Below are 72,089 nucleotides of genomic sequence, written 5' to 3'. Positions count from 1 at the left end.
AGTGAAAGCATCTGGGATGGACCCTAATATAATAGTAGTAAGGGCCAGAAATTCCATTCCCCTCTTACTGGTTCTTGACACTTGGCACTGGGTCTTGGAGTCCTTACCGTCTCTGTCCAGCCTGGGAAGTGCTAGAGGGCGACACACAGAAGAGCTTTTCCTGGAAATGAGGTTGGAGGACAGCTTATTATAAACAATAAGCCCTTATGTATGGGATTGAAAATAAACTCAGACAGTGCATAAGGTTACAGTTATGTGTTGAAAGGCAAAATCCACCATCTGTCACCTAGCCGCATGCCCTGACCCAGCATTTGCCTCTGTCCGGAATCCTATTCCAGGAACTGGGCCTAAGTGATCAGACAGACGTCTTTACACAGGGTGCAGTGGCAGAGGGATAGGTTCCCATGGTACGCAAACATTTTTAAAAACATAATGTTTTAATACCTTTTAGGAAAGGAGGCAAATGCTGTATTGGAGGGACACATGATCTTTATCTTTCAGCTCATTACTGGTTGCCCAAATGTCTCAGTCTAAGGGACGTTTCAGGTCAGCTTTCATTTATTTCCCTCCATTACTTACCTATGATATTATCCAGCCACAGCATGCTCATTGGCCTGAAGGTGTAAGAATGGAGAAAACAAACATGCTCTCAAGCTTTCTCCCTGCAATGCAGGAAAAACACCATAATTTTCCATCATTGCTTTTGATTCTATACTATGGGTCTTGTTGAGCCAATGGTATTTCTGGAATAGAAAACTGTATATATGGGTGGGAATGCCAGCCTTCCCCATGCCCCATGAGGTACATCTCAGTTTAAGTGCTTCTTTCCTCTGTCTTCCTTTCTCAAGTTACACTGTTATAATCCTGGCATTACCTGCAAAACTTCAAGAGGATATTTTTCTATCAACTCAAAGCACTTTAAAAGGACTCAGGAAAAAGTATTTTTGGCTCTTATTTGGAAGGAATGATTATGCCGGTTGCAATAGCAATTTTGGAAATAAAAAATGTCTTTGGCCTTATGATTACATAAATTTCTACTTGGCAAACAAGGATTGCCCTGGCATTGTGGACCTAGAATTTAAAACATCATCTTTTCACCTAAATTCCTTTTCTGTGAATCAATGTTCTGGGGGAGGACACAACCCAGAGAGGTGTGGCTGTCATCCAAGTTCTGAAACCATGAACGATGCCGGGTCTAAGTGAGCTCAAATCTCTAAAGCATTTTAAGGCATAAGGGGGGATGGGCAGGCTGGGGAGGGAAATTCACAACTTCTGCCTCAGTTGGCCCATGCATACTACCAGCATTCTAGGGCACACAGGGAAAGAATGGCTCCTGCTTTCCCATACAGGTCCCCCAAAATAGGAACATTTCAGGTATCAAATGAGTCCCACTGGAAGCTTCCTGCTATAAGAGTTAGCATATTTACCCTATGGAGTTTCCAACCTGTGGACTACAAGCTCCTGGCAGGCTGCAGTTTTGTAAAGTGTGGAGAGTCCTTAACTGGAAAGAAAATAGACCTGATAATATGCCTCGCACAATTGCTTCCTCAATCATCTAAAATAATGGTTAAGAGCTGGGGCTCTAGACCATGACTTTTCTGGTTCAAATCCTGGCTATGCCTCTTCCAAGTTGTGTGGCTCTGAAAAAAGTTATTTAACCTCTGACTGCTTCAGTTTCCTCTTCTGTAAAATGGAAGTAATAGTAATAATGTCAACCTCATAAGGTTGTTATCTTAAATTAGTTACCACATGTGGAACTAATTTACATAAGACAGTAAATTTTAGCTGTTATTGTTTGACAGAAATATTTGTAGCTACTGTCACGATAAATTAAATATAAATTCATTTAGGTGTGATTTCATAGCTACTTTTTGTCCATATATATAGTTTCAATAGACAGAAACCAAATATAGAATTACTATCATATGGGGGTCCACATTTTCAGAAAGAGATGGAAGGAACAAAAATGTGGAGCTGAGTTATCCTAATACAGGAGAGAAAACATATATGGCAAGCAAAGCTAACCTCTCCATTAGGCATGGTAGGAAGAGGGCCTAAGGCTCACAGTACTTTTAGGGGGGTCACAAAAATGTTTAAATTTCTTTTAAAATCAGAAGGAAAAAAATGAACTTTCAGGTCAAAGAAAATGTTTTATGTAATATTAATGTATTTGTCTTCATGCCAATATGTATAGCTACAAAATATAATTTTAAATACTTTTATTTATGAAGAAGGCAAAAGTGTTAGAGCCTACAGAAGTCATAGCCTGGACCTGACTGCAAGTGTCTTTATTGTATTTGTTTTTCTATTTTGCTGAGTTTACTACTGAATGATAAGCTCTTTCAGGGCAGAGATTGTGTCTTATTTGCCATTGTATACACACAGAGTCTAGTACAGTACCTGGTAAGCAGTAAATATTTGATGAATGAAGGACATGATGAGCATTTCAGATCACATGCAACAAGCTTGATGCCCTGGGAAGCCAATCTCCATGCAGCTCAGAAGTGCAGTTGAAAATGGTGCTCTATGTTACCTAGATGAAAAACCAAAAAAAAAAAAAAAAAAAAGAGCAGTCATTGATCAGGACAAAAGAGAGAGACATGCTCTGTTTTCACAGGAGTTGACTGTAGAGCAGTATTTGCATGAGAGACAGAAAGTTCAGCTCCAGCTGGAGCCCAGCCATGAAGGAAGGATGCCCTCAGAGACAGGCCCTTGGAGACAGAGGCTGGTCTGCAGTAGAAGGGCCAAGAAAGTAGGATGCAACTGCCAAGACTCTGGACTGCAAACAAGGAACACCCTGGAAGCCTTGCCTCAGAGGTGTTCTGGGTCCTCCACTGCCCGAAACCAGCAGGAAGCGTGAGGAGGGAAGGGAGAAGGGAACCTCTCTGCGAGGGCCATGCCCCAGGGAAGGCAGGGTCTGTGCTGTGACTAAGAACCAAATTCCATCCAAGAACAAGCAGAAAGTCAAGGTTCTTCTGCCCAGGGCTCACCATGAGCATGAACTATTGGGAGTGTCTATTCATGAGGGGAGAATGGGGTTGGGAGGGGGGGAGCTTGAAAAAAATCGAGTTTATTGCAGTAACTGGGAAAAAAGAAAATACTGCTACATTGAATTTTTAATCAAAATATTCTTTTGCTTCAATTCGTCAACTGTGTTCAAAAACATTTCAAGTAAACGGCTACCTATTTACAATAGGGACAAGTATACAGAAATCAAAACATGCAACAATATGGATGAATCTTAGGAATAAAATATTCAGTGAAAAAAGTCCCAAAATATAACATAGAGCATGATACACTTTAATAGTTTTATTATTAAAATTAAAATACTGAATATTTAATTAGATGAAATATTTGCTAAATTAAGCATTATTGAATAATATAAATTCTAATAATATTAGAATATTATTAAACTTTTTAAACATATACAAAACAGAGAGAATACTCTAATTCCCCCCTTGTATCCATCACCAGTTTCTGTTTTGCCCAATCTTGTTAAACGTCCCCACATCCCCACGTCCCCCTTGTCTTATTATTCTGAAGAAATTCTCTGGCGTCATATAGTACCTTTTTTATAATGTTAAAACAACAAAAATTGGAAAATATTTTCACGACTACAGAGATGCAATAAAACCACGTGACAAGGAAAGATGTCAACGGGAATGTGTCACTCAGGGTGGCAGGTACAGCAGGTGAGGAGGGCAGGGGAGGGGGTCATGAGAGGAACCTGGTGGTTGGATCAGGTTCTTGTCAAGGTCTGAGGTTTTGTTTGGAGCAGCCAGTTCTGGGTATTTATTACCTTATTAAAAATAATTGATTAAAGATATAACTGACTAAATAAAAGGAGACCACACAGGACCACTGTGAAAGAGTACATGAACCAAGGGTTATAATTTTATCCAATTCTGGGCACCAGAAACCCCGTCAGTCCGGTTTCTTACCTTAGTCAATGGAGTCATCACTGTCCTTCTTTTCAAAGGTGACAAGAGTTTGTAGGGAGATAATGGGCTCAAGGAGTAGGATTGAGAATCTAGCTCAGTTGAGGTCCTGGTGGGGTGGGTTCCAGACTTGGGTCCCCTGTGGGTCTGACCTTGTCCAGGACCTCTTTGTGCTTTTAACCCACCTCATTTCACCATGAAGCTACAGAACGATTTTCTCATACAGAGGAGAGGCACATTCATTACAGCCAAATGTACCCTTGGGGGTTCTAAGAAGATGACTGTGCATTAAATTTTGTCTTTAAGTTTTATTTTATTTATCTCTCTCCACCCCGCTCGTTGTTTGCATTTGCTGTGTCTGTACATCTTCTTTGTTTCTTTAAGAGGCACTGAGAACCAAACCTGGGACCTCTGATGTAGAAGGGAGGAGACATATTGCTTAAGCCACCTCAGTTCCCTGTTTTGTTGTGTCTCTCATTATGTTTTCCCTCTTGTGTCTCTTGTTGTGTCATCTTGTCCTGTCTGCTCACCACGCCTGCCTGTTGCTCCAGCTTGCCATCCTGCTCATCCTCTTTGGGAGACACCAGGAACCTCTGGTCCTTGCCTTGTTGTGTCTTTCATTATGTTTTACTTCTTGTGTCTCTTGTTGTGTCAGTTTGCTGCACCTGCCTGTCACACCAGCTCGCTATCTTCTTTAGGAGGCACTAGGAACCAAACCACAGACCTCCCATGAAGTAGGTGGGAGCCCAGCCACTTAAGTCATATCCCCTTCCTGCATGAAGTTTTATTTCTGGCAGGAGAAGTTCCAGAACAAGGGGAAGACAGGGAAGAGAGGAGGAAGGCAGAAAAGAAAGAAAAGGAAAGAGTAGAGGGAGTATTTGCTCATAACTCTATTTGCAGTATATATTTTTATTAATCCTAAATGTACTGAAATTGATTAATTAAAAAGGCTGTTTCACTTTCAGCATGTGTTCTGACATGAATTTTGGATTTCAAATTAATTACTTTAGATTAACTTGCTTGATTTAATTAACTTTCATATATTCAACAATGGGATAGGGACAGAAAGCTGTATGATGAGATAACCCCTCTTAACCCTGGCTCTGACCTGTTGAGCAGGTCACGTAAGTTTTATGGGCCTCAGTTCCCACTTCTGTAAAAATAAGGACTGGAAGATCTCTAGGGTTCATTTCTGATGTAACATTTTATGATTTTAAGTGACTTAGATTATTAAACACACACACAAACCGGTATTTTTCAGAAATTTAAAAGAACATTGAATTTGGTCTCTGACTTCAGAGAAGACTGTTTGATTTCTATACAAAACCCCACACTGAATGAAGCAAAATTTTTCTTGAATAATGAAGAATTCTCTGAATGGGAACAGTGCTAAGTCAACCTCAGATTCTAGGGACTCTGTTTCAGTAACACGTCATAGCCACACTATGACTTTCTGGCTTGGAGAACCATGGGGCACACCGAACTAGCTCTGAAATACACACACTCACACACACTCACACACATTATTGACAGAAGCATCTTTTTTTATTCCGTGTGTTCTGACTTGGGCCTAGAGTTCATGGTTCTTCTACTTTTAGGGGAGCAAGTGAAGACACATTAAGTGTTGCTTCCAAATCCCCTTGGTGCCAAATAATATATTTTCATCATAATAAAATATGATGGAAATGAAGATCGAATTGGTGAAGGAAATGCATTGTTTTAGAAGTGAGGCTGGGATAACAGATGAAACATTTTAAAAATCTCAAGTTGAATCCTTAGCTCACTTTATACACTTAAAAGCATTCAAGATGGACTAGTTAAATATAAAAGGGAAGCTGTAAAATATGTAGAAGACAATGCCTGTGATTTTGTGTTGAGAAGGCTTTTCTCCCTATGTGATTTGGGAAACTAATTTGAAGGACAGCATTTGGGTGAATTTGGCCAGTAACATGCAGAGTGTAGTAAATGTGCAGGCAAGGATGTCTGATTCCTCTCCCCTCACCCCCAAACATTGACACAGTTGGCCAATCATAAACACCATTCAGAAGCATGCCCGCCATCAGATGTCTCCCTTAAGGCATTATTTAGAAAGGTAAGTAATTGCTTGTGTCATAGGAAATAGTGTGATTTTGTTTTGACTCATAGCCATTGATGTGGAAAGTGTGGAGACTCAGAAGATGGTCTGGGCTGTGTCCCGCCCTAAGCCACATAAAATACCATCACCTCTCCCTCTAAAGATGAAATTACCAAGGTTTCAAGAAGTTAAGTGACTTGCCTAAGATCACTCAGCCAGCTCATCCGTGGGGAGAGGAGATAAAAGAGAAAGGAAGAAAATAACTATTTGCCTTATGTGCCACCTATACTACCTATCTTCTCCCCCAGAGAGAACAAGAGACCAGTGTTATCAATGACCATAGAATAAACACTAAACACTCCCTTAAACATAAACTATAAAAGACGCAACCAGAGAGAAGGAGAATGGAAAAAGAAGAAAACTGGCTGGTCACTCAAAATGAACATAACAAACCAAAGCCTGCATGTTGAACAGGCAGTAACCCCAGAAGATGGTTGTTCTACTCATGCTTTCGGGGGTAAGTAATGAGAACAGGGAGGCTCATGAGACATGAAAATGCAATCTAAAAACTGCTGGCCTCTTTGGGGAGCCACTTGACCGGCCCTTCTTATTTAATCGCCAGCTGTTCTGTTTGAGCAAAAAACTCTGCTAGTTCTGGGTTTTCTTGAGTGGTGCTGAAAACATGTTCTCCTCTTCCCTGTGTAGTAGAAAAAGCATCCTTTGGGGTAATATCGGATACTGACTTGGCCAACCAGCAATGTGAAAACATGTTTTCTCCTCTGTAAAATGGAGGTAATGATAGTACTATTTCATAAAGCTGTTGCCAAAATTAAATGGGAAAATTGTTCTTTCCCCCAAAAATGTTAATTCCCAACTTCTTTTGGGGGACACAAAAGTGGGGCAAAAACTAGCACCATACTCTCTGTCTGCCTTTTCCTCTTTCTCTCTTCTCTGCTTTGAACTTGAACTAGAGGGCCCGTACTTAATTTCCACTCATGTTAAAACATTTTTTCTTTTTCTTTTGTTCTGAGACTCCACAGCAACCAACAAAATAAACTTTCAGTTCACCTCCTTTTTGCATATTGCAAACCTATGATGAGATAAGACAGTCTCACCTAACCGCTGATTACTAATCCTTAGTGTCATGTATTTATAGGAAATGAAACACTATCACTGTAGCCTTAATCTGGACATTGTATCAAAATGTACTATCAAGCCAAGAGTTCAAGTTATGGTGGTACTGTGATGAAACCCCACATTAAGAAGATAGAGTAGCTTACTCAGAACACACACTTCAGAGCAGGTGTGAAAATGGAGTGTTCCTTTTATGCTGAGACCTTGGAGGTGCTGGCTCTGAGGACAGTCTGTTGATCTTTGCAGAGAACATCCAGTTGTAGAAAGCACATCCCTCACTCTGTGGTAGGACTTGAACAATATCTGATCCTGGTTGTTTTAAAGGAAAAGGATTGACTAATCAGCTAACCTGAGGCAAGCTGTATAAGAAAACAGCCTTTTTATTACTATCAAAAGGCAGGAGCAGGGCTAGATTTATCAAAAAGCCCACGTGATGGCTTAGAGCTAAGTACCCCAGAAAAACATGCTCAATCATAGTCTTTTCCTGTGGATGTGAACATATAGTAAATACGGCTTTTTGATGAGGTTACTTTGGTTAAGATGTGGTCCAAGTGAATCAGGATGCGTCTTAATCCTATTTCTGAAGTCCTTTATAAGCAGAATGAAATTCAGACAGGGAGAGAGAGAAAACCAGAAGGAGCAGCAAGAACCTGAATGGAAGAGAAGGGAGAAGCCAGGAGAGGCCACGATGTGCATTGCCATGGGACAGAAAAGCCAAGGATCAAAGAATTGCTGGCAGCCAGCCCCGGGATGCCACGGTCTTCTGGGAGAAAACGTCACCTTGATATGCCTTGATTTTGGACCTCGCCTAGCCTGAAAACCATGAGCCAATACATTCTCATAGTTTACGCCAACCCATTGGTGGTATTTGGAAACTAAATGTTTTAGTCAGGAAACTAAAACAAGATCAACCTCAGAGGAAGAACATAGCTGGGGCCAGGGAACTCAGAAACAGGTGCTGTTTCTATGACAGAGGAAGAAAAAAGAGCCCAGAGTTCCCCAGAGAGTGATAACTCTTCAAACCACAGTATTTCTTAAAGAGACAGTAACAATTAAATTCATGGTCCTGGACTGGAATTAATAATGGAGGACAAAATGCCAAAAATAATTATTGGGACAACTGAAAAATTGGAATATAGACTGTATACTTTTTATCAGTGTTAAATTTCTTGAACTTGATGGTAGTACTTAAGGTGGTTATATAAAAACAAAAAGTGTCTTTATTCTTAGGAAATGTACATGGAAGTATTAATGTTCAAGGAGCATCACGTATACAGCCTTCTCTCAAATGCTTAAAAAAGATATAGTTCAATAGATGATAGATTGATAGATCCATCAGTAGAGAACAGTATAACAAATGTGAAAATTTATCTGGGAGAATGAGCTGGAATTCTATGTATTTATCATCTTTGTGTTATTTTTTACAACTTCCTAAAAGTTTGAAATTATTACAAAAGAAAAAAGATTTTAAGCAGTAGTTGTATTAGTTGTGTTTCTTAGTTGGAAACAAAAAACTTAAGCTAAATTTTACCCAAAAAATAATTCTTGAAAAGATATTGAATAACTTCAGAAGTACTTGGAAGATGGAGAACCAGGAGTCTAAGGATTCTAGGACCAGAGTCAAAATCATGCCAGAGAACTCCTCTGGTAAGTATGGCCCATCTAGACACTATCCACTGGTACTTCTGCCCCCGCTACCTTGGTCACTGCAGAAAGAAGGCTTCGATCCCCAGGTGGGACCATCTGATTGGCTGAGCTTAGGTCACACAGATGGAAAGAAGAAAAGCTAGTGTCAATTTCTTTAGTGGGAGGAAGGTTCTACCTTGAACCAAGGCTCATGTAGTGGGAATACCGAAATGAAGGAAGGGTGTTCTTGTCTGAGCAGCCAGAACCTGACAAGTAGTCACATCGGTATTTTTTAAAGTAACCATCACCTTGAGGTAGGAATGCTAGTCTATGGAAAGAGGCCTTAAAAAAACTTTAAATGGAGGGTCTAGAATGAACCAAGTAAAGAAGGTACTTGAATGATTAATTGACAAAACCCATAAATTGTAGTCTTAGTTTCCATTCTGCTAAGATAAATACCATATAATGGGTTGGTGTATACAACAGGAATTGATTGGCTCCTGGTTTCTGAGGCTAGAAGGCCTCCTTCCTCCCAGGGTCAGCAGCATTCTGGCTGCCCTTCAGTCCTCGGGTTCCTTGGCTTTCCCCTTTCCCATCTAATGGCAAAGACCTCTCCTTTCTCTTATGATTCCATTGGCTTCTGGCTTTTGGATCCTCCCCATCGCTTTCTCTCCCTGTGCTGAGTTTCTTCTACTTACAAAGGATTCCAGTAATCTGGATTAAGACATAGGCTCATTGGGCTGGGCAACACCTTAACTAAAATAACGTCTTCAAGAGATCCTATTCACAATATGTCCACACCCACCAGAATGTGGACTAAGATCAAGAACATGTCCAAACTGGGGTACACAATAGGATCTTTTCTATACAAATTGATTAATTACCACATTCACAGTTCCAAATGGAGGTCCATGTGGCCCTTGCCCTCTCTGACTTTGCTACCACAATTGTCTGTGATGAGACATAAAAGTCCTGGGGAAGAGAGAAAAAAAGTTTCTGTGGGTTAGCAGAGAAGCAAATATTGCCAGAGCAGCTGGTTAGAAACACTGTTGACTGATAGACACTCATGTCACAAGTGGTCCTTTCTAAGACTTACCTGGAGAGGGCAGTGTAAGGGAGAAAGGGTAGCCTCTGTGTCTTTTCAGTGGGAAGGCGTAAGAGTCAAAAGGATCAAGGGCCTGAAAATGAATGGCTGCAGCCCTGATGAAGTTCTTGACTCCACAGCTTTCAGGACCATGACTTCTGTAGAACTCTTTTGCTTCTATTTAGGCTTATTATTTATTGAGCACCTACTGGGATCGACAATGTGCATGGGACTGGAGATACACAGATGAAAAGACTTAAACCCTGCCCTCAGTGATATCCAGTGTGGTGGGGAGACTGAACGTGCAATAGAGTTAAAAACAATATTTGAGAGCACATAGTATGAGGAATTAAGTATATTTTTATGTGTTTCCTTGTTCATGTCTATTTCCTACCCCTAAAATACCATGGACTTTGTCACATTTACTTCTGTGTCTTAAGAACTCCAGCACTCAGTTCTAAAGAATATTAGGAATTCAGTAAATATTTATGAATAATTTCTATGATGGAAGCATAACAGAAAGAGTGTTCAAATCTGCTGAGGGAAATCGGGGAAGGCTTCCCAGAGTAGGTCACACCATGTCATTACTCAATCCTATTGTGATAGATTGATTACATTATTAGCCACAGTTTTTCATCCCTCCCTGTATCCTTTGGTAGTGGGCTGGACCATGTGACTTGTTTGGCCAATGCATATGTTAGCAAACTTATGCAAGCAGAAACTTGAAACATGCTCCTGGGTTTCTGATTCCTCTCTTGGAACCCTGCCACTAACAGAAGCACAAACCCAGACTAGCCTGCTGAGGGACAAGAGACCATATGGAGCAGAGATGACTCATTTCAGCTGAAGGCCATCCAAGTACCAGCTAACCCCAGATGACTGGCCAGCTGATTGCAGATATGTGAGTGAGCTCAGTCCAGACCAGCACAACTGCCCAGCTGACCCATAGAGTAATGAAAAATAATAAATGGCTGCTGTTTTCAGCCACTTAAGTTTGCGAGTAGTTTGTTACACAGTGTTACTGTAGCAGTAGATAACTGATACACCCACTGCCTCATTCAACAACAATGTGTGAAACTGTTATTTTTATTGCTGTTTCAAATATAAGAAAACTGAGGCTCAGAAAAATATAAATAGAAGGAAAGCAGAATTTGCACCTGAGTCTCCTAAGTCATTGAATTTCAATTGAAATACCCCCTTCTTTAGACCAGTGCTGTCTTTAAGTTTAAGAGTATGGCTCCAGTATATCATCGGAGACTGTGAGTTAATTACATGGAGGGAGGAAGGGATATGTGTGACTCCAAAGCCAGTGTTTGCTCCACAGTGCTTACAGAGTTCTAGGTGATGGCTAATATATGCTACAAACTGACCTAAGAAATGGGATAAGGAGAAATTTTTAAGGGTGTAAGAAGAGAGGTGGACAAGAAAGGGCAGGACAAAGAATGCATATGTTTCTGTGATACAGATTAAATCATTTATTCTACTTTGGGCTGGGTGGTCAGTAAAGACCTCGGAGGAAGTGGCCTTAAATCTGAGATTTGAATAATGAGAAAGAACTAGCATGTGAGGACAGGAAGCAAGAATATGTCAAGTCAAGGGAACAATTGTGGCAAAGAACCCAAGGCTAGAATAAGCTTGGCAAATTCAAGGACACAAAGAAGGGCTAGTGTGCCTTGACTGAGGCCGTTGTTAGGGCAGAAGTGATGGGTGACAGGAGTTTTCATGTTATTCTAAGTGATATCCAACATGTATTTTTTTTTTAAGATTTACTTGTTTATTTATTTCTCTCCCTTTCTCCCCCACCCCCACCCCAGTTGTCTGTTTTCTGTGTCCATTTGCTGCGTCTTCTTTATCAGCAGCATGGGAATTTGTGTTTCTTTTTGTTGCGTCATCTTGTTGTGTCAGCTCTCCGTGTAAGCGGCACCATTCCTGGGCAGGCTGCACTTTCTTTCGCGCTGGGCGGCTCTCCTTATGGGGCGCACTCCTTGCACATGGGGCTCCCCTATGCGGGGACACCCCTGCGTGGCACGGCACTCCCTGCGCATATCAGCACTGCTCATGGGCCAGCTCCACACGGGTCAAGGAGGCCTGGGGTTTGAACTGCGGACCTCCCATCCAACATGTATTTTTAAAAGATGACTCTAGAGAATGGTTTCCATTGAGAATGGATTATAGGTAAACATGGTAGCAGGGAGAGCAGTAAGAGGTTATTGCAGTTCTCCACCTGAGAGATGATGGTGGCTTGACTGTGTGAGGGCAGTAAAGACAGTGAGAAGTGGATTTGTCTGGGAAGTAGAATTAATTGTTTATAGGCAGGGGCTGGGGGAAAGGCAAGAATCAAGGATGACTCTTAGGTTTTCAGCTTGAGCAACTAACTGGATAGGTGGTGGACCATTTGCTGAAATGGGGATAACCATGGGAAGAGATGGATTGTCTGTTTTTTAGGGTAGGGATTAATAGGAAAAGGGGAATGAAGAGAGAAGAGGAATAAAGAGTAAATAATACAGTGTCCATATTGGGGAGACACAGGGTAACCTCCTTTGGGGTATAATTCCATGCTTCAGTGGTTCAAACTTCTGAAGTCTAATCTAATATTTTAATGTGTGTGAATGATCCAGGAAAGTTTGATTGTTGTGGAAAAAAAACAATTAAAAATTAAAATAGAACCACAGAACTGCTGAGGAACAGCTTGTTAGTAAATAGCAATAGCTAAAGGCAAAGTATACAAAGTCTGTTTTCCTCCCCCAACCCCAGCATAGCACAGGCAGGGCCAGCGCTGTTCAGTGGTGAGTCCTCAGGTAACCGGCTCCCTCTTCACAAACCTATTCCCTGCCACAGTGGAAAAAAGAGACCTTTGCATCTGTTTTCTATTAGTGCTCACACTTTTAAAGCACTGCAGGCAGTGAAGAATTGACAACAGTTCAGGGAGAAGAGCAGGAAAGATACCATTATTTCCAATTTTAAATGAGGAATCTGAAGCAGAGGAAAGCAAGACCATATGGCCACTAAGTGGTGGAGCTGGGACTAGAACCAGATCTTCAAACGCCTATGTCAGTATGCAGCCATGGCCTGGGACTGCCTCTCCTTCTCAAGCCTGTGTGTTGCTGATGGACGACTCTCTGTATTTTCCTGCTTGTCCCCGTTCTTCGGGATTTCCTGTTGTTGATGTCCTCCTTCTCCCTATTTATTAGTCCTCCCCTTTCACTTCCTATCCAACATGGATTCCGTGGTTCATGCTTTCAGTCATTCTCTTGCAAATTCAGTTAACCCCACAGGATAAGATTTCCTTTGGTAGTGCAAATTCAGCAGACTGTAATTGGTGGTTGGCTTCTATCCTCCACCAGCTCCCATTTTTATTTCACTAACCTAGCCATAGCAAGGCTTCCCATTTTATGCAATTGAATTTTTGGACTCCATGTAAAATGTTATGATGGAGTTTTACACTACAGTCAAATTCTTTATCCTGTGCTTTTCCATCACATTTGCATGAATGTCCATTATCTCAGGTTCAGCACTTAGACTGTTGGGTGCTGCTGGAGGAAATCTCCAATTGGTCAGAGTAAGGCCTATTCAGCTTCCACTGGGCCACAGGCACAGCTCTGGGATTCTTCTCTATCTCTGGTTTGTTTCTCTGCTCTCTTTTTCAAAATCCCTACTCTTTTCAAATCTCAGATGACTTTAGGCAGATGAAGTAACTTCCTGCTTCATAGAGAAAACAGACACCATTAGATAGAAATGACCTCAACTTCTGATCATCATATCTACATACTTCCTGTATCCACGTTCATCCTTTTCTCTCCCAGTTATGATGGAGGAGGTGCACCCAACTATGCTCCAGATCCCATCTCTTTCTGCATTTTAGCTTGTTAATTTCCAACTTTCCTCCTTGATAAGCTCAAGTCTATCAAAAGGAAAATAAAACAAGACAAAAAACCTCTCTTAGACCAACATTCTCTTCTCTAGCCATTGTTCTGTCAGTTTCGACTTCTACATAGTAAATTTCTCTATAGAGTTTCTAAATTTTGCCAACTTTTCAGCTTTTATTGACTCCTCAACCCCCAACAAACCTGGCTTCCTTCCCCATCATTCTACTTAAATCTGTCACCAACAATCTCCATTTCTTCCATTCAATGAACATGAATTGTTCATCCTCTGATTTTATCTCTCAGTGTCATGACACACAGTTGACCATTCTATTCTCTCCTGTAAACATTCTGGCTTTTATGGCACCATTCTCTCGCTTCCTGTGCACTCTGCCTTGGAGGTTCCTCCTTCTCTTCTACCCAGATATTTAATTTCCTCTTTCCATTTGACACACTCCTTAGATGATCTCATCCACATCCATGACTTGAAGTTCCATCTGTACACCCATAACTCCCAAATCTTGAAATATTGCCAAGATCTTTCTGCTGAGCTTCACACCCATGTATCCATCTGCCTACTTGGCATCACCATTTAGAAGTTTAATAGGCCTTAAAAAGAATATGTGCAAACTTGAACTTGTGATCTTTCCTGTCAATCCTCTACTCTTTCTCCAGTGAATGACTGCATCACTCAGTGGTGCCCTTGAAAATCTTAGGCATTATCTGTAACAAGTAATGTCTGCCTTGCCTTCAATCACCATTGTATCGATAATAGTTCTTCAGATCTCCTCCAGAAAACTACCTTTCCCATTCTTGATTTATTTACTCCATGTGGGAATGACTCTACCCTCTAGCTCCAGAATGGACATGTCATCTGTGCTTTGCCAATCAGGCTCAGTTCTAGAATATTTCCAGAAACTATTGAGAAACTCCCTCCTGCTGGAGTTGTTGCCCTGTGAAGATGTGAACATGGGGCTTCCCAGCAACTATCTTGCCACCATGAAGAAAGGACTTCCAGAGAGGGTGAAGTCAAGGTAGCAGATAAATAATTGGAAAAAGAAACACACCTAAAGATATCATCTGAACTACTGGATCCAGCCATGTCTAATGCATCTGATTTATTCCTAGGATTTTTCCTTTCATCAACAAATTTCCTTTTAGGCATAAACCAGTTATGCCAATTGAGTTAAGGTTACTTGTAACAAAAACAGTTTTAACAGATATAACATCCTGCTGGTTTGAATATTTGTAGACGCCAGACAATCTGTTCTTAAAGAAAACCCATTCCTATACCTGTAAGTTCACTGTAGACTGCAACTTTTGACTAGATTCAGTTAAAGGACCATTTGATTAGATCACTTTGATGTGATGACTTCAGTTATGGGTCTTTGATTAGATTGCATGACCCAGGGTGAATCTTAATCCTCTTACTGGCATCCTTTATAAACAGAGGACTAAAAAGCCACAGTTGCAGGAAAAAAGACACAGAGACAGAGAAAGAAGTCCTGGAGGCCAGAAGCTGGAATCAGCAGAGCACAGACTCATGCAAAGAGGCCTCTGAAAAAGAAGAGTTTGGGAGGAGACGGGAAAGATGAACCATATGCTGAGCTTGGAGAGAAAGAGAGCCTGGAGGAGAAGGCAAAGCCACCATTACACCCTGCCATGTGCCTGCTCGCCCACAGCTGCAACTTGGATGAGACAGCATCTCTGATGATGCCTTGATCTGGATGTTTTCACAGCCTCAGAAGTGTAATCTTTTAACCTAAGAAATTCCCATTATAAGAGCCAACACATCCATTTCTAGTATATTGTTCCCAGCAACTTTTAGCAAACTAAAACATCATCTTTTTCTTTTTTTCCTGAAGCACCAGCTGTCCAGCTGGCCCTCCCGCCTCCAGTCCCTTCCCCCTCTCAGAACACTCTCCTTCTCAGACCACCTCCACAGCTCCCTGTCCAGGCCAAGTTCTTCAGCCTGGCACTGGAGGCCCTGCTAGATCTGACCCCAATTCTCACCTTGTTTTCCCTTACTATTTATGCTGGTCAAAGCAAGTTTTCTGCTCCCCCTTCTTCTTCTTTTTTTATTTTTTAGGAGGTACTGGGGATTGAACCTGGGACCTCATACATGGGAGGCAGGCACTCAACCACTCGAGCTACATAACTCCCCTCCCCCTTCTTCTTGTGCCTTTGTTCCAGCTGTTTCCTGGGCCTCAACTATTCTCCCCAACCACTTTCCATTCCCCACACACTAAATTCTGCCTATATTTCAAGGTGAGGATCGAATATCTCCCCGTCAGGCCCTTCCTCAGGTCCCTGCAGCCAGGGGACTTCCTCCTTCTTCACAACTCCAATGCCTCCTGCATTTTCTCTTTCTCTCTCTCTCTTTTTTTTTTAAACAAATCAATTTTATTGAGACATATTAATAAAGCATACAATTATCTAAATTGTGCCATCAATGGTATTTGATATAATCACATAGTTTTATATTCATCACCTCAATCATTGTTAGAGCATTTTTATTATTTCAGTAATAACAACAATAATCAACAAAAAGCAGACAAACAAAATTCTTCACCTCTCAATCTGTTTTCCCTGTTGTACATAGTTGCTATTTCCCACTATTCTTGCACAATTATTTATTTATTAAGCAGTTTTATCGAGATATAGTCACATGCCATACAATCTATCCAAAGTGTATAATCAATAGATTTTAGTATAATCACAATGTTGTGCATTCATCACAAAAAATTTTAGAACAATTTCATTATTCCAAAACGAAAAACTCCACACCTCTTAGCAGTCCTTAGATAACTACTAATCTAATTTCATTTTTCTAAATTGATTTCTATTCATATTTTATATAAATGGAATCATACAATATGTAGTACTTTGGGTCTGGTTCTTTCACTTAGCATAATGTTTTTTTGTCTGATGTTAACATTTTTCAGTATTAAAATACATTTGTTCAGCTTCAAAGAAAAACAGTCTTATTGTCTTTGACTGTCTTCCTTCCTCCCTTCCCCTCTTAGTTGGAGACACACAACTGCATTCTCACTGGGTCCCCGCATCCACTCTTGCCCCTTTAGTCTACTCTCTATACAATTGCCAGTGTCATCTTAAAATCTGGACTTATTTCTCTTCTACTTAAAGCTTTAAAATCAAGTTTGAAATTGTTGACATGACCTACGGGTTCCGAATGATCTGGTCTCTACCTAACTTTCCAGTGTTAAACCATTCCATTTTCCCTCTTACTCTTTTTTATGCCAGCCATGCTAGACATCATTTCTAAACCTCCTGGTCTTTGCAAATGCTCTTCCCATTGCCCAGAACATATTTCCCCTGCTTTCACCTTAACTAACTCCACTTAAATGTCCTTTCTTGGAGAAGTCCAATATACCTGACCAGGCCCCTTTCTTCCCTGAGCTACCTCTTATCTTCCCCTTCACCTTGTATTCCATACTTTACCTTCTCATCGTTTGTACATGTAATCGAACGTTTAATGGTAATGATTAATTTAAGGTCTGCCCCTCCCATTAGACAATAACTCCCCATGGCCAGGGCCCAGGCCTGTTTTGTTCACCACTGTAGCTTATCACAGGGCCTGACTGTCAGTTTTGGCTGATTGCCTTGGGTGCTGAACTGGGGGAACAAGGGGCCAGGAGCTTTAAGAAAAAGAGATGTTTTCAGGCATTTGAGGAGGTTTACAGATTCATTTTAGACCAAAAGCTTTGTGTCTAACAAGTTGACTGTCTGTTATCCCATTAAGGCAGTGTCGCTTACAGGTGAAGATAAAGCAGAACGCCAAGCAATTTTCCAAAAACCTGATTTATGTAAAGATAAAAATCAGATTAAAAAAACAAAAAACAAAAAACAACTTCAATCTGACCTGTTTTCTTCAACGAAGAGTTTCATCAAAAAAGGATAGAATCATGCTTAATTAAAAAGCTTTAAGGGGAATAACAACTAGATGCAATGCATGGTCTTAGGTTTGAGTTTGATTTGGATAAACAACTGTGAAGGACCTTTTAGGGACAAGCCTGGAAAATTTGAATACAACCTAGATTTTAGGTAAGATGAAAATTTACTGGCAAGGAAAGGTGGTGATCATTAACAACAACAAAAGCAAACATTGGTTATACACATCGTATACAACATGATCTCACTTTGGTAAAAATATGTATATTTATATACACATATAAAAAGCATTAAGGTTTTTCACACAGGCATTAACAGTGGTAACCTATGGGTGCTTAGGAATATAGTGTTATTTTAAAAAAATTTTTTCTTATCCAAATTTTCCTTTCTACAATGCATAAATGCTGCTTTTGTATTAATAAAAATTGGCATGAATTGATTTTTTAAAAATTTTAAGTAGGCTTAAGTGGCACAGATTTTTACCTAACACTGTCCAGGACAATGTTTTCTATGTCCTCTACCTTAGAAATGAATAGCATGTTCCACTTCCTGAGTAAGTCTCAGCATGAAGGATTAAAAATTTTCAGCAGCCCCTGAGTGAATCAATTGGATATTGAGCATACATGCATTTTCTACTGGCAATGTCAGTAAAGAACTTCCCCATTAGGAGCAGGAAAACAAGAAAGCAACCCTTATGAGGAGTGCTCACACAACTACCAGATAAAGTTGAAACAACCATTTCCACTCTAATGGAAAAATCCACAGTTCATCAGCTCTTAAGGGTAGTGAGCACACGGAAAGTTTAGAAAATGCTGAGTTTCAGTGCTATCTGAGGAGAGGGAAGAAAGCTTTGAAGACAATTGCAAAAGACTGGAAAGGTCACTACTGGACACTACTGAATTGCATATCAAGAGACCATTCAAAGCTGGCCATATTCCAAAAGGAGTGGGAAAAGGCACAGCCATGGTGGTCCTTAATATACTTTGTAAAATGAGGACTAGATGAAATGTAAATTCTGTATTTGCTTCACAACCATGGTTCAATGAAAATTGAGATATTTTGTCAGACATCAAGTCACATTATATATACCAAGAGAATTTTGCTATAGTCCTTTATGGATTAGCACACTGAGAGGCAAACTGCCCCTAGAGGGCACTAGTCCGTTAATAACATCTCTTTAAATCAGTTGGACCTGGAAACAGCCTTAAGGGTCATATAATCAACCCCTCTCCAAGTGGAGGAAATTGAGGCCCAGAGAGATCAGGAGACTTTCTCAGAGTCACACAGCTGGTATCAGGGCAGAACTGGGCCAGAATAAAAATTCATTTCTAATTTGTGTGGGGAAGAAAAACACAGAACTTCAAAGTAATAAAAATTTAGTTGCATTTAGTTGTCCATTTAATGAATCACTTTCACTGAAGACAATAACATCATCATCACCACACAAAAAGAGACTGTATCAGAAAACTAAATCTTGGAAGACATTTCTGGAAAGCTTTTAATTCCAATATCACTCCCCATTACCTCCACAGTGAAATTCCCCTGGACCATTATCATTGTGTGATAATATTTGCTGTCTAACATTTCTTTGCAAATTTACATACCCTTCACACTACCCTGGGGAACAAAGTTGTGTGTTGAGGATTTTTTCTCCCAGCTCTGTCAGTAACCGTTGTGTCGACCAATGGTTTGAATCCACCTCATTCATTTGTTAAGATCAGGCAAATAACTGGACTGGCAATGTGGTTCCCTGAGATTGATGGCTGATTATTTCAGTCTTCTCTAAGGTTAGAGTAGATCTATCACTTCGCAAGATTGTCTATTCCTTGACAACATTTCAGAAAAGTCTTCATCTGGTCAAATACTATACATGGATCTGTACTCTGGGAAATCATAATTCAGATGGGTTCAATGTATTGTCTTTGGGCTTTCTCATTTGTTTTTTTTTTTGGTTTTTTTTTTTTGGAAGGAAGGTGGCAACATGCTGCAACAGAGGAATCATTGACTTTAACCCAACAGACATTGGCTCAAATCCTACCTCCAAGAATATATCTTCGGGAGTCCCCTCAGCAATTTACTTACGCTCTCTTGAGAATCAGAGCTCTCATCACAGTCTTTAACTCACAGAGGGAGGATTAAATGAGAAAATAGATGTGCAGTGCCAAAATCAATGCCTGACACAGTGCAAGTGAGTCTCCTACTTGTAGAATATGGCTTGGTTTCAAAATTGGTTAAGAGCAAAGGGTAGAGCACCACAGTGTTATTCATTCAAGCCATGATTCAAGGTCATAGCTGTTAAGCAAGTTCTTGTCTTCAAAATGTCCCATGGAAAATAGATAAGATGAACACTCTAGTAGATGAACTTCAGAAAGATAGTTTTTAACCTATACCACACTAGGGTCATGGTGCACGTATTATTCTATTTTCACAAACAGTGAAATACTAAACCACAGCCTAAATCAACCCACATATTTTAGTGGTAATTGAAGAGCAAAAAGCATGCTCAGTTAAGAATATGGGTGGAAGAACATCTGACCAATAGCCAGCCACCTCTTTAGGGGGCATTTCAAATTCTTTTAAATAAATGTTTTCTCTGAGCATATGGGAAGAAAAATGAAGGAGGTCCTCAAAGCCGTGATGGTTCAAGCATAGAAGCATTTGTTGTTATTGCATTTTGTCCTAGCTCTGTGCAGGGCACTAGGCATAAATTACTTCATTCGAACTGCATAATAACCTGATGAGGGAGATACTATTACTAAGCTCATTATATTGATGAAGAAACTGACACTTAGTGAAAGTGAGTTGCTTGGCCAGTCGTGCAGCTGGTTAGTGAGGTGTAGCCAGGACTGGAAACCTGACAGTCTGACTTCAGTTCTTCACTGGGATATGCTGCCTCTTTGGCCTCTTAAGTACCTTATCAGCTTTTGCCTTTTTATTCTCTTTCTCCAGATTTCTGGAATGCAATAAAAGTGGGCCAAAAGGCAAGTAGCAGCCTGAGAGAAAAGAAAAAGCAAGGAACTCAAGGATTCCAATGTGTACCCAAACCATTAAACTCCTACCGCCCACCGTCACTTTAACATGAGTTCACTATCCCCCTGCCTTCATCAGCATAACTCTACTCTTTCAGAAAATGGTGGCCCGGGAAGATGACAGTTGCAAATAATTACATTGTTCATTCTAGGAACTTCCTGAAATCCTGAAAGACCCATCAACTCTTCAATAGAAAGCATCAAAAACAATTTACATCAATGTGGGCACTCCCTCCTCCCCCAACATCACCACCAACCCCTAACCTCAAAATTCGGGCCTTGCTGTGTGTCCATACTCCTAAGCTATAATTTTGTGATCCTTGCCCCACTCTAACCACAAGCACACATTGAAAGACACACATTGAAAGAACCAGACTTGAAAATCTCAGAAAAGATCCCAACTTTGCTCTTCCCCATCTGAGAAGCTACTTAGGCTGTGGAGGTAGTTTTCTCCCTTGCCCATAAGGTATTTGTTTTCAACTGGCGATTTTTTTTTTTCCAAGGGGACATTTGGCAAGGTCTGGAGACATTTTGATGGTCAGAGTGGAGTGGGTACTAGTGGTATCTAGTGGGTCGAGGATAGGAACGGCCCCTCCTCCCCTTACAATAAAGAATTATCCAGTATCGTCGGATATTTTGACAATATTTGAGGGAGTTGGCATTTGAACCACTAACTAGCAGTGTCTATATTAGTACTATCAAGGTGTTTCCCAAATTCTCAACCATTCTGGCTCTGTTCTTACGTTTTGCTGCTGTCGATACTGGTGTCCCTGCAGGTTAATGAGTACCACATCTACAGAGTCCGTCCTTAAGGAATTTCACCCTGAGGGTCTGTCCTGTAGATTTATGCCTGCCTTCCTTATTAGGGGGTTTTCTATCTAGGAAGAAATGATCACCTGGTGAAACATTTATTTTTAATTTCTACACTTCGTATTTCATCTGAGCTGCTTGGACGGAATAGACATGAAACCACATTTTTTTTTAAGGTGACGTCCTTAACCTCAGGCTTCCTGAAGCTTTAAAGATGGCTTTAATGGACAGGAAGCATGTTCTCCCTGAAGGCAAATAGCATTAGTTCACATAATTTATAAAGAAATACAAATAGGAACTATTGCCTCTTGAAGTTTGTGCTTTTAATTTCATCTTTTCTCCTAGATATTTCTACTGATAGTATCTTCTTGGACATCAGTATTTGGGATTTTAAAGTCAAGTGTGATCTGAAAATATAAACAGTCTGCTTTTTCCTGTTGGTGGTGGTAAAAGACAAAAGTGAAAAAATATATAAACATTTCAAAAATAGGATATTACTTGAGTCTTGAAATATTTTGCAGTGATTTTCTGAGGGCAAGGAGCAGGCTTTGAATCTCTTGGACTTAATGAAGTTAGACACCAGCTCTCACTACGGGCGCAGAAGGCTGGGATTGCGTTGCTGGAACGCAGCCCAGGATGAGCTCAGCCAGTGCAGTGACCATATCAATAGCTCTACAGTGCATTTGTATTAAGCAGCAATGTCTGTCACCAAGAACTTCACCGAACCTTCCAGAAGCTCTCAAGCACATCACAGAAATACTGCCTGTCTTGGAAATTGCCCCAGGAAAGAACTGGGACGGTTTCCTTTTTTAAAGTTTTTACTGTGATACAGGTCTTGGGTCCCCTCCCTGCTGTCACGACGACAAAATTATCTATTCCTGGAGACGTGAGCATGTGCACACGAGTGCCTGTGTATTTGCATAGGTCTGGCAGCGCGTCGTGACTGAACATCTATAGGCATTTCCAAAAGCTTATTAAAGTGTAAACACTTCCCAGAAGATCAGAACCCTATCTTCAAACTAGGCTCATTCCCCTGATTGTTGCATCATCAGCCCAGGCAGCTTAAAATAAATCCTCTATTAAAAGTGAACTAATTACCAAACTCACCTTGCAACTCTTAGTTTTGGGAAATGGTAACTTGACCATGCTCTCCCTGATGACATCATCCTGGAATGTTGGTAAACTTCTTTCGGTACACACGTGAGGGAGAAGACAGTTGTCTAAATGAACGACACTCCTTCATGACAGGCGCTTGTAAACTTTGGTGTCTGGTACTCTGGGTTCAACTCCCACCTCAACTGCTTATTAGCTTTGTGACACTAAGCAATCCTTTAGCCTCTTTGAGGCTGCCTCAATTTCCCCATTTGCAAAGTGGGGAAAACAACACCTAACTTGAATGATTTGGGGATGAATATAAAATGAGATAAATGTGTATGCAAGTGCTTAATCTTCTTCCTGGCTTCTTTAAAGTGCTTTCAAAATCATTTAGACCATAGAATTAATACTCCACAGGCAGCATTGGTACAGCTCTTTACCACGTTAAAATTTACAGTTCACTCATTCACTTAAATTTTGTTACCTTGCTTTCTTGTTTCCCTTGTTCCTGTAAAAATATCACACAAGCTTTATAGGATCAGAAAACATTCAGTTTTTCCTATGAAAAACTAAAGTAAAAGAAACACTGCTGAGCAGATATAGCTCAGTGGTTGAGCACCTGCTTCACATGTACAAAGTCCTAGGGCCAATCCCCGGTACTGCCTAAAAAAAGAAAGAAAGAAAGTAAAGAAAAGCAGAATATAAAGCTTCTTTTTTTCCCATTTCTAAAGAATTTTTTAAAATTTCCTGTTTAATTTCATGAAATCTTTCTAGATTTCTTTCTAGCTTGGGTCTAGTGGGTACAGGCTGATAAGAAGCCCAGATTCCCTTCCTCTGTTCTTTTCTTGCATGTAGCAATCCCACTATAGCTGGCCCTACCCCCATGACCTAAGCCACCCTGAGTCTGGACTGACTGCATTGGGCAACAAATACAGGCCAAGATCTTTCTGGTCAGGGCTTGGCAGCGTGAATGGAGGGAGATGCCAGCATGGTTGCCAAATGCATGGCTCACATTTTCCATATTTGCCTTTGTGGATGGCGGTCATGTGCTTCCCTTGAGGCCCAGTTGTGCAATGGATGCTGGAGGTGCTGAGCAAGAGCAAGGGCTGGGTGGTTTTAGGCCTTCCTGATGGGCATGGGCCTGGGTTGGGCTAGCAGACAGGTGCTCGGCCTGAATAAGCAGTGATGGCAGGCTAGACAGAAGCTTGGTTGGCTACATAAAGTTAGGAATAAAGGCTGAGAGTGACCTAAGAACGGCAAAATGGAGCGTACTAGTCAGAAACAGGAACCTGGGCTGGTGCTGATTATAGAAGCAAGGGGTGGTCAGTAGGCTGGACTGAGAATGAAGGGAGTTGAGAAGGCAGGTAAGGCCACAGCATGGGCACCGCTGAAGAAAATTATCAAGAATTCCAGATGCTTCTCAAGGGCCATGTCATGGTTTGGAGGCTTCCATATGCTCAAGCGTGGCTTAGGTCTTCTCTTGGCCAGGTCTACTATGGGGTAAGCAGTAGAGCCACATTTTCTTAGACTCAGTTCATAGTGGGACAGGGCAGTGAAAGGAGGATTCTGATTCCATTGGAATAAAAGCTGTATGTTCACTGGGCTAGAACCACTTTCTAGGTAAGCAGTGTTGTCTCCTAAGGAGAAATCTGAGGCAAAGACTAGGGCGTTCCCTGTCCATTCATCTCACAGGCCTTAGCGAAAGATCCCTGCCATGAGGTATCTAATCAGAGTCTTGATATGAGAAAATCAGTGCTTTAGGAAAAGTCTTCCTCCATTTACATCAGTCCCCACATATAAGAGATACCTGTGGAGTAGATAACACTGGGCTGTACCTACTGTCTGGGAAATACCTCCACTGCACTGTACACTGCCCTGTTTATGAGCACTTGTAGCTACAATACCCCAGAAGGGTTAAAAATTTCCATCAACTAGAAATAGCTATCATAGGATTTATACAGTGGGTAACAATTGTAAAAACCTTGTGAGGGCCCTTATTTAATTTATTACTCCAAGACCTGGAGCTTTCCTTGACTTGTGTCTGGACCCTTAACTTGGTTGGTGGCTTATACATCCCGAGGTATTGGCATAAAGTGGTGGAAGGGAGAGAAGAGGTGAGTGATGATGAACCACTTCCTGTGAGAATCTCGGCCATCTGTGGATGAAGGTCCATGTTCCCTGGGGTTTCCTAGGCTTTCCAGAATTCTTCAATTCTCTGAGTCCTCTTCACATGTCTGCGAAGGACCCTCCTGGTCTATTGTTACAGTCCTCCAGTGCTGTAATGATACCAGGACAGGAGGCTTCTAGGACCTCTGTTGGTGATGTCAGCCCAAAGAGTAAAACAAGGATTGTGGAATTACAGGAACCAGGTCTCGGGGGGCCTGGAAGAGTGTCACATCTTTCCTGAGAGATGTCTGCTCTCCTGCCACTGAGGCAGCTATCACTGACCCTCCAAACTCCGAGAGGCTCAGCCCCGTCCAGTCCAGGGGGAGAGGCAGCCTTCCCGAGTGACCACACTGAGTTCCCTAAAGCTGCCTGGCCACCTGGATTTTTCCTTGATTAACTTTAATGAGACTCTAGGGCACATCACAGGCACTGAGTACATCATATTTGTCTCCTTTGGCAAATGAGTCTCAGACACTGATAAAGGAAATTTGACCTAAAGTATGTCTGGAAAAAAAAACACGAAAATAGAAACAAGCAAACAAAAAACCTTGCCTTTTCAAGATTCATATATAAAGAAGAGACCTTGTAATTCTCAGCAGAAATGTCTTTGTACACATCAAAGCAAGATATAAGCACTGCTTGTAATGGCTGCTGGAGTATATTCTGAATCTAAGGTAACATGGGAAGTAGAGTGAGGGGAAATTTTCACCTATCTTCAGTCCATGTGAAAATGATCTCACCTCACTGGATCATCTCCATCTGCAAAGCACTTCTTAGAATACTGCTTTCTCCTTCCACCACACTTTCTATGCATAAAAATATCTTAAGTTAACACTAGATTCCATATAACATTTTTAATAATGAACTTGAGCTTTTACAGCATTCTGCAAATCCAGTTTGACTTGCCTTAACCAGAATATTTAATTTTCTTACACATTGTTTTTTAAGAACTCCTCACTGTGTTGATTTGTGTGGCTGAGCTCCCCCAGGAGTAGGCTGACCTCCAGCAACTCCTCACTCCACCCCCAGTAGGAGCCTGAATAATGACTGAGTGACAAAGTGTCCCATTCAGTTATTATTCAACTATATTAAATTGCTAAAGTTGGTAATTGGAGCATATCTTATTACAAAGGCAAAAGTTCAACATTTTTCCCCAGGCACAATACGCTTGCACATTTGAAAACTTCTGGTCTGGTAAGGAATAAGATGTCAAGGCATGGAGCGTGCAAGAAATTAAGCAGGAAAAGATACATTAACCAAACCCAGGCAAAATTACCAAGCATTGCCTTGAAGAGATTACCAATCTCAAGCCTTTTATAATGGGGTTGAGAGAGATAAAGTAGAAGGAATTTTGAAAATACTTCATTATTCCCAAGATCTTTTAGGCTTACACAACTGAAAAATCATTATTTAAAAGATTATACCTAGGATTTGATATTCAGACAGTGAACACTGACTGTTCACTTAATACTGGTTGACCATTTTAACTAGTTGGTGACCACGTAGTACTAATTGTTAATTATTTTGAAATCTCACCTGTACCTGATTATATTTAAACCCATCTGGATCCATAGGTATAGACTATTTAGTAGAAGTATCATTTGGGGTCTGAGCGAGGAATTCAATTTACTCTAAAATAGTGCAGTTTAGAGATGGAGCAGTTTTACTAAGACGATAGGAGCTTTGGGTACCTGCTTTGATGTGGTCACCCCAAGTTAATGCTTCCAAAAACAGGAAATGAGTACTATAGAAATTTTGGAGACCATAGCCGATAGGCAACTTCATCAGACAACTCATTTGGGGCAATTGTTTAAGAATCTAGATTTCAGGTGCCTGCCTTACCTGAAGAGTCTGATTACTAAGTCCAGGGTAGTAGCCCAGTGATTCTTACAGTAAGGCAAATGGGAAAACACTCTTCAACTATTGATCCTCACTCACCATCTTATTGTTCCTTCAGTCTTTCATTCAATTATTTAGCATTTACTAAGGTATTTCTCAAAGTGTGATTCTAGATCCCCCACATCAAAATCACCTTCTTAATTAAAATCTATTTCTTGAGCCCTGTCCCAAACCTATTGCATCAGACAGAATCTCCTAAGGGAGAGCCCAGAAATCTGCATTTTAAGTAAGCAGCCCAAGTAATTCTTATGTAGTAAAGTTTGAACACATCTACTGTATTTCAGACACATAGCATGGCTCTTCAAATTGTCTATTCCCAATCAGTAGACAATAAATGCTTATTGTAAAGCTTACTAAGGCAGACACCAGTGACTTATTGGTGCAGGGGTGTTGTAAATGGTCAGGGAGAGAAGCATTGCTTCCTTCTATAAATTAGCAATCTACAAGGTTGCAGGAGCAGGAAGGAAGCTTCCTGGGTGGATGGAGTGGGAGCATATGGAATAATTGAAACACTCACCGCTTCAGCCCTTGGAACTTGTACATATGGGCAACCATAAGCCTGGCCAGAGACGGCTGTGCAAAGGCTCTACAACCCCAGGGTCAAGGGTGGGGATCGTGGGCACTGGTAAGAGCTTTCACTCGGAATTTCCTGCCAGAGCTCTAGCCCTGCAGGACATAAATATACTTTACTTTTCTTCTTTCTTCTCCCGTTTCCTTAGTTTTGTTTGTGGAACAGTAATGGAACTTGCCCAGGCATTGTTTCACTTTGACACCCTAACAAGGTCTGTTCTGAATTCACTATCTCACTTAGAAGCCTATGGAGTGTTCATTGTTCCTGTAGATTTTTACTGATGTACAATTGTGTTTAAAATAACCCGTCCAAAGCATGTCTGGAAAATAAAAAGTAAATTTATTTTAAGTAAATTTTGACTGAGGATCCCAATCCTAATTTCCCCATCCATGTGAATGGAAGTTCAGGAAAATGCCCCTCAGGTTTTGGATGGTAATAACAACAGTAATAATAATGAAGTACTCAGGAAGTTTGTGATAGTTTAGCATACAACTTGAGGTCAAAAGACCTGGATTTGAGTTCTAGCTCTGCCAGTTAAGTCACGAAATTCCCTGTGCCTCATTTTCTTCCTCTGAAAAATGGGTATGATGAGACCTCACTGGATTGATAGACGTCCAATGAATTTGACCACACTTGGTAAACTATGAAGCTTTATACAAACAATGCTTGTTGGTGTTACTAAAGTTACTTTTTTTTTCTTGATACGTTGTCCAGCTCTAGCTTTCGATATCAATGAAACATTTTAGACACTGCAGGTCAGCAAAATAAGGCACTGAAAAAACACGGGATCTTGGGTAAAGGGTGCTTACCAGTGCAGTTTCTTCCATTACTGAGACAATTATTTGGACCAAGATCTTTTATTTGTTAATCTCTGGGAAGGAGGAAGTATGATCCAAATAGCAAAGGTCCCAGTGACAAATGAAAGGCATTTGGAAACTATGGTGTGCATTGTTCTGTTCTTCTGGAAGGCAAAACACTGCCGGGACGAAGCCGGAGTCATTCCAAGTGGGTGATGAAATTTACTTTATTGACATTATCAATAAGGATGTATTTATGGGAAACAAACATGAAGTAGAGCTCACACTTATGGGACCTGGTGGGTAAGCAAAGGAAAGTGAGGTGTCTGACCAAACCTTTGCACCTACTTGGCATTGGTTTTGGGCCTCATTAGCTATGTGATTTTCAGGTAATTACCTCTTCCCTCATGGTGCCTCAACTTTCTCATGAATAAAATGGACATAAAATTCTCCATTACACATTATAAGAGCACAGACAATGTTTTTCACTGGAAATAAAAGGTTATACATAATTACTGGATAATGAACATTCTTCTTCCAAAAGTGTTTAAATCCAGAAAGATACACAATAGAGTCAGAAAATGGCAGAGTAGAAGACAGAGCTGCTTTAAAATTTTGGTTTGTGTAATATACGTATCTTACTTTGGGTTTTCTGTTTTAAGAAAAAAAATCACACTCCTCTTCAAGACTGCAAATGAAAAAGGAGCTTTATCATTCCAAATTACTCCCTCTTTCCACTTCCTGGAATCTTGTGAGAAGAATGAAGACTTTGGTCCATTAAATCCAAGTTCATAAAATAATTATGGCCATGTCCTAAATTCATGGGTATTTTTACAAGTTAATGAATCATTGTTGGTTCCTGCAAATTTTTTTAAACTAGAAAAAAAGTTAATATATTGATTGTTAGAGTTGCCAGGTTGACAAACCTGGAGAACAAAGAACTTTTCTTTTAGGATTAGCTAGGAATTGTAGCATGTTTAAAGCCAGAAGGAACCTTAAAAATCATCAGTTTATAGATGAGAACGTTGGTACAAAGAGGTAAGTACTAATAGAAATAATAATAAATATTTAAATGTATTTTATGTGCTAGATACATGCTACGAGATTTTCATGAAAGGTTTCATTTAATCTTTAAAACAATCCTATGAAATAGGCACTGTTATTAATGCCAGATTGGAGGTAAGCAAACTGCAGCTTAGGGAGAGTAAGCCACTGGCTCAAGGTTGCATAGCTTGCTGATCTCCTGAACTGATCTGATGAGAGGAATCATTGATTCATTCATTCATATAGTCAATGATAATTCATTAAGAATATATTATGTGCCAAATACTCTTTTTGGTATTGGGGACATAAAGGTTGATCAAAGAGATACGGTCCCATCTTTGTGGCATTTACAGCACAGTGGGTGAGGAAGACCTAAATCAACTATCACACGAAAGCATACCTACAAACTAGGCTAAGTGGTTTGAAGGAAAAGTACAGAGGTTGTGTGGGCAGGGAACCTTGTCTGGTCTGAGGAGTCACGTTGACTTCTCAGAGAATATAAGTCTTGAGGTGAGATCTGAAGTGTGATCAAGAGTAAACTAGGGGAGGTGAGTGAATGCCAAAGTGTTTCAGGCCTGGGAAATTCAAGATCCTTGGCTGGAAGACAAAGAGCTTGGGTGTGAGTGAGAGGTAGTGGAGAGAAATGAGACCAGAGAGGTAGGCAAGGGCCAGATTATCCAGGGCCTTGTGACAGGATAAGGAATTTGATATTTATCATGAGAACAATGGCTTCTGTAATTATCCTCGCAGAAGGTCACCAGCAACCTACCGGCTACCTAATTTAATTTCCCCAGATTCCTTCCTCCCCAAAGGTCCTGGGGCAGCTGAGGGCAGGGACCATGGGTCTTCTGGTCCTGTAGTTTCCCAGTCCTCCAAGAACCTCAGGGTTCTTTCTCTGTTCCAATGCCCTTAATATAAGACTATAGTAAGTGGTTTAGAAATGTGTGCATAGGTATTTGTGTCTTCTCAATGTTCTTTTTTTTTTTTTAAAGAAATACTGAGGATTGAACCAGGACCTTGTACATGTGATACAGGCAGTCAGCAACTTGAGCTACATCCACTCCCTGTTCACTCTTGTTACTTTTCCCAAATACCCAAATCTTTCTTTTTCCTACTTTAAACTTTTTATTTTGAAATTATTTTAAACTTACAGAACAGTTGCTAAAATAATGTATACAGAGAATACCAACGTACCTCCACACCCTTAGATACCCAGATCCATTTTAACATTTTGCCCCATTAAATACCCAAATCTTTTACATTATATTGATGTCATTTGATGAGACCACTTGAATTGCTGGAACATGACTATTTTTTAAACAATAGACTTACCAAATATTTAATTTAACTCATCTTTATTGCTATATTTTCAGTAATAGATTCAAAACTTTCTATGCTATTACGATCTCACTTGGGTTGGGAAGACATCTCCTCCACCCCCATCCCCAACACCACCCTCACTGACAAAAATCTTCCCTCATCCATGGACTGGCCACTAAAATTCCTGTTAGAGCTTCTTTCTTTGATTAAAGTATTGTCAAATCTGTTAAATTGAATGAATGGTCTGAGAAAATGTAATACAAGTTATCATTTACACCATTATGGAAATGAGATTCAGATCTTTTCCTTTAGGCAAGTTTTGACAGAGAAAAATGGAAAGGAAGTGCAAAAGGTCGTTGCTTAGATGAGAGGAGATTTGTGAGGGGGTAGAAGAAAGGAGCTGTGGAGAAGCAGTTGTGCACTGCAAAACTGACAATTTTTAACAATGTCACTCTTCTTCCTTTCCTATTCCTAAACACTATTTATTTATCCTTTGGTAATTATCCATAACAGTGAGTAAATTTCTGGTTAAAATTTTTACTGCGGTTTCCTCTAGGCTATAATTATTTGAAAACTCTTGATTAAAAATAGTAACTTGAAATACAAACACTTAACCCTAGCTATATAACCAACCATCCAAATAGACATATTTTTTTCACATTCAAGTTATTTTCTATTTAATTACAGTACAACATTTTAAAGGCATATGATGCCTGAAGGCATCATTTGGCTTAATGAGAGATACTACTTTGGAAAAACCATTAGCTAAATTTGACAGAAGCATGATTCCAGATGATTGACACGTAAGAGTGGGCATCCAAGTTCCCTTCACAAATAGTAAGGCAGTAAGGGGAATGGATCTGGCTTCAATTGGACATTAACTTATCAGTATTTTTGCTAAAAATTACTGCTTGCTTTCATGTGGTACAATCAGGGCAAATTCAATCCTTTAGGCAGCTACCAGTCTCTCCTTGATTTATTAGTTGTGGTAACATTAGGCAGACTAATGAGAGGACTCAAGTCAAGCCATGACAAAATGGCAGCTTTGTGCTAACTCAGGAAGCCTGTGGAATTCTGCTGGTACACTGGAGCTTCTTGCTGTGCTTAAAGAAAATATGCTGTAGTGGTTAGAGGGAAATGGTCTTTCTGTTCCAAACCCATATCTCCAGTGACTTTGAAGTGGTTTGTAAAATTATATTTCAGGCTATGCAGGCTCATACCAGGTGTTAAGCCAGGGGTAACTGTTTTGGTAAGTTTCCTTCAAAGCCTGTTCAAGGACTTTGAACAAGTAGAAAGTGTCTGACGTTGGGGGATTGCCTTCACTGTTATGGATATAAAGTGATTCATGCCCCTGAGAAACAGCCACTTCTAGACTTCTGTACAGTGGGCCGCTACGTCAAAAATAAGGGTGAGAACGGAAAGTCAGGACAGAACCGTCCAAATGGCCGTGCACTGGAGGGTGGGGGAGCAGGGTAGAGCTGGAACATGATGGTGGTTGGAAAGTGTCACTTGAGCTCTGCCTGACAGGTGCGTGGGGTGTCCAGTGGAAAGTGCCTGGGAGTAATGAGAACGTGCAGGAGTCATGGGAACAAGCTACACCAGTGGATCTTTCTTTCTGCGACCGAAAGGGATGAGTTAGCTAACGGGAAAAACTTTTCTTCCTTTTATATGGAAATCTGGCCAGTTGTGTCTTACCAAATGGAGATGAGCAATGGCTAGCACCATAGTTTAGAAGTGAATTCCTAGCATGCGTAGTTTAGAGGTGAGGCCGAGAAGGAATTGAATGGTTTCATAAGACAATTACACTAGGAAGGGAAGGGTCCTTGGTGTGTCTGATTCAGATTTTAAGGGGTCCGTTTGAAAATCATTTGCCCCTTCCCCCCAGGTATCAACCTCCTTTTCCTCAACCCAAACCACGTGCTTCAACCAGAAATTCCACTCAAAGAGCATTTGCTGAGATCAGAGCAGAATGGCAAGGGAATGGCCTGAGGCCCCAACAGCTACCACTGTCCCTTTCCCCCTGCATTCTACGCAGCAGGTATGCACAGGCAGGGGAATCGCATTCCTGTAATTCACCAACAGCTCTTCTGAGTTTGTGAAACACCTGCTCTTTTTCTAGTACTAGATCACAACATATGGTGGGAGTCAGAGAAGGATCTGGAACAGAGGGGTAAGGGCAACCCTCCGAATCCCATGCTGCATAGTTTCAGGAAGCAAGACAAACCCGGACACACAGTTTGCTCTCTGTGGGCACCTGCTTAAGTGATCTCTGGTAGCCTACTTTCCTGTTTAGCTCCCTATTGTGGACTTCCTTCATTGCTTCATCTCTCACTCTAGGAAGAAGAAAAAAGGAGATAGGGGTTAGGGAAGTGGTGGAGGGGACCTGAGACTGATACAAGTTAAGCACATCTGTGAAGAGGAGAGGGAGACAGGGTCGACACTGACCGCCTCCCCCCACCCCAGGGCCTCTATTGCTCCTGCCCCATGTGCTCCAGGCTCAAACACTACTTCCTTCCTCCCCAGAGAGCTCCCACAGGCTGTAGCAAATCTGGGAAGAAATACAACTGATTTATTATTGTATGCACGAGAGAGTGCATATATAAAGGCAGCCCTTGAGGAACTACAAAGTCAGGATGAAATTTCACACTATTAATACGGTAAAGCAGAATAAATAAATAAAACTTTCTCTTATCTCCTCAAGAGGCAAACAGCTACATCTTGAGAGAGGCTCCTAGGTTAACTAAAGAGATATTTGTTTCTATTTCAAGAGGTTATGAGGCCCACCAAATCTGAAGACATCTCGATATTGTGAAACTGGAAACTGGTCCTATCTAGCCCCCAGAGATTTTTTTTTTCTTTTTTGTTTTATTTATTTTTTATTTTATTTTATTTTTATTTATTTATTGTCTTTCTTAAGATTTATACTCCAAAAGGGTAGAGCAAGGACTGAAGCCCTTTATGTTTTCAAGGAGACCCTTAACTATTAAAAATAGTAATACTATAGGCATTCGTATGCGTAGACTCAACCTCTAATACATTCACTCTCATAACTAAAAATTCACATGTTCCTTTTCATACTTCCTGACCTGAGGCTGCAGACCTCCCTTCCGTGGCTCTTCTCCTTCCATGCCCTCCCTACCTCAATCTTCTGTGAAGAAATGTCTGCGGTTAGGAGTCAGACCACAGAGGATGGTTTCCCAAATGACACCACCCATTGGCAGAAATAGCTCCTTTACAGATCAAGACACCGATTTCCTGAGGGTGAAGATCTCAGCGAATAGGTTAGTGGAAAGCAGTCTGATGAACCGCTATGAACTTTTAGTCATACTATGACTGCTGGGAGCCATTTCACCTGCTCCCGTCACTAGAGCTTCCAAATAGAAAAGCTTGGGAAAGATTCCCTTTAGTCCTTAAATCATCATTAGATCAGCTCTAGAAAATTGGAGATTGAGAAGAGGATGTATCTGAGACTTCCTTCCTACTTACTCCCAATTCCTATCCAGTGCCTCGCAAACTTTAGTTTGAGGCGTGTGATGCTTACTAGAATGCACATTTCTGACCCCCTTCTCTGAAGCATTAGCTTCAAGGTGGGGCCAAGAAGACTATGTTTGTGTAAATCATCCCAATTGAATCTGATGCTAGCGGATCTCAAGAGCACTGATCTTCATAGTGCTGACACCCAGCAGCTACCCATGGGCCCTCGACCCAGCCAGGGACTCCTGGAAGGTAGAGTAACATGTGCCTGCAGTGACCTAGGTTCTCTTAAATTGTGAATCTTGGAAGAATTTCCCGAAGGATATATTGAGCTCCAGAAACCTGGTCCCAGGGACATTAATGAGTGTTAAGGAAACACAACATGACAGAAAACTGGGTTCAACCAAATTAAGCAAGTGTTTTTGCTCTAGCACTTCTCAGACCCTCTAAGACTTCCATATGTTTGATTCTTAAGGAGGAGCATGTACCATGTAGAGTGTTCCAAATACACATGGCCACAGAGTACTTTGCTAAATCTGAAGCACATATTGGGAAAGCTTGATCCAGGAATTTGGGGGGGGGAGGCATCAGAGCAGTTTCCTGCTTCACATAGTTGGCTAGTGAAGTGCTCTATTTGGCTGTATAAAATAATGCTAGATATGTAAATATATCGTCATGTACGCCATAAAAGAATACTATATATGTAATACTACACTGACCCAGGTGCTATAAGAAATATGTCACATATTCTATCTTATTTAATCGTCATAATAATCCTGTAAGGCATTAGTTATCTTACTTGAAGATGAAGAAAATGGGGTCCAGAAAGCTTAAGAAACTTCTCTAAGATCCCACAACTAATAGATGACAAAGTCAAGATTGAATCCAGGATTCAACCCAGGTTGTTCTAGTTTCAAAAGCACTTTCTTTTCCTTGTGCTCTACTGCCTCATCAGCAACACAATAATATTTATGGTGGGCTATCACCCTCTGTGGAGTTAGGTTCTAAAGTCACATACAATCAAAGGTAAGTAGAAAAACCCTTAAATGACCCATAAAGCATAGTTATATGAGGTTTGGCCCATATAACCCTGCCCAATATGGTTTGTGTAAATATATAATGTGTCAGTGTATGCAAAATATAAATCTACAGTATTTTTTTTTAAAGGTTGACTTTTTTCCCTCCCCTTCCCTCTCCCTCTGCCTTCTCCCCACCCTGCTGTTTTGCTGCCTGTGTCCATTCGTTGTGTGATCTTCCATGTCTGTTTCTTTTTGTCTTCTCTTCTCATCTTCTCTTCTAGGCTTCACCAGGATTTGATCCCGGGGACCTCTAATGTGGAAGAGATATTCCCAGTCACTTGTGCTACCTCAGTTCCTCGTTTCTGTTGTGTCTCACCTTGACTCTCCCCTGCGTCTCTCTTTTCCTGTGCCATCATGTTGCTGCATTGCTTGCTGTGCAGGCCTGGCTCACTGCACAGGCACGCCTTTACTGGGAGACCCCGGGAATCAAACCCGGGCCCTACCATACAGCAGATGGAAGCCCAGTTGCTTAAGCCACATGTGCTTACCAATATACAGTATTTTTAAGTATGCGAAAGAGAGTAGTTTGTATAATTGAATTCACATAAGTTAAAAACCTGTCTGATGTCCCTTTGCATATGCACACTCGTATGTGTGCCAGTGCAATAGGGGGACATCATACAGAACTACACAACTCTAAAGCCAGAAAGCAACTGTGGTCCAGAGAAGCCGTCGCGTCCCTGACTTCATTTGGCTAGTTTTATTTGTTTCCAACATGTTTTGTTCTCTACACATTACACATTGCCCATTCTCCCTTTGCCCATTGTAGCCCTCCTGACCTGAAGAATAAAAGACAAGGAGCTGCAAGGCCAGCACAGCTTTATATCTTGCATGAAGGCAGCTCTTTTCAGAGAGGGTCATAGGCCATCGCTTCAGCTCCACCTTGGCAGGGGCAGGTAGACAGGGAAGGTTTCCAGCTAGCTGCCTCCTCTATGTGCAAACCCTGAGATTGTCCAAGCTGGTAGGAGATGTGAAAGGCCCATGGGATACATAAAGGGGAGGACATCTGCAGCTACAGAGCCTAGCATACCTCCTGCACAAACACGCGTGCATGCATGTGCATGGGGACACTTGCCCCATTCCTTTAAAAAAGAAGCCCGAATATGTGATGATGTCAAGCTTTTTTGGACTCTTAATAAGAGAGTATTGAGTCTAAGGAAGGGGATAAGTTGAGGGAATGGGGTGCATGGTTTTGGTGGGAAGGACAGGGAGGACACTGACCTCAGCCATACGGAGGAAGGGAGTGAGCAGAACTGGCTTTTGGCCCTCTCCCCTCTTCCTCTTAGGCACCCTCTCTGATCTCAGTAACCCCCTCCCAGCCCATTCTCTGTCTCATGCTTCTTTCCTGCTGGGCTTGATTCTCTTAGCTAGCTGCCAGGGTTTGCAAGCAAGCCCTACCATATGGCAGGCGATAAAGGGATTAAGGTACTTCTTCTCAAGGAATTAGTAGTTCACATGGGTAATCTCGAAGGCCCAACACTACCAGAGCCAGAGGAAAGCCCTATAATGATGAAATGCCAGGCAGACTGGAAAGAAATTTCTGGGCCATAAGCTTTCATGATGCTTTTCAAGTCATTACCCAGGTCAAGCCTGTTACTTCTGTGTGGAGGTGGGAGACAGTGTGGGAAATTTAAGGAAGCACTTCACCATCTGGCCTGAGGAACCCTCCATGGCTGGGCTTGGAGGCATAAACTGCCCTTCAGAAATACAAACCTTTGTCTAACCTCTTTTTCCAAATCCTTGTTTTTTATTCATGGAAATCTTTAGCTTTGCAGAACCACTGGGAAACTGGCCCAAAAAATATGGCCCAGGCCACTCAAATTTTATATTTTTTTCTATGATTTTCCTCAGAGCAATTCATGGCAACACCCCTACAAACCTTCACCTGGGACTCTTGCAAGCAAACCGTTTCCAGTTCTTTTTCAAAAATTAAACTGTCTTTAAAAGATATGGTGGTCAGCCAAGACACCAGGATTGTTGGCTTTCATTTGACAAAGGAACTTTCCGTGCTGGCCTCCTTCATTTTATTGAGCTAGGAAGATGACCCAATTAAGTTTAGCACGAAAGCCCTCAAGCAAAGTTTCAGGAAGAATAGTCCTAAGAACCTCTTATGTCAGAATCACCTGGGCAATAAAAATGAAAAAAGAAAAAAAAAAAAAAATCACTTGGGGAACTTGGTAAAATGCCAATTCTTAGGCTGGGAATATGATTTTAAGGGCACTGACGCTTACAAATTCTGGACTAAAGGTTGTCTCTTGAGAACAGCAATTCCATTTAAGTGACAGGTGCCCATACCCATCATTACCCAGAAAGTTCCATATAATCCCCTGCCTAGCAGGAAGGCCCACCACACTCAGGGCACTGAGGGAACGGGAGGCGGCAAGTCCGCGCTCCCAGAGAGCTGCCTGGGCACCTCCCACCCAGACCTGCTACTCAGCCGGGGGGGAGTCAAGCTCTATCCTGACCATAGGAGGACCATGGCCCCCATACCGGAAGGATGGCTCCAACCTCTCCAAAATTCCTCAGCACTTCACCATTCTCTATTCACCCTACAGGGACATTAGGCTGGTTGACACCTTTGAGAACAAAGCCTACAACAAGGGAATTCCCAAATACCTATGATTTAAAATAATAGTAATAATACCATACCATGACAATGGTAAACTAGGACTAAACAAGATGGTGCTGGGAGGGAGTATGTTTCAAATTCCAATTTGACACAAAATAGCCGTGTGGTATTAGGCAGATTACTGTACCTCTCTGTGCTTTCCTTTCATCATCTGTAAAACAGGGATAACAGAGGAACCCTGTTGTTAGAACTGTAAGAATTAAATGAGATAATGCGCACCAAATTCTTCACCCAATGTAGGGCATATAAGGAATGCTCAGGAAACAGGGGCATGGCTAGCATATAGGATATCTTTCTGCTAACTAGAAAAGAAGGTGTCTCCCTCTGGATAGACATGTTTGAAAAGGCCCTTCTTTGGGGCAGGCTCAGGCTGGCGAGCAGAGTGCCCCCTCAGTAGGCCACCCTTTGACTGGCCATCACACATATATGTCATTGTGAGCCATGAGGGTGGCAATGGATCCGATCCTTAACAGGGACCCTGCTCCCGTGGGCAGGCCTTGCAGACACTGTGTGCCCTCTGATTACGTGCACTGGCTGAATCTCACGGCTTAGATCTCAGTGCTGTGCTCAGCAGGTGCGCATCTTGATAAATTTCAGAGAGAACAACCGCGTGAAGACACGTTGCATTTTCCTTTTAAGAGTTTGGTACCAGCTGATCACACCTCTGTTTCTTTAAGGGCTTCCCTGATAAAAGGCAACTCGGGCCCCTTGCCTTCCTGTGTGAGTCACATTGGCTGCCCTTTGCCGGTGTCTGGCTCCTGACCTCCCCAGGTAACCTGCCCTCTGCAGAGGGTGCGTGTCCCCACCCACGCCCCACTCTGCCTGGGAGACGTGCACTGGTGACGTTCGTCACCGCAGCCCATCCTCTGCATCTGAAACTATTTTTGGAATGCTTCTTCATGCAGCACACGCTTGCTTCCTAGATTTCACCGTCCTGGGCTCAGGAACCTGCAAATCACACTCCTCGGCCCGTGATTCCACTTGGGTGATCACAAGGTTTGGAAAGTTTCTAAGAAAGCAGGTTGGTTCAGGCCAGGCATTCTGCATCATTCAACCAGTATTGACAGGGCATTTCCAGTGGGTGCCTAGAAGTGTGACTGCCTGGATGGGTGGTACAAAAGAAGTAGTTCCGGAGTTCTGGTTTGTGGTTAGAAGAGGACACAGTGAAACTGAAAAGCAAGAATGAGCATTGCAAGCAGGCGATGTGGCAGGAGGTCACAGAGGTCAGAGGGATCTCTATGGTGAGAAGCAGGGGACACTTAAACTTGGCTGAAGAAGTGGGATAAAGAGGCAGAAGACTGGGAGAAGAACCAGGAGAGAGGAGAAGCTTGAACAAAGACGCAGAGGGGAGAATGAGTCGGGCTTGTTTACCCAAACTTAAATATTGAGCTAAATTTGAATTTTGAAAATCTTTCTCCCTCATACTAGGATAATTATTAGCCTATGTTGTCAGAGACTTTCTTTGGTGCCCAGCAGTTAAACCTCCTGTAATTCCTACCTGTTTGTGAAGTTCCTGTCTACCTTTCACAGTGAGGGGAGTCTCCACCTTTCTACAGAGGAAACTGAGGCCCAAGGAGGTGATACTCTGCGCTCTCATGCTGTTACCAGGCACTGAAATGCACACCTAAGCTGTCTGCTGTTACACACGAAGCTTCGTGGTCCAGGATAAGAATAGGTTTTTTCCAGGAGGATATTTGATGGGGTGGGGGAGAAGGTAACTTTAGTTCATGTTGCTCCCCTGTCTGGGACATTCCCATGCAGGTCTCACCTTCTGTGTGCTAGATCTTGGTTTATACCCAGCTGGCTGGGAGTTCAGGAAAGTACTAGTTCTCCCTGCAATTGCAAAATCTTGTGGGCCCTGAGTTCAGGAGTCCTAATTCCATGTCTGTCTGGCACTGCCTGAGTTCCTGACAGAAAGAGAGAGAGAGAGAGCAGTTAAGTCCTTCAGAATAAAAACCTTTTGGTTTGAGCATTTTCAGATACTGTGTGTGTGGTAGGGGGAGGGGGGCAGCTCTGGGGAAAGCATTCTGGAAGAGGTGGGCATGGGTCACAGGTACCTGATCAGTAAAGCTCAAAGAGAACAAGAGAGAAATGAGAAATTACTCCTTAAGTTGCAATCAAGCTCAGCATCCCAGGATACCTGGGAGCCACCACTGGGTAATGGTCACTTCCTTCCTCCAATGATGAGAGGCAACGGAAGGGGATGGAAGGGAACTGACTAACCCTGAATCTCTCTCCTTCTCCCAGCGTGGCCACCTGCAAAAGTGACGTCAAAAGCTTGCTTTTGTCTGCAACTTGAAAGCAACAATATGAATTGACATGAAGGATGAGGTTTAAGTTTCCCCCCTCACATATTAGGCCAATGTGGAGCTTGGGGCATTATCAGAGGAGAAGAGATTTGGGGCACCTCTCCATTCCTTGACACAAAAGGGAAAACACATGCTTCTGCTGCTGTGACAAGCTGAGGGAAACTGGAAGATCCCCTCATGATCTTTAGGGCCTTAATAAAATTCAGGTACTGAGTTCACCCCTACCTCCTCTCAGGCTCTTCAAGGATGCAAATCCAGGGTCTTCTCCCCCTACCACCACAGGAAGGCCCTCATGTAAAGAATGGAAGATGCCTCTCAATGTATGAGTCTCATTGGATGGTTATTGAACACTTACTAATTGCTTTACTGACACCTTCTTATTGCAATGAAAGAAGGTCCTTTTACTATTCCCATATTGCAGACAAGGAAACCAAGGCACAGAAAAGCTTTTGAAGTCCATCTGGTTTAAAACCCACTACTTTAATGGGCCTCTAATGAATAGGCATCTAGAGTAATTACAATGAATGTTATTTTTTTTGACTGAAATGAAGCAATTTTGTTGATAATAATATCCAAACAAACAGCTCTTTTGGGGTGGAGACTAAAGGGAATGGAAAGGATCCTATTAGAAGTGTGTGTGTGTCTGTGTCTGAGAGAGAGAGAGAGAGGTGGAGAGAGAGAGAGAGAGAGAGAGAGAGGAAGAACGGATAACCAAAAGGAAGTGTTCATTTTCTAAGGCATTTTTGTTCATGGCTCAACTCTTATGGTTTAGAAATGTCATGTTACAACTACTTAGGGGGAAAAAAGACATTAAATCCACCAACAACACTGAAAGAACTCAAAACCACCACACTGTTTTTGGCAAAGTAACATCACCAGGCTATTATGCTAAACATTTCCATTTGGCAAAGGGTAGACGCACCCCTAAAACACCTATCTCCTCTTAATTTCTTCTTCAGGCTATATGTCTCCAAGTTATGGGAAAGCTTTACTCACATACTCTTGGGTATTTTAACCTTCTCTGTATGACCTCCCTGAAACCTGGCCAACCAATCTTTCCAAAATATAGAAGCAAAAACTACTTCTGCCATGTTAGGTTCAAAGTTCACATCAGGTCAGGGGTTTCCAGAGAATGAAAGGGCTGTCCTTTGTGTATTTCTTTCTTAAATACTCTAAAGGAGATGATTTAGAAAACTTAAAAAAAAATGGAGGAGCTGGAATTTTTCAATCCAAAGTGGACTGACAAAAATTATTTCAGTTCCTCTTGTTTAAATAATGAACATCAGAAACCTATTGTTTAGCTTTTTTTTTTTTAAATTTCAGCATTCCTGAGTATTTAAAAAAACAACAACAACAGATCTGCTTCATACTCTGGCTATTCATAGCCTTTACCAGGGCCTCAACAAAACAGAACTGTGAGGGAAAACCTTGGCATAAACCATAAATAGACCTGGTCAGCAATATTTTTAACTGAATTTTGAAACAAATCAAAATGGGTTTCTCCCTATGAAACCACCAGCAAATTGTGCAGAATTGGAAATGAACCTATACATTTTCTTCAAGTGTTGAATTAGAAAAACTTAGAACATCTAAATATTTTCTCTGTCTCCTAGTCAATATGAAAAAATCTCATTAGAAGGTAGCAAGACTTTGACAACTCCACATCTACTAAAGGACAGAGTCAAAGCAGGGAAAGATGTCCAGTAAGATGCTCTTGTGAGGGATGTCCCACCAAACAAAATAACGCACGGATGCTGCAGTCTTCATCACCTCAGTCAAAGGAAGACTGATTGGATGATCGCTACCCTCACTCCTTTGAGGAGTTACATGAGACAAAAGGAGCAACTGGTCTTGTAGTTCCAGGTTTCTGGGCAGGCCTGGAAACAGAAGCAGTTTCTGAGCTAGTAGTACATGAGTCTAATTGTTTTGAAAGGAAGTTTAACTCTCCTCTTTTAATACTTTTACACCCTTTCAATCCAGGAATAGGTGAGCATAGAAGAAAAGAGCCATTTCCTCCAGAAAGATGATCCGTTTTCTCAACAGCTACATAAGTGGGGGAGTGAGAATCCTAACACTTGGTTTCCAGTCATTCTGTTTTTAATAGCTTTGAATCTTTAGGTACGTTAATCACATCACTGAGTCAGTATTTGTATCTATAAAATGGGGATGATCATACTCATCCTATCTCTATAGGGCTGGAAAAGGAAGGAGGTGTTGGCATATGAAGAAACAGACACACCGAAGCTGTTGTTTAAATGAACACCTATCCTGGTTATTTAAAAGCCTGGTTGATATTATCACAGCCTCTCTCTACTCTTCAACCTTCCTGCAGAGTTGAACAGAAGACCTGAATCTAAACCAAGCATAGCTTCATCAGCGCTCTTCCCCCAGTCAGGGCAAGTGCTAACTCGATAGACAAAGTAGACAGACAAATTGTGGGTGGGGGTGGGAGAGCAGCCAGTGGTGAGCAGTCATTTATACTGGTTCAGAATGGCCAAAGAGGAGACATGATCGGGATTTGAGGGGCACAGTAGAGAAAGAGTGTGACCTTCTGAGTCAGTTCTTTTCTGCGTAGCTTCGTTATTTAGCACATGCACATTCCAATTCAAGGAAAGATATCCCCAGGTGGAAAAAAAGAAAAAGTTTACACATTTTTCATTCTTTTGGATTTTCCAGGCACCTGCTGTCTTCCATCCGCCCCACTAATGAGGAGGTCATGGGATCAGAGGAAGTCGGAGCAGCCGGAGGCTTAGAGACCATCTAGCCCAAACTTTTCATTTCACGAAGGAGGGGCTAAGGCCCAGAAACTTTGAAGGAGGAGCCTGGCTTCGGGAACAAAGTGGTCACCTCTGAAAATCTAAAAGGCAGCACTGTCTAAATGGAATGCTACCTCTGTAAAGGACTGATAGGCAGGCTTGAAATCTAAATTAGCTTTTTTTCCTCTCTAAAGTCTCAATAAGGGTAATGATCCAGTACCCTGTGGTAGGACCCCCTGAAGCTGCTGCCTCCCGGAAGGCATCCTTCTGCCTGCGGCTGAGAGGGGGGCCGTGGGTTAGCTGTCAGCACCTTCTGCGGCAGCTGGGGAGGTGCGTCCTTGCAGAAGGGACCCATCCATCGCCGCACTGCAGGGCTCCTTTGCACCCAGGGGCAGAGACTGATGGGCCCTAGGGCTCTAGCTTTTGCGTTTGGGGGAGAAAAATGTCTTGGTGAAAACAATAAGCGCAGCAGCCTGAAATGAAAGGAACAAACAGCCAATCAGGTTCCCCCCACGCCGCTCCCCCCACACCCCTGCGTCTATTTCAAGCTTCTCGGCACCTGTTTGTTGCATTGCCTGCCGTGCTGGTTTTGAAACACTGACTGAGAAAGTTCCATAAGACTCTGACCTATTGGGCAAGGGGTTCAGGCTTCCTTTTGAAGTTGAGGGGAACCGGACAGAAACTGTGTTAAAATTAGACAAGGTGGAGATGAGAGAGGCCCCGCTGGGCCCGCACTGAGGTCCCTGAGGTGTGTGTCCCATCTGGCAGCCCAAAGCACAAGCCCTGCCCCCAGGGAGGAGCCCTGGGCCGCCCACGGGCTTCCTGCGTCTCCTGCCGCTTTATCAGCTTCTGCCTTGCTCTTCTGCCCAAGCTATCAGAATCCACAGGCCGCCTGGACGTCAGGGCTGTGCACGCAGCCTCTCTGTGTTTGATTAGAAAGGAAGCTGGGCAGCTTCTCCGCCTCTTCCTTCTGGGGTCTTGCCTGGGGATAATCCTGGCGGAGACAGGCAAGACAGGTCACTGGGGCTCATTGAAAATTCTCCTGCCCTTGCTTACTCCCTCAAGCGCCCACTCTGTCTCCACACCCCCACTTACACTTTTTTAAAGACAAAAAGAAAATTAATTTGTACTCATAATTAAAAGGATAGAGAACTTACAAGTGAGACCTCTGATCCATTTTTTTCTGGCTCACTTTTCAGCTGATACGTATGTGATGATTTGAGATTTCCTTCACATTATGAAAGTAAAAGAGCACCTCTGTGTCTCAGAACTTCTTGATAAGTTCTTACAAATCAAGTTGTAACTTGCAGTTCATAAACTGAAAAAGGCATGCGTGCTTGGATACGCAAAAGGAAGGAGCCAGCATTTGGTACAACAAACATTTATTGAACACCTATTATTTGTCAGGTCTTGTGCTAGAACTCTGGAGACAGAAAGATTAAAGGGCAAAAACTTGCCTCCTATAAACTCAAATTATTCTCAAATTTCCTTTTTTTAGAGGGATGAAGGCATTTTAGTACTATATACATCTCTTCAAGTATCAAGATGCTGAACTTGTAGCTGACAGGATTTAGAAAGTGAAGAACAAATCTGCTTTATCCAATTACAAACCTTAAGCTCTCAAATGATCAGGATTGGGAGCAGATGTGGCTTAAGCAGTTGAGTGCCTGCTTCCTACATGGGAGGTCACCCAGTGCCTCCTAAAAACAAACAAACAAAAAAAACAAACAAAACAAGCAAATAAATGGAAAAAAAAAACAACTCAGGGGAGCTGATGTGGGTCAGTGGTTGGGGACTGGCTTCCCACATAAGAGATCCCAGGTTCAATCCCTGGCCCCAATACCTCAAAAAAAAAACAAAAAAAAAAACAACAACAACAACAAAAAAAAAACACACACACACAAAACAACAGAAAAAAAACCAGCTCAGGTTTGTTTATATGATATATATCCTTCCTTACTGTGATGTGTGGACTGCAGCCTGAATCCTGAATCTAATAGATACTTGATACATCCAGGCAAAAGGAAGAGGGAAAAAACGAGATAAAGATCTCAGTGTAATATTGTGCGCTGGTAGGTAGGGCTTAGGTAGCAAGCAAATGAGAAAACCTGGAGTGGAATAGGCTCTTCTGTTTATAAATATTTATACTTATTAAAAAATAAAAGACATTAAACTTTACTAATATTTAACAAACAGGTTGACATTAGTACATATATATCATATATGCATACAACCATACATGCACACACATACATATGAATGCTCAAGTTTTTGTATTATTAATAGACATAAGCAAAAATGTTCAGAGGCCACTGTTGAATTAGAAGAATCAAAGATCAAAGTGAAGGTCAGAAACAGTATGCTTTAAATTTTGAACTAAGGATAGAATAAATAATAAGTATCAAAGTTAGTGACTGGTAGAATAAGATCCAAACAGTAGGAAGTATGGGTCACCATGGTAGATAGTCTCCAAGGATGGCCACCAATTGGTTTTTTCTGTCTCTGAATTCACACTCTGCTCTAGTCTGTAAGAGGCAGAGTCAGTTTCCACTCCTTTTAAATCTGGGCTAATTTTGAGACTTGCCTTGACCAATAGAATAAAGCAGACGTGACCTTCTGGGACTTACTGGCCCAGACCATAAGAGACTGGCAGGTTCTACTTCTTCCTTCATGTAAGCCAGGCACAATGTAAGGAGTCTGACTACCTGAGCTTGGGTTGTGCAGAAGCCTGAGTTAGCCACATGGATGGAGAGAAACCATATGGATGAAGCACCTTGAACCTTCTAACCCAGCCAACCACCAGCTTTAGGGAGCTGATCAAGTGACCCAGCCAGTACCACATGGAGCAGAATAGCCCAGCTCAAACCTCTGGGTTTAAAGTGTGGTTTGTTCCACAGCAGAATATAATAAAACAGTCATATGTTACAGTTCAGTTCAGGAATTAGCCCTGGCAACTAAAACTAATTTACCAAGACTCCTTTTTTTCCACCTTAGACTGGAAAAACAAAATTTTGATGACTACGAATAGGTAGAAAATGAAATCCTAGGGCTAGGATAAACTCCTGTACCATCATAAGATAATTGGACAACCACAACAGTTGAACAGAGTATTGTTTTGAAATAAAACATTGACAATGAGTACAAAAACTTAGGAATTATGGAATTTTACAATAACCAGGATTCTATGCACTCTTAGTTAGTTTTCCTCCATCTCTGGCAAAGTTTTCTCCCTTCACACCCAGGAGTTGTTTCTTTCTTTGGCTACGTAAATGAGATTGTTCTACTATCCCCTGTAACGCTAGAGCTGGAAGTCCGCAAACTACATTTCCCAGAATTCTTTGCAAGCAGCATTCCAAGTCATATGCTTACAAGACACTCTTGCATGATAATTGGAAGTTAGAAGAGATGTAGATACCTTGTGAATTAGGGCAGATGGGTGGGTTTCAGTAGATCTGAGGTTTTATATTCATTCCCAATGTTTCCCTGTGAATCACTCACCTGTGTCCTGAAAGCAAAGAAGATCAACAGCAGCAGTTTCTTGTAGTCCCTGAAACTTCCTGTTTCTGAACTGTAACAGCAAACCTCAAAGCTTGTAGCCTTCCCTGACCTTCACTCCTCTAGCCCTTCCAGGAGTTTTATATGCATTCAATTCCTTTTCTTCTTGAAATACCTAGAATGGTTTCTGCTCTAATTTTATAATGAAAGTCTAAAGTAGATTTTGGTTTACGTAACTATACATTTTTTTTAAAAGCAACTTAGCTACAGATGTCTTCCATAAAATTTGGAACACAGATGTACTCATATCACAGCATGGACAGAAGTACACAGGCAGAAATGACAGAATGGGAAGTAATAAAATTTGTACTTGGGACTCCAGAATCAGGAGAAATTAGCATCTGTCCTTTCAGCTCACCAGAGTTTTACAGGTAGAGTCACCAAATTTAGCAAAACAAAAACAACGAAACAGGATGCCTAATTAAGTTTGACCTTGAAATGGAGAGATTACCCTGGAATATGCAGGTGGGCCCAATCTAATCAGATGAGCCATTAAAATAGGAGAACCTTTCCTGGCTATAATCAGAGGGACATGTGACAAAGGAAGGAAGGTCAGAGAGATGCAACATTGCTGGCTTTGAAGATGGAGGGAATGGGCCACAAGCCAAGGACTGTGGGCAGCTTCTAGGAGCTGGAAAAGGCAAGGAACCAGATTCTCCCCTACAGCCTCCAGAAATCAACACAGCCCTGTCAACATCTTCATCTTAGCCCAGAGACACCTGTGTTTGACTTCTGATTCACAGAACTGTAAAGTACCAAATTTTTGTTGTATTAAGCCACTAATTTTGTGGTAATTTGTCATAGCAGCAATAGAAACTGAATACAAACAGCAAATAATCTTTGTAGTATAAGCATGCCCCATGCTGTATTTGGGATATATTTATACTAAAAAATTATTTCTATTTTGAAATTCGAATTTCACTGTGAATCCTGTATTTTATCTGACAACCCTATTTATAGGAAAGTAGCATTCCAGAGCAATTTTACATCTCTTCCTAGAAATGTATGTCAATTTTTGGCACTTCCTATGTGCCCAACACTAAAATAGGCAACTAACATATTCTATTTCTTTAAATCCTCACAATTCCTTGAAGTAGGTATTATTATCCCTATATTATAAATGAAGTAATTGAGTCTATGCCAGGTTAAACAGTTTCTTCAGGGTACAACAGCAGAGGTGCTGGGAGGGGACTGGGTCTGTCTGGTTCTGAAGCCCATTTTGCTAAGGTACCTCTATTTTGCTAGGCCATTGCTCCATTACTCAGCTCCCTTTCACTGCTGTTATCTCCAAAAGATAGCCTCTATTGCTGCTGCTTCGTTTTCCCCACCCACTCTCTTCTGGAGCCCAGTAATCTAATTTCTGCTTCCCCTCCACCTCTTCTTTACCATCGAAACTGCTCCCTCAAAGGTCACTGATGGTCTCTAATCTGTCATCTTTTCTGAGTCATCCTTCTCTTTGCCTTCTCTGCAGTATGTGACTCTGTTGACTTTCCCCCTAACTTATGGGTTGGATTGTGTTCCCCAAAATGATATCTTGAAGTCTTAAACCCCTGTACCTGTGACCATGAGTTTATTTGGAAATAGAGTCATTGAAGATGGAACTAGTTCAGTTAAAATGAAGTTCTACTGGAGCTCTTTTTTCCCAAATATTACCTCCCACTGTGCTTTCCCCTAAGCTCTCATCTCCTATTTATATAACTGCTGACTAGGTGATCCCATCGGGGCTCGTCCCACTCCCCCAAGTGGCTCCCTTTCCCTTCTTCCTTCGAGCTCTAAAAGGCAGCAGTGCTCTCCAGCAGTGCTTCTGAGTCTGATTCATTTTTGGCTCTTCCCTCTTTCCCTAAATGAAATAGACAAGTGGTCACCAGATTGGAGTGTTTTCTTCTTCTCCATATCTTTTGCATTTCTGTCTTCCTCTCCATCTCACTGTACTTGCTCCGGGTTGGCCCTTGTTGCCTCACACTTGGACTGCTACCTCCTCCTGACTCACAGGTCCTCAGCCTGCTGCACACCTGGGGAGTTATTACAGCTGCGGGGGGTGGAGGTGGGGGGGGTGGGGAGAGCCTCCCCAGAGACTGATTCAATCGGCCTGGGATGGAGCCCAGGTAGCAAGAGTTTGTAAACCTTCCTCAGGTTTATTAGTTTCCTATTGCTGCTGTGACAAATTACCACAAACTTCAGTGGCTTAAAACAAAACAGGCATGTTTTCTTTTAGTTTTGAAGGCCAGAAGTCTGAAATGGGTTTCACTGAACCGAAATCAAGTGTCGTTCCCTCTGGAGCACTATGAGTGAATCCGTTTCTTTCCTTCTGAATCTTCTAGAGGCTGACCTCATTCCTTGGTTTGTTGTTGCATCTGCATCTCAGTCTTTTTCCCCATTTCCATCCTCACATTGCTTTCTTCTTCTGTAGTCAAGTCTCCCTCTACCTCCGTCCTATAAGGACATTTATGATTACATTTCGGGTCCATGCAGATAAGGATAATCATCCCATCACAAAATCTGTAATTTAATTACACAAGCATAGTCCTTTCTGCACAGAGGCATCCCTCATTTTATTGAATTTTGCCTTATTGTACTTCACAGATATTGCATTTTTTATAGACAAATTTAAGGTTTGTGGCGACCCTGAATTCAGCAAGTCTATTGGCATCAATTTTCCAACAGCATGTGCTTACTCCATATCTCTGTGTTATATTTTAGTAAGTTTCACAATATTTCAATGTTCTTATTATATCTGTGATGGTGATCTGTGATCAGTGGTCTTTGATGTTAGTACTGTAATTGTTGTGGGGCACCATGAACTGCACCCAAGTAAGATGGTGACCTTAATTGATAAGCGTTGTGTGTGTTCTGACTGCCCCCACTGACCTGCCATTCCCACAATTATCTCCCTCTCCTCTGGCCTCTGTCTTCCCTAAAGCACAACAATATTGAAATTAGGCCAATTAATAACCCTACAATGGCCTCTAAGTGTTCAAGTGAAGAGAAGAGTTGCACATCTCTCAAAAGCTAGAAATGATTAAATTTAAGGAAGGTATGGCAAAAGCCAAGATAGGCCAAAAGCTAGGCCTCTTGAAACAACCAGTTGTGAATGGAAAAGGAAGGTTCTCAAAGGAAAGTAAAAATGCTGCTCCAGTGAACATTCCTACAATAAGAAAGTGAAACGCCATATTGCCGATATGGAGAATGAAGATCAAAACAACCACAGCATTCTCTTAAGTGAACCCCTAATCCAGAGCAAGGCCCTCTCTTCAATTTGATGAAGGCTGAGAGAGATGAGGAAGCTGCAGAAGGAAAATTTGAAGCTAGCATAGGTTGAGTCATGAAGTTTAAGGTGCAGATGTAGAAGTTCCAGCAAGTTATCCAGGAGATCTAGCTAAGATAAGATAATTGATGAAGGTGGCTACACTAAACAACAGATTTTCAATGTGGACAAAACAGCTTTCTATTGGAAGAAGGTGCCATTGTAGGACTTTCATAGCTAGAGAAGATGTCAACACCTAGCTTCAAAATTTTCAAAGGACAGGCTGATTCTCTTGTTAGGAGCTCGTGCTGCTAGTGACTGTGCTGACACAAGTGCTCAGTCACCATTCTAAACATCCTAGGGTTCTTGAGAATTATGCTAAATCTACTCTGCCTGGGCTCTAAAAATGGAAGACCAAAGCCTGGATGACAGCACATCTGTTTACAACATGGTCACTATTGAGACTTAAGAAAAGATTCCTTTCAAAATATTACTGCTCATGTAAAATGTACCAGGTCACACCAGAGCTCTGATGGAGATGTACAGTGAGATGAATGTTGTTTCCATACCTGCAAATACAACATCCGTTCTGCAGCCCATGGACCAAGGAGTCATTTTGATTTCCAAATCTTATTATTGAAGAATTTTCTTAAGGCTATAGCTGACATAGATAGTCATTCCTTTGATAGTTCTAAGTAAAGTCAATTGAAAATCTTCTGGAAAGGATTCACTGTTCTAGATGACATTAAGAGCATTTGTTATTCTCAGACTAGCAGAATATCTCAGCCAACATGTAATATTAGGTGTTAAAAACTGCTTTTTGACCTTAAATAAAAGGGGGAAATGGAAAGGACAAATTAGTTTATATGGCTATGAGTCTCTAAAAAAGAGTCGGGTGGTCATCAGAGGGGTCGTGCTTATGTATGCCTCAGCAGGGTCCCAGAGACAGTACCCAGGTACTGGTTCTCCTGAGGGCTGCAGGCCCACAGGTTCTACGGTCATGGCAGATGGCTCTGGAGTTCAGTGCCATGTCAGCTGGCCCTACTTTGGAGTTTGTGTTCCTGAGTGTGATGGAGTTGGACTCAAATGTGACCTTTCTACACATGCCTCTTCTGTCACTTTTACTGGACCTGTGGTTGGCGCTGGGGTTGGTGTATACTCAGGAGACCTGAATCTCTGGACTTCCCATGCAACAGCCAGACCCTGAGCCTCAGCAGACTTGCAACTCCTACCCTCTGGTTTATTGGGCTTACCCTGGCTAGCTAACAGGGAGGTGAAGAAGGTCAACCACCACACCAGGGAGCCAAGAATGCCTACAACTGCAAGCAGGAGAATTGCATTCATCATCCATGTGGAATCTAAGCCCCCTTTCAATATAGAGGTGGAGTGAATATAACCATCCCAGGGACCACAGGATGGAGAGGAATAGAGTATGAATTAGAGTGGACTGACTGATATTCTACTATGGAACTATTATGATTAGTAATGGAAGAAATTGTAGCACTGATGTGGAGAAAGTGGCCATGGTAGCTGCTGAGGGTAGGGAGAGGGAAGAAGAGATATGATGTGGGGGCATTTTCAGGACTTGGAGTTGTCCCAGGTACTGCAGGGACAGATGCTGGACATTGTATGTCCTGCCATGGCCCACTGGGTGGACTGGGGGAGAGTGTAAACTACAATGTAAACCATTATCCATGTGGTGCAGCCGTGCTCCAAAATATATTCACCAAATGCAATGAATGTCACACGATGATGAGAGAGGTTGATGAGGGAGGAGTGGGATGAGGGGAGTGTGGGTTACATGGGACCTCTTATATTTTTTGAATGTAACATTAAAAAAAAAAGAGAGAGAAAATAAATAAAAACAAACAAAAAAGAGCATTTGTTATTCTTGAAGGAGGTCAAAATACCAACATTAACAAGAGTTTGGAAGAAGTTGATTTTAACCCTGATGGATGACTTTGAGGGGTTCAAGACTTCAGTGGAAGAAGTAACTGCAGATATGGTAGAAACAGTAAGAGAACTAGAATTAGAAATGGAGCCTGAAGATGTCACTGAATTGCTGTATTCTCATGATAAAACTTGAATGGATGAAGAGTTGCTTCTTATAGATGAGCAAAGAAACTGGTTTCTTGAGATGGAATCTACTCTTGGTGAAGATGCTGTGAACATTGTTGAAATGACAAAAAAGGATTTAGAATATTACATAAACTTAGTTCATAAAGCAGTCACAGGGTTTTGACAGGATTGACTCTAATTTTGAAAAAAAGTTTTACTGTGGGTTAAATGCTATCAAATGACATCACATGCTACAGAGAAATCTTTCATGAAAAGAAGAGTCAATTGAGGTGGCAAACTGCACTGTTATCTTATTTTAAGAAATTGCCACGGCCACCCCAACCTTCAGCAACCAGCATATATCAGTCATTGCCATCAATATCAAGGCGAAGCCTCCACTAGCAAAAATATTACAACTCACTGAAGGCTTAGATAATTGTTAACATTTTTTTAGCAATAAAATATTTTTAATTGAGATATGTACATTGCTTTTTTAGGCATAATGCTGTTATATACTTAGTACATTACGGTATAATGTAAGCATAGCTACTATATGCACTAGAAAACCAAAGCATTCATGTGTCTCACTTAATTGCAAGATCACTTTATTTTGGTGGTCTGCAACCAAACCTGCAATATCTCCCTGGTATACCTGGATAAGGTAACGATCACACAATTTCCCAGGATTGGACTGAGGCTATTTGGGGGCAGCCATTTGTCTGCCCACCACACACGATTCTAATTTGCAGCCAAGCTTGAGAACCACTCTTATAAATGACCAACTTTCTTCCAGGCTCCTTTCCCACCTCTACCTTTCCCACCATAAACACACATCTTCCAATACACCACTTCCATTATGATATGCCTTAATGAAATGCCACCAAAGCTCTCCTCTGCCTTTAGTATACATTCTAAGCCCAGTACGCATAGACTCACAGACTCTTTATGGGGCAAATTATATTCTACCATTCTTCTACATGAATCCTTTGCTTCAGGTAAACTGATTTGCTCAAAATATGCCTGGTATTCTGATTGGCTTGTTTTGTTTGAGTGTTTTGCTGATCTCATCCTCCTATGCTTACTCAGCCCATCCCATGCTTCAAGCTTATGTGGTTCCTGAAGTCTCCAGTCTCCTCTACATCCTAGGCTGAAGTTTCCTCTCCCTCATCTAAATTATAAAGCAGTCCTTATTATTCCTTTGGAAAAATAATAAATGAAACCTTGACTGAATCTCTTCAGTTGTCTTTAAACAATTACTTTGTGGGTGTGTACCTGGGTGGCCTCCTCAGGTAGAATGGAGTTCCTTGAAGACAACTCTTGAGTCTTCACCTCATTACTCTCATGATACCTATGAAGTATGCTCAACGGAGTTGTGGAGTTAATTAAAGAAAATTTGAGAGTTTAGTTTGGAGTGGGGAGTGGTCAGAGATTATTCCAACCATAGGAATGATCTGAGATTGCAGAGCACTGAATGAAGGATCCCTTCAATACTTTTGTAGGAGAGGATCCAAGAGAATGCTTTCAGGTATCTTGGAGCTTAAAAGCTATGAGCTGAACAAGGGGAATGAGTGGGAGAAAGAGAAGAATTAAGTCTCTAGATCTACTTAAACAAATCAATCTGAAAACTGGGTGAGCCAAGGTTCACAGAGTTTTGCATCATCAGCATCCTCATTACCTCTACAATCCCCTGTCCTTACTCCACAGTGATAATATGGAGCTGTGAGGGCTTATCAAGCTGACACAGGCAACCTGCATCAGGCATTCTGCCAGCACCAAGCTGGGTGGCCTTGCATCTATGCCTACTTGTTTCAGGTTCTTCCTCTGCCTACCAGGCACAGAAACTCTGGTCACTCTCACAGAAGCAGTGTACAGATGAATGAGTAGGAGCCTGTGGAGTTGAGAAATGGGAAGTATTCATCTTCTTAGTATGAGTGTTTGGAGAACTGAAACAAGGGAAGGCTCCCATATTAAAAAGAGGCACCAGAGCAAACAAGTGTGTCATCCCTTCACTGAAGAATGGCTTATTTCTGAATGTCTGACTGAGTGCCATTAGGAAAATGATGAAGCAGAGAGATGAATCAACTGCTATAAATAAATTCCATTTACCTTGAAATAGCTTGGAACTTTAAAGACCCCTACTTGGCCTGGATCATCACGACAATAGCCGAGTCCCTCCTGCCCCTGCCCCGTTCTCCCCCAGGCATTGTGTGCCTTTTCTTCTTTTATTTGACATTGCTGGGCTCCAGTTCCTCCTCTTTAGCTTCAGGTTTCTTTCTAGTTATCATGTCCAGGTCACACCAGCTGTCCCTTCCTGGTGTTGACACCGGGAGAGAGAGGATTGAGCTCCAACTTGACCCTAACTTTTCCTCGGGTGGGGACTTTCCAGCACATTTTTTCAATTCTGTGCCTCCATCATTCTTACTCCCTCTCTAGTGGGGCCTGGTCCTGGCCGCCTCCGCTGCTGCAATTCCTCTGTGCTTAGCAAGCATGTGGGACTGAAAGCCTCATTGCCTTTCTTTCTCGCTGCAGCTGCCACACTCAGAGAAGGAAGAGGAATCTTCAGGCATCAGATGCTTGCTTGAGTGGGCTGCCCTTCCCTCTCGGAACTTAGAGTATGGGATCAGGATCCTCTCCATGCCCTCTACCGCTACTGGAGCAGCTGGGGGATATTTTTGCAATAGTGGCACTAAAGGAACGAATGTAATTGCCCAGAGCTTTCCTCCATGTGGGACTGTCCAGGAGGTCAAAGCCTGGGGTGGAGTAGGGCAGGCTGAGTCAGCCTCGTGGAAAATGAGCTGGGTTGGTGTAAGCCTGGTCCACATACCTCTTTCAAGACCTCTAGATCTAGTCTTCTGCTTCAGCCTCTAAATCTAAGCTTACTCGCAAGAAGCAATGGGCCTGGACTACCTCGTTTTAGCCCACCAAGTTGTTCAAACAACTCTTGACATTTGATCTTCAAGGATTTATTTAAGCTGGAGACAATGAACAGTCGCTGCTACAAGAATCTCTTCTAAGAATAGATTTTTGGGGCACTGGTTAGAATGAAGAGTGTGTATTCCTAAAAAGCAAATCAAATTACTTGCCCCTAAAATGCAAAGCATTATCTATCCATATACATATATACATATGTGTGTGTGTGTTTGTTTATACACAAACACACAAATTTACATAAGTCCATACTTACATAATATAATTATGTTTTAAGTCAAGTAGACAGAAGAATATCTTAGGATCACTTTAAAGCTATTTCTGTAAATAATAACTTGTTTAGGAATGTTTTCTCAAAGTTTGCAATAATTCTCTGAGCCATTTAGTTGTTAGTGACCTTGAACCACTCCACCAGGTGGTTTAAGAGATGGTAACATCTCTTAAATCTCTAAGGTCCCAATTGCCGGAAGTATTTCAGAATCTTTCTAGGAAACAATGCCCCATGACTACAAAGTCTACATATTCTTTTACAGAGAATTGGGATATTGGGGGAAACTTTGACGCTTACGTTACAATAAGTTATGGGAAAGAAGTGTGTGTGAGAACATATACAGACTAGAATCCTGCTTTGGGAAATCCATGATGCAAAAAGGGCATTTAATAAAGAATTTTTGATGCCCTCATGGGCAAACATATCCCTTAAATGGTGTCTATCCAATAGAAATCAAATAATCTTTTGAGTTTTCATGGCAAATTTTTAAGCTGACATAAAATATTTTTGCTTAATTTTTTTTAATTTTTGTGTAAAACAAACAAAATCTACTGTTTTTCCTCCAGAAGTACTAAAAAGCTAAGATGGAGCAATGTGGCTTGACCAGAAACACATAAACTTTAAAAAAAGATCTATGGGCGATGGACTTGGCCCAGTGGTTAGGGCATCCGTCTACTACATGGGAGGTCCGCGGTTCAAACCCCGGGCCTCCTTGACCCGTGTGGAGCTGGCCCATGTGCAGTGCTGATGCATGCAAGGAGTGCCCTGCCATGCAGGGGTGTCCCCCACTTAGGGGAGCCCCACACACAAGGAGTGTGCCCCATAAGGAGAGCCGCCCAGTGCGAAAGAAAGTGCAGCCTGCCCAGGAATGGTGCCACACAGACACGGAGAGCTGACACAACAAGATGATGCAACAAGAAGAAACAGATTCCCATGCCACTGACAACAACAGAAGCGGACAAAGAAGATGCAGCAAATAGACACAGAGAACAGACAACCGGGGTGGAGGGCAGGAAGGGGAGAGAAATAAATAAATCTTAAAAAAAAAGTATGATTGTTGGTTTATAGATATATTAGGTAAAGAAAAAAGTGAATTTTTTTAAAAAAGTCAATATATTTTAGGATGTTTTAGTTTGAATTTTCTAAGGCAAAAAGCAGTCACTATAAATTTTCTTTTTAGCAAAAATATCTGCTAGACCATGTAATCTTTTCACCTTCAACTGTCAGCTGCCTTTTCTCATCCCTCCCCTATCCTCACCATTAAAAAGTGTTCTAATCTGCAGTATATTTCTAAATTCCAACAAGTTATATTATTAACAGTGCTTAGATTGGAATCTATTAGCAAGGCCAGGTAGTCTAAGGAAAAAAACAAACCAAGAAGATGTGTCCTCTGAGGTCTAGGATTTCTGTGATTTTTTTTTTAATTTATTTCTTTCTTTATTCCCCACTCCTTGCGGCTTGTTTTTGCTGTCTGTTCTCTGTGTCCATTTGCTGCATGCTATTCTGTGTCTACTTATCTCCCTTTGTTGCATCATCTTTCTGTGTCACCTCTCTGTGGCACACGGGCCATTAGCCCTCCACAGTTCACATGCCGGCCTGCTTTCACAAGGAGGCCCTGGGACGCAAAACAAGGGTCTCCCATATGGTAGATGGGAGCCCAACTAATTGGGCCACAGCCCTTCCCTTCTGTGATCATTTTAATTTTTTGTTTTTGCAAAATTAAAAATTATTTTAAGCAATTCTGGATCATGTATGCTTGACTTGTAATTGAGTGCTGCTATTGGTATTTCCAATTCTGTATCTGAGTTCATATTTTTGTTTCCCTTTCCTTAACATGACTAAAGGCCAAAAGGAACCATAGTATAGTGTGAGGAATAAGTATTCACAATTCATGTGGAGAAAAGTAGTGGGAAACTACTTTCAGCAAATGGCAAGGTAGGCAAGCGGAGCTCATGAAGATCCCAATTATAGCAGTCAGCGCCATGATCATGTTCCTAGCAAACGTATTAATGGGACCTCATCTTTCTACTCCTGCAGGCAGTACAGGAAGTTATACATCGGAAAACTTTCTATTAAATGGAATTTAATGTTTTTTCCAGTATTGCATTTTGGCAAGCAGTTCTCAATGGCCCATCACCTAACAGATGGTTAAAAAGTAAGTTATTTTTTTAAAGCAAAAGTAACAATAGTGACGCAACAATAGCTTATCTAAAGCAGAAGAGTCAAGTCAAAATGAGGCATAAAATAAGTACATTTATTTTCCTATCATTAAATCCAAACTAGGTAATCTAGTTTCAGCTAAAACAAAAGCATCCACTTCATTAAATTGTTTTTTTAAAGTTTTATAGCAAATACATTTCCTTGGATATTTGAGTTGCATCAAAGCTATGAACATCAGTTCAGTACTTGTTTTAGTTTTTCAGTTATTTAACAGCAAAATTATTAAAAGAACATTTCTCAACACTGAAAATACTGAGAAATTTTTCTTTAAAAAGCAAACATAAATAAATTCATGAAAGCACTAAGCCAGGAGACTAATTTTTAGTGCCTCCCTTCGTTCACATCTCAGTGCCATTTCCCACCTGGACTCTCAGGCCCACATGGGCTTCTTCCCCAGTTGTTCAGGTGCTCCACAGTGGAACCCTCCCTTCCCTGAGCCTCATTTCAAAGTCACCCTTTCTGAAGAGGAGATGCACTTTTAGCCTGATGAGTACTGGAGAAATGCCAGAGGGTTATTCTAATAAACAAGGTGCAATAAATGGAGAACATTAATTCACATTCAACACCAGAAAGCAAAAATGAGAAGGAGTGTCCGTTGGCAGAGGGCCAATCCTATAGTGCTATTAGTTAATGGATTGAACTGGAACCGTCATTTGTAAGAATTAAGGTATAAGGAGGATTCTTTCGAAAATTCGTGACAATCAAATTTTAATGTGGCCCATTATAATTTTAAGTCTTTCCATTTGCTCATGAGTTAAATTTATTACCCATTTGTATATGTTTTTATTATCAGACAGCTTTTTTTTTTTATGCTTTCCTGGATCCATCCTTCTTTCACTCTCTTGCTACATGCATCCTTGCCGCCACTGTCTCCAAAACCCACTGCATCTAAGTGTTCAGGCACATATGTACAGAGAGACACACACAAAGAGACACACACAGCTCTTGCGGGAAGGAAGGCATTGATAAAGTATATAAAATGCCCAAGAGCTACAATAAGAAATAAAATGAAAACTAGAGGCAAGGAGGGAGTAAGAAAAATTGAATGCATCTTTTTTCTTTTAGGTATCAAGTAGAAACATTTAAAAATTAAATTTTAGTTTATGAATTTGTATTTCCCTTTCTGAACACAGGTATGATTTTCAAGTAACTTTCTATTCTCCCTCTCACCATATTTATCCTTACATAATATAATCTTCAGCCAGACACTGGAATGCCTCTATTACCTCTTTTTCAGGAGGTGACCTTGAATCTCTAAAGGTCACAGACTCCAGAGCCAATAAAAAAGGACACCATTTTGATTTTCAGTCTCTTAGGAAGTTGTTACCCTCAACAATGGGATGGTTGATTTATGTCAGTCCATTGGGAAGGGATCCTTAGTTGACAAAGACAAATAGGATAAACAGAATTTGGCCCATGACTTGGTACACCATCTGAGTTTTATAATAGGAAAACAGAAAGTTCATTTGTGTACCTTCAAAGACAGTCTCAAGACACATTATCCTATAAAAAATTTCTCAGTAATTTGTATTCTCAGAGTGCTCTGAGGAGGGACCTACAGAGTAACCTTCAGAGATGTTTAGGCAACCATAACAGGATGGATTCTTTAGTTGGCCCACGGCTTCCTCAGTACTTTAGTCACACTGTGTCAGGACATGAGGTGCACCCTCCCCCGATAAGCTGGCTCTACTGTGCACCTTGACTTTGTTATTTCCTTTCAATGTTTGAAGGCTATCTTTTAAGCAAAAATATGAAGAATAATTTATAAAAGATTTTTCAAATATCACATTTTAAAATCTGCTTAATTAGAGGCCAAATATGAAGGTGTTTGTGCAAAAGTGTAGTAAAAAATCTAAAGCACAAGATTAGGAAGCTTTAAATAGCATTTCCTATGGTGTCAAGCCAGTAGTTTGGGTCTACCTCTAAACCCTGTAGGAGAAGAGGAAAGTCCATGTATTTCTAACCTGCTATAATATTCCTCTCTAAAATGTAGACAGAAGTATCAGACTCAAAGGGCTGAGGTTAGGTAAGTAAATTACTTATTACAGCATTAGCATATATGCATAGCTATTGTAAATACAGATATATCAGATAGCTTTGCTTACTTAACGATTTAAGACAACTGTTTGTTTAACTAACTTAGGCTAAGCTCAGCTGGGTGGTCCTTCTGATTAGCTGGGCTCCCTCATAAATCTGTGGGTCAGTTGCAGATGACCTAGGTGGCTCTTCTTCTAGGATGTGGCTGGCTGTAGAACCAATGATCCATATGTTTCTTGTCCTCCAGCAGGCCAGGCTGGGCTTGTTCATATGGAGGTCACAAGACTCTAAGAGAAAAGTTTGCAAAGCCCCTTGAGGCCTAGGCTCAGAACTGGTGCACTATTGTTTCTGCTGTATTCTATTAACCAAAGCAAGCTACAAAGCCAGCACAAATTTAAGACGTGGGAAAATAGACCTTGTCTCTTCCTGGAAGGAGTTGAGAAGTCATACGACAAAGGCCATGGATACAGAAAGACATGAAAAATTGGCATCACTTTGTAGTCTGCCATAATAAGTATATTTTAGTTTGTGTAGCTTATTTCTTTATAAATATAACCTGGCTTTCACAATGGCTTTGAGTTGGGTTATTAAAAAAAGAAATAAAATGATATAGTAACATATACACAAAATTTTTAAAATAAAATCTATGAATAAGGTAAATTAGAATAGCAGACCAAGACCAGGAATCTTATGATAAAGATTGTGGTAATGTAAGTAATCGTAGAGCTTTCAAAACACCAAGGCACCAGCTGATCTAATAAAATGGTGACATAAATTAATAGTAGGTAATAGTACCCTTCACACTTTATCTGCAGAGCATATATTGGTCCTGCGTCATTAGGTAAGGGATCAGTGGTGTAATTGAACCCTTTATTGTTGCTGTTCAACCACTTCATGAGAGGCAGTGTGATGCAGAAGAAAGGACTCGGATGCTAGGTAGTCTTGAAGATCATCCCAGTGGAGAAATTTGGATTTTGAACAGTCTTGCATGTCAATTTTCTCCAACTGGGGCTAACAATGCCTATTGGAACTGTCATGAGGATCAACTGTATTAAATCATGTGAAAAACATGTTTTAGATGTCAATAATATCACCTTCCCCCTTCTGATTCTTTACCTTAATTTATTTTGTCTTCCAAGAAATGTAGGTAACCCCCTTTAGAGAGGGATTGCTTCTTATATATATTTCTTGGTCTCATATATAGGTATAGTCAAAAACCCATCAGAAGGAGGTGTATCAGTTTGCTGGACTGCTCAAAAAGATATTTAACAATGGGAATTTATTAGCATTCAAGCTTACAATTGTGAGGCTGAGAAAAAATGTCCAAATTAAAGGCATCATCAAGGCAATGCTTTCTTCCCAAAGACCAACTGCTGGAGATCCTTGATTCCTCTGCCACATGAAAAGCCTGTGGTTGTGTCTGCTTTTCTCTCCCTTCTCTTCCAGGTTTCATTGCTTTCAGCTTCTTGCTTCCATGGATTTCTCTCTCCCTTTCTCTATTTTCATCACATTTATAGAGGACTTCAGTGAGAGGATTAAGACCCACCCTGGGCTTCACCTGAACTGAAGTAACCTAATCAAAAGGTCCTACTTACAAAAGGTTTATACCCACTGGAATGGATTAACTTTAAGAACATGATTTTCTGGAGTGTGTACCGCTTCACACAATAACAGGAAGCTTGATAAATTTTCATAAAGTTAAATGGAATTGGTGAACATTCAGAGTCTTATTCCCACATAACATTTCTGAGAATAGTTTCCAGATCCAAAGCAATGGCATTTCCCAGTACAAAGAGAGGAATTTCTGCTTCAGTTAGTCTTTTATCTGTTCAGTTTTCCAGTTGTTTCTAGGCTTGGAAGAGTGTGTGGCAGGGAGTGCCCTTTGCTAAAACAAGTCTATAAGTTGCTGAAGCTGTGACATTTACATCTATCTCTGTGAAACTATGTGGCAAGGAGGAACGCAATGCCTTAATTGATTCATTCATTTCTATTTTTTTTTTGTCTTATGAGATTCTGGACTCTAGGATGCAAATGTGAACAAGAAAGACAGAGTGAGTTCTTGCTTTTATGAAACTGTCTTATACAAGGGGAAATAGATAATAAACCATTGAAAAAATAAATGAATAAGATGATAAATGGGATGGAAAAGAAGTAAGGTATTGTGATAGAGAGCAACTAGGGGGTGGAGAAGAGGTGAGCACTATGTCAATTGAGTCTCATGGAAGATTTCACCAGTGATGAGGATTTTTTGAATGAAGAGCTAAGTAAAAAGAAGGAGCCAGCCAGGTAGAGGTGTATTTAAGAAACAGCAAAGACAGTGTGACTGAGGTACAGGGAAGGAGGTGAATGGGAGGAAATAAGGCATAAAAAAATATTGGAAGACTAAGTACATTCAATGGGAAAATATTCTCTTTAAATATGGTCCTGGGAAAACTAGATGTCCATATGCAAAGTTTAAAAAATGAAGATAAACCCTATGGTAGACTGAATTATGTACCCCAGCATAGACATGTCCTTAATCTTTATTTGCATTCCTCTGGGTATGAACCCATTGTAAATAGTGTTGAAGACCTATTTTTACTGAAGGTGAGGCCAAATTGAATGAGGTTGGATTTTAATCCATATTAATGTAAGCCTTATAATGAGAGTAAAATAGAAGCCAGAAATGGAAAAGACCCTGGGCAGAAGCTGGAAGGTGGCAGAAACTGGAAGAGCAGTCACAAAGAGAGTACACTGCCATTAACAGTAGGCAGAGATACAAACTAAGGAACCCCAAGGTTTGTCATCAGCCACCACCAGAATATTAAAGACTCCAGAAGAAGGCAAGCATTGTCAATATCTGGAATTTGGACATCTTTAGCTTCAAAGCCAAGAGACAATAAATTCTTGTTAAGCCAAAACCAGTTTGTGATATTTCTGATAGCAAATTTGAAAAACTAAGACAGTTTTTGGTACTGGAAAGTGGGGTCCTGCTATTACAAGTACCTAAAATTCTGGACCCAGTTTTGGAATTGTATAATCAGTAGAGTCTGGGAGAGTTTTGAGGTGCTTGGTAGAAAAAGCACGGATTGCTTTGAAAAGATTGTCAGTAGAGATATGAACATTAAAGGCATTTCTAGTGAGAGTTCAGAAATAAGTTAGAGCTGTAGAGAGTTTCTATCATCATAGAGAATACATAATTCATCATAAGCAAAATGTTGATAGAAATATGGGCATTAAAGGTACTTTCAGTGAGGCCTTTGAAGGAAATGATAAATATGTTATTAGAAACTGTGAGAAAGGTGATATTTGTTCTAAAGTAGCAGAGAACTTAGTAAAATTGGTTTCTAATATCAGATGGAAGGCAGAACTTACAAGCAATGAACTTGGATGTTTAGCTGAGCAGATTTCCAAGTTTAGCATGGAAGTGGTAACCTAGCTTTTCCTTGTCGCATATGGTGAAATGAAAGAGGAAAGAGATAAAAATGAGGACTGAACTCTTAAGCACCAAGGAACCAGAAATTGATAGTTTGGAAAATTTTGAGCCTATCCGGATGGTGTGCTCTGGGACTAGGGCCAGAAGCAATTCAATTCTATCAGAGTCCTCCCTGACGTCTCAGGAGGTGGATGCCTCACAAAGGTGTGGCTAAAAAAACTTTTGCTAATAAGATGTGGCAGAACGTGGATCCAGTCAGCCATCTCAGAAGAAGTGGGATAGGAAGCGTATATGTCTAAGAAGGATCTCTGGGAAATTCTTCTGTCTGATGGTTTGGATCCCCTTTGAACAACATGCAAAACTGACAAAGTTTATGAGAATTCTGTGTGAGTAAATGCACTGCCAGCCTGGACTGAAAAGGACAGAGACAGGATGAAATGAAGGAATAATGACTCAAGAGGAGAACCATGGAAGCAGAGAACTGAAGATCTCCTTGAGCCAAGAGAGAGGTAAAGTGAAATTTCTGCTCTGGTGCTGGGAGGGGGTGGGCCTTCTGCTCCAGTGTTTGGAGAGGGTAGATCTTCTGCATTAAAGTATTGGGAGAGTTCAGCTGCCACCCCAATGCTTGGAGAGGGTGGGGCCTAGGTCTAGTGTATGAAGAGAGTCTGGCCACTGCCCCAACACGTGAAAAGAATGAGGCCGCCACTCCAGCAGGCCCAGAGGACAGAAGATTAATCCATGGAAGACCCTCAGACCTTGAAATCTAATGGGAGTTTACCTGGCTAGATTTTAGACTTGTTTGGGACCCAAGACCTGTATTTCCTTCCAATTATCCCTGATAGGATGGGAATGCCTATCCTATGCCTGTCTCACCATTGTTCTTTGAAAGCAGATAACTTGTTTTCTAGGTTTCACAGGTCCACAGAGAGAGAGGAATTTTGTCCCAGGATGGATCATACCCATAACTGATTGATGAGACTTTGGACTTAGAGTTGTAAATGAAATAACTTAAAACTCTTAAGATGTTGGGATGGGGTGAATGTACTTTTCATGTGGGAAGAAAATGCCTTTCGTGGGTCTAAAGGGCAAACTGTGATAGACTGAATCATGTACTCTAACATAGACATGTTTTTAATCTTAATCCACATCCCTGTGGGTGTGAACCCATTGTAATTTATTTAGTCATTTTTAATATTTTTATTTTTTTAAAAACTTTAGATTACATAAATATTATATCAAAATTATAAGGGATTTTCATGTACCCCCCCACACACACACTTTTCCACATTAGTGTGGAACATTTGTTACAATTGATGAACACATGTTGACCATTGCTACTAACCAAGGACTATAGCTTACACTATAGTTTACACTTTGCCCCACACAGTTTTATAGGTTTTGACAAAATGTATAATGGTCTGTCTCTATCATTGCAATATCATGTGGGAAAATTCCTGTAATTTATTTTTAGTCAAGGTATGACCCAACTGAGTGAGGGTGGGTCATAATCCATATCACTGAAGGCCTTATAAAGAGAAGAAACCAGAAGCCAGACGTTGGAAAATGCCCCAGGAAGAAGCTGGAAGTCAGTGGAAACTGGAAGAACAGATACAGGGAAAGCATATTGCCATGTGACAAGAAGCAAAGACACAAGCCAAGAAACCCCAAGGATTGCAGCAAGCCAGCATCAAAACACTAGTCGTCCGGGAAAAAACAAGGTCTTGCTAATGCCTTGATTTTGGGTTTCTTCTAGCTTCAAAACCGTGAACCAATAAATGCTTATTATATAAGCCAAATCAAGAGGAATTTGTGATAACTGCTCTAACAAACTAAGACACTCACACAATAAAAAACTAAGCTCAAAATGGGTCAATGATGTAAATATAAGAGCTAAACCCATAAAACTCCTAGAAGAAAATATAGTGGAAATTCTTATGACCTTGGATTTAGCAACAGAGTCTTAGATAAGGCACCAAAATCATGAGCAAAAAAGAGAAAATAGGTAATTGGATTTCAACAAATTAAAAGCTTTTGTGCATCAAAGAACATTATCAAGAAGGTGAAAAGACAACCTAACAAAATGGGAGGAAAATAGTTGCAAATGATTGCTCTGATCAGGTTTAATATCCTGAATATATAAAGAAGTCCTACAACTCATTAACAAAAACAACCCAGTTTTAAAAATGGACAAAGGACTTTAATCGATATTTCTCCAGAGAAGAAATACAAATGGCCAATAAGCTCATGAAAAGATGTGAAATGTCATTACCATTTCCCTTGTTTGCATTAGGGAAATGCAAATCAAAACCACAATGAAATACCTCTTCATACTTACTACAATGGCTATTATTTTTAAAAATGAAAATTAACAAGTATTAGCAAGTCTTCATGCATTCTTGGTAGGAATATGAAATGATACAGCCACTCCAGATAGGAGTTTGGCAGGTCTTCAAAAAATTAAAAAAGTAATTATCTATGACCTGGCAATTTTACTTGTAGGAATATACAAAAGAATGGAAAACATGGACTTGAACAGATATTTATATGCCGATGTTTACAGCAGCATTATTCACAATAACCAAAAGGTGAGAACAACCCAAGTGCCCATCAACAGATGAATGGATAAACAAAATGTAGCATATGCATGCAATAGAATATTATTTAGTTGTAAAAAGAATGAAGTTCTGATATATACTACAACATGGGTGAACCCTGAAAACATCATGTTGAGTGAAATAAGCCAGATACAAAAGGACAAATATTGTGTGATTCCACTTATATGAAATATCTAGAATAAGCTAATTCATATAGACAGAAATTTGGTTAAAGGATATCAGCGCTAGAGAGAGGTAGAGTGGGGAGTTATTGCTTAAAGGCTACAGAGTTTCTGTTTAGGGTGGTAAGAGATGGAAGTGATAGTAGCACAACATTGTAAATGTAAATAATACCACTGAATTGTACATTTAAAATGATAAAAATGAGATATTTTGTGTTAATTATATGTTAACACTATAAAATGCTTTAAAAAAAATCCTTGAAGGGTTTTAAGCAGGGGAATTAATTGATCTGATTTACACTGATAAGCATAGATTTGAGCAAAGCAGTTTCTTCAAACAACTTTAATGACTTTTACTTTATCCATAGAAATGTGTTTTTAGTTAGTGGGGCACACCTTAATAGAGGTAACTCCATCAAAAGGTCCTAACTAAAATGGGTTCCTGAAAAAGATTAAGTTTAAGGACATATTTTACTGGGGTACTTTGCTCCAAACCACCACAAACACCTACCCTGGGCTAGAAATTGCACTAAGCTTTGGAGATTTAACAATAAACAAGAATATTATAGTTTAGTAAGGTTGACCAGAAAGTGTTCTAGCTTTGCTAACACAGAAATAAGAAATATGAGGTAAGTAGAGGCTACAGTGGGGATATGGAGAAGGGCATTTCCCTTGATTCTGGAGATTAGCAAAGTGTTCCCAACTGATATCTGAGCAGAGACCTCTGAAATAAAAAGGAGTTTGCAATGTGGAGATTGGAGAAAAGGGAAGCAAGCATTTTGGAGAAAAGACATGGACAAATGTGATGGTTAGACTCACATGTCAACTTGGCCAGGAAATTTCCTGGACCTAAATCATCAGTGAGTTGACTGCATCTATGGCTTATTACATCTACAATCAACTGAGGAGACTGCCCTCAGCAATGAGACATGTCTCATCCAATCAGTTGAAGGCCTTAAAAGAAGTGATTTCAGCTTTTCAAAGAAAGAATTCAAGAATTCACATGACTACAGAGAGCCAGAGTCTCCTGGGGAACTCATCAAGGACCTTCATCAGGGCTCCTGGATTGCAGCCTACCCTACGGAATTTAGACTCATGCATCCCCAGGGACCTGAGACAATTTTGTAAAATCTCAACTATTTACAGATATCTCCTGTCATTTCTGTTTCCCCAGAGAACCCTGACTAATACAATAAAGTTGATGAAAAGGAGCAGAGATGAGGGTGGAGAGCAAGGAACTATAGTAGTTCATATTGGCAGTAAGGAGATGAAATAAATAACAGCATTGTTATTAATTTACACCCACTTTGGAATTCAATATATTTTCATTGTTTAATTTAATTACTCTTTCATCTTCTCCTTCCTGTCACCTAGAATTGTATATTTGCTTTTCAAATGTGAGGAAAAAAATTGATATATATTTGACTATGCTTAGAATTGTGACACAAATTGAAAAGTTGAGGGGGAGAGGAAGGTTGCGAGCTGACACAACCTTACATGGGTGAAGAAATTTTAATGTATGTATGTCAGATTGTTGAAACTAAGATAATGAATAGCACCTTTCTTCTTAGTGGCTCAGGAATTGCTACCTTCTTCTCTCTGAGCACTTGGAGAAGAAATGAGTGATCACCAGAAACATGAAGGGCTTGCCATTTGGGTGGAGTCAAATAGTGCAAAGATCAAAGACATTTTCAAGTACTTTATGAGGCCAATAATAATGATATTAATTTTTGTAGTACTTCACAGTTTAACAAATATTTCCACTTACTCTTACAGTAAAATCTGAGAATCAGGAATTATTTTTTAAAATGTTAAAGCCCTGATTCGTAGCATTCGACAGTTTCCATTTAGCAAATATTTCCACCACAGCCAATTTCAAGCTATTTGTAAACAATAGTTTACAAAATTCCTGAATGTTTAACAATCAGCTCACTTCTGCATAGGTAATAAATAGTAGGTGGGACTCAGCTTCAGTTCTGTTCGTTACAAATTTACTGATTTTTCTACTAACCTAATGTGCCTTTTTCTTTGCTTCCTTGAACTCAATTGGATCAACAGGTAAAGTCTGCCAATGGGATCTGTTCTTTGATTAGAAGGTTTCATTAGCAAAGAAATTCAATGATAGTCACTCCTTTTTTCCTTTAATTATTTAACCCTTATATAGACTTTACTATGTGTTTTATAAATATTAATTATTAAGTCTCCCAAAAACTTATGAGGTAAGTACTATTATTATCCAGTTTTCAGGTAGCAATGAAAATACCAAAAGACTGAGTGGTTTGTCCAGTGTCACACAGGTGCTAATTGTGTACCACGGGCTGTGGGATTCAAACTCAGGCAATCTGGCTTGAGTATGAGATTTATGCTTCTTCTTAAGCATCCATGTCAGAAATATAACTACAGCATATTAATATCTCAGCTCACAATCCATAGAAAATAGGTCCTGAGACAAAAATTTATATGCTAATACTTTATTTAGGAGTGAAATCTCAAGGAAACAGGAATGATGGAAAAAGAGGGAATCAAGAAGGGAGGAAAGGCAAGTTTAAAGGCACTCATTACTGAATTGTCTGCAGCTTCCAGGTAAGCTATTGCTTGAGCTCAGAGACTGTCTTCAGAGAAGCCATGCAAAGTTACTTTTATCTCCTGAATAGACCATGCAATAGATGGAAGGAAGAACTTATGTGCTGACTACGGGACTCATTGGTTATGGGGTGTTAATTCCTCTGAACTTTTGGGGTCTGGCATGCATGAGTGTCAAATGGGTCCCCAAAAGTTAGAAATGAATCAAGGTTGTAAAAGTTTGAGTTATCCCCAAAGTTACCTTGCAACACCAAAGTGTCACAATAAAAGGCTTAATTCAATCTCCCAATTAACTCCCATAACACTCTTTGTTCCTTGTGTGACAGTTTAGATTCTACCATATAAATTATTTGTCTTAGAATCCTGTTTTATAGGCTGTGACAACACTGGAATCAATTTCTGATAAATAAATTCAAAATATAAATTTTAGCACATCTAGAACTGATATGCTCATGGGATAATTTTTCTCAAAAGACTTAACTCTTCATGCAAATTAGTTTCTTGTGTGAATTCAATTTTACATGTAAATGTACACAATGGCATTTTAATGTTTCCTCTGATTTTCTGTAAGCTTGTAGCAGTCACACAGGAAGCCACAAGTGGCTTTATGATTTGTGTATAATATAAAATGCCTATTTATGCATTCTGTTATTTTATCATCAACTCTAAGGAATCTTCTTCAGTTAATAACTGGTTTATCTAAAGCTTCATAGGAAAAATGTTTTTTCCATTCAGAGCTACAATATTTTTATTAATTTCTATTTCTAAACCTGTGGATATTTGCTTTGCAGTGCTGCAGTCGTTTTTACACCTGCAGATGCTAACTCTGAAGAATTCTAACAACTCTCTGATGTGCTTTATGACAATGGCCCTGTGTATGCTTTTGTTTTGTAATATTTTACTGACTCTTGAGTTCTTGTTCTAGCACTCAGGCAGGAGAGTTCATATTTGTGCAGCACCAGCAGGAAGGGTCTCCTGGAACCGATGGGCAAGCTGGCTTTCCCCTGCGGTCTCAGCCCTGCCTCGAAGCGGAGCCCCTCCTTTCCCCTGGAGCTGCAACTGACAGTGCAGCCACTTCTGCTGCCGCTGCAAGTCCGGTGCCCCCGAATTCCCTGCAGTGTGCACACGTAAACTGGGCGGCCAGGTTCACTCCTTGGGGTGCCCTGCTCCGTCTGACTGGGCGCGGCTGCTGCTGGATCACAATTATGAGCCGCGCTGCAGCCCGCCTGTCCCCTTTGCTCATATGAATTATTAAGAACTTCACAAGGGTGACAGCAGAGCCTTAAACCAAGTGTGTGGCCCTTCTGAGTGGGGACCTTGTGTGACCACACTGCACTGGTGAACTGAAAGGTCTCTTAGCGGTCGCTTTAGCCCTAGCTTTATCTTAATGTTAGCAAGACATCTGTCTGCTGTGAGAAATAGGGGCTAAATCAGTGATATTCATACTTTTTTGGATCATAACCACAGTAAGAAGTACATTTTATATTGTGACCCAGAGTACATACAAACCCATATATAACTTAAGCAACTTTCCTAAAACAATATTTATAATTACCAGGTTGAGAGGCCCTCTGGTATCTTCTGTTCATTATTTTTAAAAGCTGCTCACAACCTGCTCAACAGATTTTCCAGCCTATTAATTAGTTGTGACCCTTTCTGTAGCTTGGAATATGCTGGGGTACATGGTGGGTCAGGTGATAGCTCCACGACAATGGTCTGCAATTTTACATTTTAAAATTTGAAATAAAGCACATTATCTAGCAGAAAAATCTTGCAAAAAAGAGGTTGATTAAAAGATAGTTGCAAAATCGATGGAGGTGTTTGTAACCAACCAAAGAGCTGATACTCAGCTCTACTTGGTTAAACGTTTTCATCAATGACTTGGATGCAAACACCTTTTATTGCCACTGACAATGTTAAAATTTACCTGAGCCCCGTGTTTCTGGAAAAGAGCCATGTTTTCAAAATCCTGTCTGCCCTTTGTGATCCTGAAAATCGGCTGATGTAAAGGAGCACACTTCCCCATGTGACTCAGTTAAGACTCACGGGTGCCCCCTCGTTTACTCATGACGAGATCAGGCACAGACCCCCCAAATTCTTGTTTTTTGCTTCATAAATGATTAGCTGAACTGCTTGTCCCTACTGATCAATAGGAACAAAATACCTGTTAACCAAACTTTGGTTAAGCTTCTCGCCTTTCTCCTGACCCCTGAACTTTAAGGGTGCCTCCCAGAAAGAAAGAAAAAAGCTGCTTCAGCATAAAATATTATCGGATCTCCTATCTGATCACGTCAACCTTTTAACCCACTTTCCTATACTCGGTTCTTTCCTCTCTATAAAAGAAAACTCCTTTTTGCCTAACTCTTGAGACTCTCACAGACCTTAAAAGATCAGCGCTTTCTCCCTGTTGCGAAAATACCAAACCCCACCCCCTCCCCTCGCAAAAAATCCTTTCAAATAAACTCGCTCCTTACCAAGCCTGAGTACGCTTTTTCTTTGACACCGTTTGGCACATTAATTGAGTAATTGAGCTCAACTTTTGTGCTGAGCTATGCACAGCTGTGCTATGGCTGGGGGTTGCTTGCAATCAGGTGAAGGACACCAATGAGTAAGACTGCATGAGATTGATTCTTGTGAGGGAGGTTAGCAGCAGATGATGAAGACATCCAGCAGGGAGGGATCCACTCCCGTAGTTCAGACCAGGCAGGCACTGTCTTCGGAACTTCGAGGGCCATCCCTCAAAAGACAAATTATAAATACAATTAAAATGGGATAAAACAGACTTCACATGTTTTATTCATCTTCACATCTTCTGCTGGTTACACTGGCCCCCAGGGAAATGCCTATCAAGTAAAACCATGTTCTAAAACCAAAAAAATTAACTAAAATAGTTAGACTTGACAAGTGACTTCAGAAGATTAGAAAATACTTCTCTCTTGATTTCTCCTTTTTTTTTTTTTTTGTAGTTGTTGTTGTTGTTTTTTGAGGTACTGGGGATTGAACGTGGGACTTTGTATGTGGGAAGCCAGAGCTCAACCATGGAGGCACATCAGCAAACCCTGATTTGTTTTTTTGTTTGTTTGTTTTGCTTGTTTTTTGTTTTTGCTTATTTTTGGGAGGCACTGGGAATCAAACCTGGTAGCTTGCATGTGAGAAGCAGGTGTTCAACTACTTGAGCCACATCTGCTCCTCCATATTTTTTCAGTTGGGGTTTATATTGCAATTTTTTTTCTGTTATAAAACTTTTTAAAGCTGAAGGAACTTTCATTTTCTTCTTATTACAAAGCAATATAAATATTGAAAATAATTGGAAAATAGAGATCAGCAAAACGAAGCAAAGAAGAAGAAATAAGAAAAAGGGAAGAAAGAAAGAAAGGAAGCAAGGAAGGAAAAAAAGGAAGAAAATCTGTAATATTACCAAACTTAGCTAGGCCCTGTTAGAACCTTGGTGTATATCCTTCTAGATCTTGTATCTATGTTTACACACACGCAAACACACTCATATATTTAGTATTGTGAAAATCAATTATAAATATATACTTTTCTATAATTAGTTTTATTTTTCACTTAATATATTTTCAACCTATTTCCATGTCAGTAAATCTCCATTTTTTACAACTTTTAAGGCTAAATAATATTCCATAATTTATTAGTCAACTCTATTTGTTATTATTTAGATTATTTCCAAAATTTTGAAAATATAACAATGCTTTGATAACATCCCTGTAGCTATGCTTCGCACATATCCAATATTATTTCCTCAAGATAAATTTCTAAAAGTAGAATTTCTGGGACATAAGAAATGTATGTTTTAATACATTTTTACCCCATTTTGGGGAACTATGAATTGTCTTCCAGAAAAAAGTGGCCCCATTTATACTTCTGCCAACAATACCTGAGTGCCTAACATTTTCTAAACATGTAACATGAGCAGGAAAAACAAACTGAGAGAAGTAATATATTAGTTGAAAGGGTCAAAAATTCATAAAAATCTCAACAGAAAAATAATATGGGGTGCACATTAACAGAAATAAGTACAAGCTTTTGCATTTAAGTTTTTAAAAATTAGTCTTGCATATGCAGGTTGGGAAAAACCTGTGTTCAGATTATCTATTGCTGCATAACAAACCACTTCAGAAGTTGTGACTTAACACAACAAGAACAATTCATTTGTTAATGGGCAGAGTTTGGTGGGGACAGCTCATCTCTGCTCTACTTAGCACAACTCAAAGACTGGGGGCTGCAATCATCAGAAGTCCCATGCACTCACATATCTGCAGGTTGATGTTGGCTGTTGGAGACTTCAGTTAGGGTCATCAACCAGAACACCTACATGTGTCCTTTCCATGTGGGGCCAGGTGGAAACTATCGCCTTCATGATTTAGCCTCAGAA

At 40.7% G+C, this 72,089-nt stretch overlaps 1 long non-coding RNA gene across 1 annotated transcript; it reads left to right on the top strand.

The window, feature by feature from the left end:
• The first annotated feature begins 28,928 nt into the window (after positions 1–28,928).
• On the top strand, positions 28,929–43,768 carry LOC139440159 (uncharacterized). Its single transcript, XR_011650268.1, has 2 exons — positions 28,929–29,036; positions 42,530–43,768. It is a non-coding gene; the product is annotated as an uncharacterized lncRNA (long non-coding RNA).
• The last annotated feature ends 28,321 nt before the right edge of the window (positions 43,769–72,089 follow it).

Source organism: Dasypus novemcinctus, chromosome 2, assembly GCF_030445035.2.
Source record: "Dasypus novemcinctus isolate mDasNov1 chromosome 2, mDasNov1.1.hap2, whole genome shotgun sequence".
In the NCBI taxonomy this organism is placed as follows: domain Eukaryota; kingdom Metazoa; phylum Chordata; class Mammalia; order Cingulata; family Dasypodidae; genus Dasypus; species Dasypus novemcinctus.
The sequence above is the reverse complement of the archived record's forward strand: the minus strand, read 5'-3'. Positions and strand labels throughout refer to the sequence as shown.